The sequence below is a fragment of the Haliotis rubra genome, unplaced genomic scaffold (genome assembly GCF_003918875.1).
Source record: "Haliotis rubra isolate DU_JTF1 unplaced genomic scaffold, ASM391887v1 Scf160, whole genome shotgun sequence".
NCBI lineage: Eukaryota > Metazoa > Mollusca > Gastropoda > Lepetellida > Haliotidae > Haliotis > Haliotis rubra.
The window spans coordinates 1,442,906-1,514,994 of NW_025765559.1; the positions used below are offsets into that span (position 1 = coordinate 1,442,906).

At 39.1% G+C, this 72,089-nt stretch overlaps 2 protein-coding genes and 1 long non-coding RNA gene across 3 annotated transcripts; 1 reads left to right on the plus strand and 2 right to left on the minus strand.

Moving 5' to 3' along the window:
* Positions 1-8,840: 8,840 nt before the first annotated feature.
* Positions 8,841-11,853, plus strand: LOC124271464 (putative nuclease HARBI1). Its single transcript, XM_046706621.1, has 4 exons — positions 8,841-9,517; positions 10,300-10,422; positions 10,624-10,758; positions 11,040-11,853. The coding sequence occupies exons 1-4, from the start codon at positions 8,964-8,966 to the stop codon at positions 11,260-11,262; spliced, it is 1,035 nt and encodes a 344-aa protein (XP_046562577.1). The 5' UTR covers positions 8,841-8,963; the 3' UTR covers positions 11,263-11,853.
* LOC124271433 lies at positions 11,435-13,781 on the minus strand. Its single transcript, XM_046706586.1, has 6 exons — positions 13,455-13,781; positions 13,150-13,215; positions 12,737-12,833; positions 12,173-12,485; positions 11,860-11,910; positions 11,435-11,685 (listed from the first exon to the last, which is right to left on the minus strand). Exons 1-6 carry the CDS (start codon positions 13,688-13,690, stop codon positions 11,435-11,437), a joined length of 1,014 nt encoding a protein of 337 aa, XP_046562542.1. The 5' UTR covers positions 13,691-13,781.
* Positions 13,782-26,084: 12,303 nt separating this feature from the next.
* Positions 26,085-28,592, minus strand: LOC124271442. The gene is made up of 3 exons (XR_006897038.1): positions 28,338-28,592; positions 26,158-26,160; positions 26,085-26,097 (listed from the first exon to the last, which is right to left on the minus strand). It is a non-coding gene; the product is annotated as an uncharacterized LOC124271442 (long non-coding RNA).
* Positions 28,593-72,089: the final 43,497 nt, after the last annotated feature.

The window sequence follows — 72,089 nt, forward strand, 5'->3', positions numbered from 1 at the left end:
TCATACAATTTATTGATACCTACTTGGGTGTCCTACTTCCTCCGTATGTAACTTCTAAGACGATGTCGCATTGGCCAGTAGCAAGATCATTAAATGATTGAATTATTTCAATTAAGAGTGGATTTTGAGAAGACAATTGTTAATGGCCTGAAGGAAAAAAAGATAGATTATGAACTGTATATATTGACAGTGTTTATTTATACATTTAAGAGCTGTTAATATGGTATAAGGGTCTGCTGCGAAAATTGAGGTGTTGTCTAGAAAATATTGTTCTGGATCCAATGACAGTGGCACAAGCAACCGCGCCACCATCCTTTGACCCATCTGTAAATTAGGTTTGTGATTAGAATTATTTCTTTACTAAATTCTACACTGTAATTCCTTATGATGTCTTTCAGTGGCATTTAGAAGTTGTAGATTGATGTCCAAGATTATTTTATGGATTATTTCTTTACTAAATTCTCACGACTTCGAGACCATTCCAGGTCCCTGAAACCGTTAAAAAGAAGTTTAATCCATAAAAATATCTTAGTTTCTGACTTTTGAATTGAGGGCAATGTAAGGTCGACTTGGAGCCTTAAAAGAGGAGAAGAGAGAGTGAGTGAGTGAGTTAACATTTATCGTCACATCGGCAATATTTCAGCCATATCGTGACGGGAAGAATTTATTGTTATATTATAAATCAAAACAATTAGAAATTAAACGTCTGTTGTCGAAGAACAGTAAAACTACTAATATATCAGAGATATTAAAGTAAAAACTAGCTTGCTATCATAAAATGCTATTATTAAATAGAACACTACAATATAAAAATGGGCTATAGGTTGCCAACAACTGAGTGAGTGAGTGAGTTAATATTTCACGTCACATCGCAATATTTCAGCCATATCGTGACGAGAACATTTGGCATTGAAATGGAATATATATTTTATAAAAATCTGCCGACGAAGGACAGTAAAACATCTAGAATATCACAGATATACATGTAAAACTAGTAATTAAATCTAAAACGTTTTAACTATAGGGGACAACACAATATAAATATAGGCTATAGATCGCCAACAACTGAAGGTAGATCACCATACTAGGGACCATGGGGACTTACAGTACCTTTGCTACCTGCATGGACCCTAGCTGGATTTACACCATCCCTTCAGCCGCTGGCGATTGTAGGAAAGTTTAACGGAATTTTAAAGAAACAAATATACTGTGTTTAAAAATCGGGTAAGCAAAAATTTAACGTTGAAAGTTTTGGGACTTACGTACCCTCTCAGGAGGACAATAATTTTACGATACTTTATCCCCTTCGAGGATACAGCCACTAACAATCGCAGTTGCTAATTTATACTACCATGTTTAAAATACCATTTATCTATTTACAAATCATTTAACAAATCTAATTCTTTGAAAAATACAATAATTAAATGAGAACTGACATTATTAAAAAGATCCTTCATAGTTCGTGATTTGAAATAGATATCCCTTGTGATGGAATATTTAACACAGTCAAGCAGGACATGCTTGACCGTGATTCTTTCATCACAAGTGATGCAAAACGGAGGATCCTCACCCCTCAATAGGTACTCATGTGTATATCTTGTGTTGCCAATACGACATCGTCGTATGATGACCTCTTCAAATCTGGACTGACAACCCAAGTAGGTGTAACCAATATAGGGTTTTATTTCATGCAATTTATTGATACCTACTTGGGTGTCCCACTTCTTCTGCATCAGATCACGGATGTATGTTCTAATGCTAGATTTGTAATCAGAGTATAGGATAAGCAGTGGTGTCACAGATTTGTTGAGTGCTGCCTTAGCATTAAGATCAGCTATTGTGTTCCCAGAAATGCCAACATGGCTGGGTAACCAACAGAGGACGATGTCGCATTGGCCAGTAGCAAGATCATGATATAATTCAATAATTTCTATTTAAAGTGGATGTTTACAAGGGATATTTTTAATAGCCTGAAGGCAAGAAAGAGAATCGGAAAAGATTATGAATTGTTTATATTTACGATGTTTATTAATATATTTAAGAGCTGTTAATATGGTGTTAGCTTCTGCTGTGAAAATAGAGCTATTATCCGGTAGTCGAGAAGATATTGTTTTGGATCCAATGACCATGGCACAAGCCACCGCGCCACCATCCTTGGACCCATCTGTAAATAAGCATTTATATGTATTATATTTGCTTTTTAATTGATTATATTCTTGTTTATATTGTAAGTCATTAGTTTCTGATTTTTTAAATTTAGTGAGTGTTAGGTCGACTTGGGGCCAAACCAATTGCCAAGGAGGAGAAGAAAGAAGACGGGAAGGAGATATATTTTCGAGCTCAATGCCGGCAGCAGTAATGAATTGTTTAATCCTGAGGCGGAACAAGGGAGATTTCTTGTTGTACAAATCCTCATAAAGAGGATTAAAGATACAGTGATATGCAGGATTAGACTCGTTAGAATATAGTTTGGTAATATATTGTAAAGATAATTTTATACGGCGTTGGGTAAGAGAAGGGTCATCTGCCTCGACGTAGAGACTGTCAAAAGGAGAAGTTCTGAAGGATCCAAGACAAAGTCTCAGACCTTGGTGATGGACAGAATCTAAACGTTTTAGGTTGCTTTTGCAGGCTCCATCATATACGATGGAGCCATAATCAAGTTTGGAACGGACCAATGATCGATATAGGTGTAGAAGGGTAGCTTGATCCCCTCCCCACATAGAATTTGAAACCACTTTCAACAAGTGAAGTGCCTTCAGGCATTTAGCTTTTAGGGATTTGATATGCGGCAGAATGGTTAAATGGGAGTCAAAAATCGGACCCAAGAACTTGGCCTCCTTTACAACTTTGATGGGAGTGCCATTTAAAGATAGTTCTGGGTCCTTATGGGGCTTATATTTTCTACAGAAATGTATGCAATTTGATTTTTATTTAGAAAATTTAAAGCTGTTTTCAAGACACCATTTATTCATTTTGTTCAAACACAACTGTAGTTGTCGTTCAATAGTATGCATATTCTTACCGCGACAAGAAATATTAAAATCATCCATAAAAATGAATGCATGTTTGTCTTCGAAGATGGACGAGTGTAAATCATCTGTTGCACCATCAGTTATAAGGTTTGTCTTACCAAAACTTGAGTATCACAAGCAAGTGTTCAAAATCACATTCAAACAGTGAGTGAGTTAAGATTTACAGTCACGTCGTCAATATTTCAGCCATATCGTGACTAAAACAAGTTTTTAATTCACCATGAATATATATCAATTATAAGAAGCCTGTCAACGAAGGACAGTCAAAATACTGGTGTATCACAGATATGAATATAAAACTAGCATGTAAAGCTAAAACATTTTAATTAAAGAAGACAATACAATATAAACACGGGCTATAAATCGCCAACACAGACAACACAGTAATTGACATCGTGAGCATCAGCCTATGCATCAACATGCACACACTTCCCGATCCCGATAGCCGAATCTTACAACAAGCATGTGTTGCTGAAGATCAGTTATAACCGGAATCTTCATACGTATTTGAAGGAATAGAGTGGAAACTTATAAGTACACTTTTTTATGAAATGACACATGGAAAATGTTTCTAGCGTTAAATATGATTTGTTTTCTTTCTTTAATTACATAAAACGTATAATTGTCATTTCATATTATTTGTACTGATACATTCTGAAATGAAATGAACGCGTGACAGAGTGAGTGAGTGAGTGAGTGAGTTAAGCTGAACGAGCTGTGGTCGTCAGGCAGTACACTATCTGAAGACCCGTGTAGAACAGACGGGTACCGTTGCAGACAACCCAAGGACTGGGGTGTATCATGTGACGTCACACCAAGATAACGGTTCCATCATTATCGCCACAGATTTGTGACTGCAATCTCGACTAGGAGGCAGATGTTCAGTATAGAGTTTCAGCACAGAACATCAGGAATCGCCTGCACACTGGAAAAACGACAGAGAACTTACCGTGATCCAGTTTGATCGTGCTCAACGTTTTCAGACATGCAAGTCTCAACAGATGCTGTGATACAGGACTTTTTTGTCATGAGTCTTTAAATTAGTAACTCAGATTGTTAGTGGCTGTATCCTCAATGGGGGTTAAAGTACTGTAAACATTATTGTCCTCCTGAGAGGGTACGTATGTCCCAAAACATCCAAAGTCAATCTAAAAAACTACCACGGTCTTTAACTGTAGGATATATGTTATTTTAATTTATGGCTAGATTGTCTAAACTTGCTAACGGCTGAAGGGCTGATGATGTAAATACAGCTAGGGTCCATGCAGGAAGCAAATGTACTGTAAGTCCCCATAGTCCCTAGTAAATTTGGTCATTCATGAACACAGAACTGTGCATGAACACAAGCCCGTACTCTGCCATCGGCAAATGCAGTGTGAAGCGTGACTCATCACAGAAGAAATCCTCTTCCTGGTTGAACTTTGTATTAACTGAAAACGTTCAACTAGCTTAAACCTGCTGAGGACCACATACACTCTCTCAAAAAAGAAACGCAACCCCTGTTTTTTTTGGTAATGTTTATATCAATTTTAACTGGTTATTACATTTGTATTTTTAAAGATAATGCCATGAAATTTGACATGGTGAACCTTAGGTCAGCACGGTATAAGGTAACAGTTAATGCAGGTCAGTATCGAACTCTCAATTTACGCTAGGGGGGCGTTGTCTTCAGTATCTCGTTGTAGAGCCACGAGCTCTAATCACAGCAGTGCACCTCCTCGGAACAGAACGAATCAGACGGCGGATGTTTTCCTGGGGGATTGCTCTCCACTCTTCCTGGAGTGCTGCGGCCAGTTCAACCAACGTGTGCGGTTGTGGTGTACGTGCACGAACACGACGATCCAGCTGGTCCCACAGATGTTCGATAGGATTGATGTCTGGCGATCTGGAGGGCCACGGCATCACGTTGACGTTTGAATTCTGTAGGAATGCCACTGTTGCACGAGCTGTATGAGGGCGGGCATTGTCATGTTGAAACAACTCCCTCTGTTGGTCGATTATCGGCAGAAGATGTGGCTGTAAGACGTCATCAATGTACCGTTGTGCCGTCAAATTGCCACGAATGATGACCAAGTCTGACAGTTGGTTGTAAGACATGGCTCCCCATACCATGATGCTTCCTCCTCCAAATCTGTCGACCTGTCGAACGCAGTTCGGTGCAAAACGTTCATTTGCTCGTCTATAGACACGTTGTCTACCGTCACGTCGTTGAAGAAGAAAACGAGACTCGTCACTAAACCAGACTCTTCTCCAGTTTCTTAGGGTCCATCTCCTTACGTTAGTACACCACCTGAGACGTTGGCGTCGATGTTGGCGTTTCAAGACGGGCCCAACAACTGGTCTTCTTGCACGTAAATTTGCCTCATGTAAACGGTTCCTGATGGTTTGGGCCGATACTCTCCTCAAACCTGGCACCTGTGTTGCAGTGATGGTGGGTGTGGCATGCCGATTACGTAGGTGGCTGAGTCGAATAAAGCGATCCTGAGCCGGTGTGGGGATCCTAGGTCTACCGCTCCTGGGACGATCTTCAATTGCATGGAACTGTGTGTAACGATTCCAAAGTCGTGAGATTGTTGTTTTGTGTACGTTTAGATGACGGGCAACTGTTCCAAAGCTTTCCCCGGCCTCAATGCGACCAATGGCAATATTTCGATTTGCTGTACTCAAACGGGGCATTTTCGAACTTGATTTGCAGAGCAAATTATGAGAGAAAAATTACAAACTACGCGTGCTTTTAAAACCCTCTACATGAACTGTGTTTTCAACGATTTGCACGTGCAACAGGCTTTTAGCATTTTGTACATGACAATTTCGCACTTTCTCAAATAACACGGATACAAAGGTCATCATGTGTGACAATGGTTCCGTTTGGGAGCTTATACTGATCAGATGGGAACGTATTAACAGTATTTTGAAGAAAATTCTAATTTACATTCACCATCTTTATTCTAGAAATGATGTCAGATATTTAGATAGGGTTGCGTTTCTTTTGAGAGAGTGTAGATAACGATGAGTGAGTTTACTTTTTACGCCGCGCGCAGCAATATCCAGCTATATGGCAGCGACAACGACAAAATCAAGACTCCGGTAGTTATAAACATTTAATTAATATTTTAGATTTATGACCCAATATTTTAGATTTGTGACTCAATATTATCGTACTAGAAATCTCTATTGTCATTCATTGTTACCTTGTTTTTTTAAATGCCTACAAAGACCAAATGCCTGAAGGAACTTGACTTGTTGAAATTCGTTTCAAATTCAAAATGGGGAGGGGATCAAGCTACCCTCTTACACCTACATCGATCATTGATCCGCTCGAGACTTGATTGCTCCATCGTCTAACACTTTGTCTTGGATCCTTCAGAACGATATATACTTCGCGGCATTAAAAACGCAACACCGATTTTTTAATATAGAAGAGTGTCGTCGACAATAAATTGATACAACCACACAACTTTGTCACGTACCTTGGCAACGTGACGGTCAATGTTTTGGGTTCGAATCCAAACTCTTAAAGATACTGTCCTTGCATAAGCATAAAATCACCATATGAAACAAATCGCCCGAACGCAACAGATTCCTGAAATGCATGGAGTGCACGTGCAATCCCCATACCTGGGCCCTATAAAATCATCCACTCATTGCTCCCCATCACTTGGTCCAATCAGAGGAACCAGGCCTTTGGGATGCTGGGCGCAGGAAGTACAGGAGGAGCAGTTGACAGGCACTTTAATGTCCATCCATCGACCATATCCAGGCTTCGAAACCGATTCAATACAACAGGAAACGTTGCTGACCGTCCACGTCCAGGTGCGCCACGTGTAACGACGTTACGTCAGGATCGAAACATTCGCCTCCAGCACCTCCGGAAACGATTTCAGACGGCTGCACCAACAGCACAAACAGCCATAGGGACAAGACAGAGAAGGATCAGCGCACGTACCGTCCGTAGGCATTTTGCTGGTCACGGTCTACGCGCCCATACATCGGTCAGATCCTGACGCCACGTCACCGCCGCGACAGACTCAACTGGGCCCAGAACAGGGGTACTTGGGCAACACTCCATGGGGAAATGTCATTTTCTCAGACGAATCGAGATTCAACTTAAGCTTCAACGATGGAAGACGATTCAATGTTGGAATACGTGTGAAACAACATACCTTTTTGATAATCAAGGAAGGATACTAGCAAATGGTGTCCGCGTGCGATTAACAATGGCCGTGACCTTTTCATTAACTCAAGAGCAGATAATTTTAGTTTATGGGCAAGATGGGAGTGGTTTCCCCTGGCTTATGCCGTTGCCGTAGAGTCTGTCATGCCCAGTGGCAGAGCTCAAGATATTTTCTTTTCGGTGATGGAGTGATTTTGTCTTAGTTAATCATTAAAGTAATCAAGTTAACGTGCAAAATCAAGATTCAATTTTAATTTCACTTTTAGAAAAATATTTATCAACGCAATAGGGTCATATCATTAATATACTGTGAATGAGTATTTAACAACTGCTCTCTCGATATATTATTTGATATTCGTATTTCCCTGTCATGCATTCTTTACAACACTTCTGTAGCCATATTACATTTTCTGGTTATATTGTGAGAAAACCAATACTTCTAGGGTATATTTTTGATTTTACACACACAAAAAAAACAAAAAGGAAAAAAAACAGCTGTGCATTAAACAATGTCTCATTGACAACCAGTGGCAAATCATGCATTTAGGTGTTATATCATAAGTAAATATTGTCGATATTTGATATATTATTATAATTTTCATAATTATTAAGTCACTAAATCTAGACCCAAATTTATGAATGTATTTTTCGCAGTTCAATATTTTCATAAAACATGGGTAGGTATTTCCGTGGTTGAAATATCACATTCTCAATTCATAAATCAAGACAGTTAAAATGTAGAAAAATATATGCTATCGTCCACGTAATCGTTTCCTTCGAAGATGTCTTGGAATGTTTGTCATGAAAATTCTGCAAAGTGCGATTGAGGGAGGTATGTATTGTGTGCAGGGACCAGGGCCCCTATTCTCGAAAGTGTCCCAGCTAAGACAGATCCTAAGTAGTTAAGACAGAAGTTAGGACATCCTACCGTAAGGATAAGACCCATTCTCGAAATGATCCTATCCCTGTCCTAACTTGTGCTACCTATCCTAGCTAGGATAGCGAGCTCTTCAGTAGGTGAGATAGAAAAACCTTCATTTAGTTGGGGATTCCCCTAAATATTACCCATGATTCGTGGCATAAAAAAACACATAATATAAGGAAATTCAGCTTTTGATGGACTTAGTAGATCTAGAAGAAATTATTCGATATTTTCATCACATTATAGTAATTGGAAAATTCATTTTTTGACAAGGCGATAACAATTTTACTTCAGAATTTGAAAGTCTGCCAAAAAGAAATAAGGATATTAAAGATATGTGTAAAACATGTTTTCATTGTATTTGTTTTTTTTAATGAAAATCATGACTTGAACTCTCATTATGCGTCATCTCACAAACTGAAAAATTCACCGAGGAAATAAACAGGAGTTACTTCCCCTATCAAGTTGGCCTTGACATTGACATTTTACGTGAATGTGACTGAAAAGAGCAATGTTGTGATTAAAAAGGCCGAGAATAGGTAAGAATTGAACAAATCTCTTTTGTAGATCTAAAGAAAGCGTGCATTGCAACAAGTGTGTCTATTCATTACCGATTAATTGATAATATGAACTGAAGAAACTCTCCATGGCCCACTTGCACAGAGCGATCTTAGCGCTACAATTATTGTAAATCCTTAAGATCGCGATCTTAGGCTTCGGCTACAATCGCCATCCACTTGCACAAAGCAATTGTAGGCTAAGATCATTGTAAGTTACAATCGAAACCTACAATTGCCCCGGACCAATTGTAGAGGTCTTACAATCGACCAAGATGGCGAGTACAGTTCTATTTTGTAAAGAATACGACAGATTTTTAAGGAGAGAACGGGTTTTCAGAGACAGAACTAAGCAGCTCGACATTCTGAGTGACGAGGAACTGTATGCTCGATACAGAATGCCTCGTTTGTCGCTGTTCCAGTTACTACACAAAGTACGTCCATTAATCGAGCACCCCACAAAAAGATCACATGCCCTCACCCCAGAGACACAGTTTCTTTTAACAATGCGCTTTTTAAGTAAGGGTGGCTTTTTGCTCGAAATGGGCGATCTCCACGGAGTACACCAGTCCAGTGTATCGAGGTGTTTGCATAGAACAGTGTCTGCAATGAGCAGTATGCTCGACAACATAAACTTTCCTGATCCAGCGTCCTTTCGGCACATTATGTCCGATTTCCACAACATCGCTGAGATGCCCCGAGTGATTGGTGCCATTGATGGCACACTTATACCCATCAAAAGACCAAGCGGTGACGATGAATCTGCATACGTGTGCAGGAAGGGGTTCCACGCCATCAATGTACAAGCCGTTTGTGATTCAAACCTTAGGTAAGAACACATTATTATTGAAACAAAATGACGACAAATACGTCTTTTGCTTGCACTTGTTATCAAATGATACCACTAAAGCGTATGTGCATGAAAATGGGCCGTCATGCTTACTTTATTACGGTGAATTGCACAGCTGATCAGTGTTTACCTTGGGATTGACCAATCACAGGTCAGGGGCCTTCAATGGGTTACAACAAGAGGCACGATTGGGGATGAATAAGGTTTCAGCGTACCAAGATTTTGATGAATAAAGTTACTAAAGTCATTGCTTATGTCTATGACATGACCATAATGATTTCTCTGGAAAATAACAAAACGTCACAACTCGATTGCGCTCATGTATTTCTCAGTTTATGACTCTATTTCACTATATATTATGGGAGACCGAAATATTTTGAAGCGCCTGTAAAATGAACAGTATAATTTTTATGCTGCATTTTGGTAATTAAAAACATCACACCAGGAGCCTGTAATGAATTTCTTTTGTTTATTTTGAGATACAGTAATCTCATTACAATATATTTGAATTGAATATAACAAGATGAATAGGTAAACATATTTGCAATCAATTGTAAAATACTAGTACACACACACACACACACACACACATCCACATCAATGGAAAATAGAGTACAACAGGAGGATATTCTTCATTAAGAATTTGTTGCTGTAAAATCTTAGGATTTAGAGAGATATAATTATGTTAAGCAGTGTATACTTATAGTAATGTTATTAGTGATGTTCATAAAACTAAGTACATCCTCGATTATTTCCTTCAGGTTCAGCAATGTTGTTGCAAGGTGGCCTGGGGCGAGTCATGACTCAATGATCCTTAGCAACAGCCTGTTGGGACAGTCGTTCGAGTCCTCTCCTCCAGATGGATGGCTTTTGGGAGATTCAGGGTTTGTTTAATTTGTATTATTTAAAATTATAAATATGTACGAATGCCACAAACACCAAATACACATGTCACATCAGTGTCAAGCCTATAAGTCACAAGAAGGTTACTTATTTCACTAAGTAACTGCACATATGAAACAGATTTCAAACAGACATTAATACATAAATGAAAAAATTATTGACTGTATCTTATCTTTATGTAGATATGCATGCAGGCCCTGGCTCCTAACACCAATAGGTAATCCTCAGACAAGGCCAGAAGAAAGATATAATGGAGCCCACATGAAGACTAGAAACACCATTGAAAGGGCATTTGGTGTTCTGAAATCAAGGTTCAGGTGAGGAATTTTTGGAAACAAATATAAAAAATTCCTAAGCTTGTCTGAAAAGATCTAGTAAATCTAGATGTTTCGATGTCTTTCAAACAATGAGACTTTGAGACTCATTAAGCTAACTCATAAGAGACAATTAAAATTATATGTTATTACTAAGACAACATAAAAAATTAATGTATGGTTAATATAAATACTAAAAATCCCCTTCTTTGTAATGTCTTTTAATATCTGAATTCAATAGTTAGAAAATAATGCATTAATTACCATACATGAATTATTTTCAGATGCTTACACAAGTCATCAGGGTGCCTTCAATTTACCCCCACAAAATGTGCCCAGATTATTATGTTAGCATTTAAGCTGCATAATTTCTGCATAGATTCAAGGCTGGACAATCCCCCTGCTCTTGAAGAGGAAAGTGCCCCAGAAATTGACTATGTTTATCAGGGACCTCTGAATGATGGCCACAGGATGAGGAAGGAATTAATTCAGAATAAATTTTCCTAAATCCTACATTTAATAATTCATGTTTCTAAATTTTCATTGTATACATGACAGTGAATGTGACTGTGTCCAAATCATCTAAAACCACTTGATTATCATGTTATTTCTTAAAAGATACAGTTAACAATTCCCTATGAATGAAAATGTCATAAATTATATTTAATACAAGTGCAATCTATGCGAATTTTATCATGGGGGACAGGCTGAAAGGGGAACTGATAGATTTATTTCTTAGCAAACTCAAAATTTCCTCATCGAGAGCCAGTCTCTTTTCTTCGACAGCCTGTCTTCTCTCCTCAATGGCCAATCTTTTCCTCTCAATGTCTAGCCTATGACTTCCATCACGTTGGATTTGATGCAGCACCTCCAGCTTCTCCCTCTCCAGATCGACTACTGTTTGTAGCTTTGGAGATTTGGACTTGGTCACTATTAAGTACAGGAAAGTAACAGTCCAGTTAATTACATGTAAGCATAATACATCCAATGCAGCACATTATCCTTTAATATTGTTTACAATGAATACTACAATTAAATCATTCATAAAATAATTAATACAATATTATGAGAAATGTACCATTAACATATTTGACATATGCTTACGTGTAGTACTGGTAGGTTTTTTTATAGCAGACTTCTGCGTGTCTTCTACTTCTAGAAAATGAAGAGACAATCATTATATCATTAAGTATTCTGTAAGGTAGACTTTATATACAAATTGTTTTGAAATGTGTATGAACTGAATTTCTTTTCTTTGAAACTTTGCAAGTTTGTTTAGACAGACGTAACTTTGATCAGCAGTAATTGACTACTTTTTGTACATTAATATGAATGAATAACTGATATTTGATTAATTTAACTATCACTTACATGTTATTATTGAACAATGTCAATGTATACCACTGAACATATTCACCTGTGGGCAAAGCTGTAATTGATCTTGAACTTTCAAGCTCGCTTGCCATGCTTACATCAAGATCTTGCGTGTCGAAGCACATCTCATCTGAATAAAAGTTGAACATGTTCTTCACAAAGAGTACATGGTAAAACTTCACAACTTTCATTATATGTATCTTATTTGATTCTGATATTGCCAGTACCCATTTTATGTAAAGATCAATTTGTACTTTCCAATGAGAATAACATGTTTTGCACTTACTGGCACACAAACCACTTTCAACTCCCCCAGGAATGCCATCTATTTGGCAGGCAGGTATCAAGCAGATAACCTAAAATAAGATTTAAAGGTAATGTCACATACAAATGTATCTGAAAATATATCAGGATTCATGACCCAAGGTTATTTTTTTAATTTGTAATTGAGATATGAAGCTTAAAACACATGATATTATTATCACCAGCAGCAATTTTCTTGCTTTGAAATATTTGCACTGTTGTGATTATATTAATACTGGAAAATGCTTCAATTCTAAAACACTCTGCTTGTATCATACACATGTATACACAGTTGTGCATGTACCTTAGACTCCAAATCTGAGAGAGGAGTTGGAGCAGGGCCTCCTCCTGTTTTCATCATGTCCCTCTTTGTTGTTTGTGCCTTTTTTCTTATTTGGCATCTGCATATAAAATGAACTTGTCACTATCATGTAAAGTACAAATACACATGTATTTATATCAACATAAAACTCAAACCTATGTATTTTGAAGGAAGCATGGATTAAACAACATTTTATGACATCATGTTTCTCAGACAAAAAAATACAATATTAATGACTCGATCTTGGAGCACCCACTTAGTGGCTGGATTTAGTGCTCCATAAATTGTCAATTTTATTATTATTTATCCCACATACATGTATTATCTCATGCAGGGACCAACAAAAGTACGCTCCTGTATAAATCTTACATTATACAGATCTCATTCTAACTTACTTCAGTTCGTTCCACTTCTTCCTAACATCTGCGCCACTCCGCCTTGTCGAGCTGACAGCAGTGACCCTTTAAAAACGTAAACATAGCTGTGGAGACGCGGCAATGTGGTGAGAACGAATACTGTGTTAGGCTCTTCAATTAAAGATGAATGCCTGCTTTCAGGAAAAACATATCCTACTATACAAAAGAAATACGATCAATCTACTAAATGGTATACAGAAATGTTCTAGTTCCTATTTGTATATATAATCGATGCATTTAGTAGTTGATTTACAAATGTAGATTGTTCTTACTATTGGACTTACTTGTCGGCTATGTTTTCCCACATGTCCGCCTTTCGCTTACTCGTCACTATTGGGGAGAATGGGGCGAACAAAACATCATTACTGCGTGTAACTTCATCCGTCAACACGGATAGCTCTTGTTCAGTAAAATTACTGCGGCGCACCCTCTTCTCTGTTGACATTTCGACAAGTTGCAACAATGTGTCGTCTGCCGATACGACAAGGGAGGTAATTCTACATCGTAGCCAATGACGCATGACTCATGTGTTTTCTTACCTCCACCGCTGAAGAGTTCAGTCTTAGCTAAGATCGCGATCTTAAATCCATGCGGTCTTACAATCGCGCTAAGATCGGCTTTGTGCAATTGTATGGCGATTGTGGATTAGGGGCCTAAATTGTATGGCGATTGTAAAGTTGATTGTGGGTGCTGGGCCTAAGATTGATTGTAACTAAGATACCACTCTGTGCACTAAGATAGACTTAGCCCACGTCCACTTGCAGACAACTGTAGACAGGAGTCGAGTTTAAGAAATTCGCACCTCCACCGTTGATGAGTGCGATCTTAAATCCATGCGGTCTTACAATCGCGCTAAGATCGGCTTTGTGCAAGTGGATTAGGGCAATTGTATGGTGATTGTAAAGTTGATTGTAAGGACCTAAGATTGATTGTAACTAAGATTGCTCTGTGCAAGTGGGCCCTGGCCATCTCGATCTCCGAACATGAACCCCATCGAGCATTTGTGTAGTGAGCTCAGTCGCAGAGTTCGAGCCCTTCCAAACCCACCCATGATCATTGCAGAACTGACAGCAGAGGTTCCATGGTCGTCTGTGCACGGCTATGCGCATCAGAGTGCGGGCTCTCATCAGGGACCAATTGCACAAAAGTGAAATTAAAATTGAATCTTGATTTTGCACGTTAACTTGATTACTTTAATGATTAACTAAGACAAAATCACTCCATCACCGAAAAGAAAATATCTTGAGCTCTGCCATTTTAACCCCTGGATGCCACAGGGACATATATGTCCTTCCCCTTCAACCCTCAATTTCAAGTCCAATAAAAATCAAAATATCCCACGCACACAAATACACTTCACAGTTTCGAATTCTTCGGGAAATTTCCTGTTTCTTGATACCATCCACTATTATTTTAGACAAAGTTCAAGTGCTGAAAATGACCTTTCAAAATAGGCTTCATCGAAAATGTCGCCATTTTGACACAGTACGAAATCGCGATTCACAGCGTTATTTGCTGTATGTTTTGAAATGTGAAAACCGGATAATTACTGGGAGTATTGAATTTCAAAAATAACATATTCATGATCACTCATATCAGTTTTACATGAAATCGCTAAGTAAAATTCTGAAACGTTGCCGATGAATCTAGAATCGGTTGGGATGTTTTCGAAAATGCACTTACACGAACGCCGTAGAGCGCTTTCCGCCATATTGATAGTGTTTACAAAATCACGTTTCGCGAAGGCCGGTATTGAGACGCATATTACATCACGTATATTTCATATTCAGCTTCGAAAAATGCATCAATAAACTCCCCATACATTTTAGACTCAAACTGCAAGTGGTCTTTGTCACCAATGCCAACTGTCTAGATAAAATGAGACGAAACATATTTGGTGTGAAAACGAACGCTGTGCTCGAAAGACTGCGCTGGTTCGAAATGTAAACAAAGACAAAAACCTATTTTACACTGTGTAGCATTTTCTGAAATTTTCCAACATTCATCCGTCTATTCATTGCTTGCAATGGCTCAATACCTTTGGAATATGCATGGAAAGAGTATCGTAGCAAGAAATAGGAAATTATAAATAGATACAATGCAATGATTTGATAATTCATAAGAAATTGTCAAAGTTTCCGTGCAGCGTGACGCCATGACTGACGGAAAATCACGCAGAACGACAACGGTAATTATCTGGATTTCTGTCTTTTCTCTTACTTTTAGTGAAAACGATAAAACATATAACAATACACAGATAGTCAGAATCATTCTGATTACTTACATCTCATATTTATGGACAAACGATCCCTGAATCAATGGAAGGGTCCTCGCAAAATCCTGTGTACCCTTGTCAGCAAAGCCGCCATTTTGTAAGAAATCGGTCAGCGGTAGTGATGTCATACGTCAACATTGTTGTACATATTAGGCAATTTCTTTGAGGTGAAGGTCGGTTGAACAAGAGTAAACACAATCGCCCAATCCTTCCGATTACACTGTCAGTATTATGGTGTATATTTTGCGTATAGTTCAGATACTTTTTCATGAAACTGACTTCAGTATCCACATTTAGCCTTGTTCAATATCATATCATACGTGCGTATAGGGTTTACGGTGTTTTATTCTTTGAAAGTTTTTGATTGTTTGAATCATATTTACATAGGAAATTGACATATTTAGTGCAATACACCATATTCTAAACCTTTACACAAGTGTTAGAAGATCAAACGTAGCCATAACTGCAATTGCGTTAGTTCCGATGATGTACAATATTCAATGCATTTGGACTAATATTGCAGTTTCACATGAACAGGTTAATGAACGTCGATTTAATTCAACCTTATAAGTAAAACTGATAATATTAATGAAAATGATTTATATATGGTATGAAATGTATATGCACACATATTTAAAGGAATTGTCTTGTTTTTTTGCACATTTGTGTGTCGGTTTATAGAGAAAACAATGATGTAAATTGATTGGCCAGGTGCGCGTTTGTCGGAAACGTTTTATGATTCACTATCATTGTTTTCGATAATATAATCAATTCATATTCGATTTAAAAAATATTGTGATGACAGGATATCAAACTCTAACTATATTTATACGAAAATTGTTTAAAAATATATAAACCATGTCATGTCTTAATTTGGACAAATCTTACATCCATATTCTAATATATAGTACGTACTAGTCCCATATATAAAAAGCTATCTTTTTGCATCTTCCAATGCATACTTATGAAGAGAAATAGCTACATAATCAGAAAATTCTTATCCTAAACAAAATATTCGGGTGTTGTGAAATGTTATTTTCATTTACGTTAAATTGATGCCAAACAGGTGCGCGTGTTTCTCACAAAAGATACACAGTCAAACTGTCTAATTGTTGATATATTCAGGACACTATTTAAATGGAAAAATCAGTCATTTTATGTTTTGTCTAAAGAGTCTTAAATTCTGACATAGAAGCCGAGACCTTTCACACAATTAAAGGAAATTAGGTGAGATATGTACTAAACAGCATACCAGTGTCGTCTTTTTTCCGACGTCGCAAAATGCATAAAACAAGCAATGACGTCAACTAAAATGGTGTATTATTTTCAGCAATTTCATTACATTTGAAGATATGGCTAGTACTCTGGTAATAACGATGCAAAATTAGTCAAAATACATCTACACAAACAGGACAATATGGGAATCTAAGAACTAACTTATATATCGGATAGGGCCATCCAAATCGCTATTACGTGCTTTCACATGTAATACGTTGTCATTTTTCTTGTAAATTGTGAAACTACCAAACTGCATCCGCTCACATTGGGGAACTTTGAATTGGGATAGTTTGGTTCACCATGAACATAAAATAACGAAAATATAGCGTCCGTATCCACAACAAATTCCCTCCAAGTGATCTGAGTTACATGGACCTAGTGTTACGCATAACGGAGTTATGCCCCCCTTATCATTATATGTGTATGACCTCTCTGTCGTCGTTTGACGTCATAGAAGAAAATCCATTTTTGACATTTATTGCGAGTCATTTTTAATGTTGAGCGTATAACGTTATGCACAAGCACATAAACCCAATTCATATAAACTTATGTCGTTCAGATATCAAGCTGTATTTTCTTCGCTAACACTTTCCGTAAAGATGCGACATAAAAAAAATTCGTAGCACAGTGCTTTTAGTGACATGCTGTAAACATAATTTCAACGCCGTGTGAAATTATGTTTACAGCATGTCACTAAAGTAGAATCATTCCAACCCGGCATATAACTGTGAGGGGTGGTGGGGTAGCATCCGTCACACCAAAGACTCTTGTTCGATTCCCCACATGGGTGCAATGTGTAAAGCCCATTTCTGGTGTCCCCCGCCGTCATATTGCAGGAATAATGCTAATATATGGCGGCGTAAAACCATACTCACTCGCATATAACTGTGTTTTGATCCCCTCTATGAGGATCTGTACAAGAAGTCTTCTCTTATTCAACCTTTAGGAATAAGAATCAAACCTTTCCTTTCTGCTGGTGGCATTGAGCTACAAATATATCTTCTTCACGCCTGCTTTCTTCTCCTCCTTGGCAGTTAGTGAGGCCATAAGCTGACCTTACATCGACCACATTAGAGAAATCCGAGGCTTATGAATTATTCTTGCTTGACTGTATTGATTTTCTAACACGAGGGATAAATATTTCAGTGTAAAAGCAGTGAAGGATGCTTTTAGTAATGTTAATTATCGTTTAATAATTGATTTTTAAAAACATTAGAATCATTTCAAATTGTTTGATTGATATGTTTTGTAAATAGATCAGTGTTTGTTTTCAAACTGGCAGATTAAAGTCAGTAACTGAGGTTGTTAGTGACTCTATCCTCAAAGAGGGTTAAAATACTGTAAAATCATTGTCTTCATAGTATACGTGAGTCCCAAAACATTCAAAGTAAATTTAATCTTACCAATTTTTTCATAGATTATGTGTCCTTTAATCCAGCTAGGGTCCATGCAATAAGCGTCCGAATAGAGTTCTTGAGGATGGCATTCCACTTCTGCAGTAGTTCAGCCTCAAGTTCCCGGATGTTTCGCATCTGTTGTCGCCGCGAAAGACTTTGACCAATTTCGTCCCACAAGTGCTCCATGGGGGATAAATCTGGCGACTGTGCTGGCCAATGAATAACCTGGATGTGTTGCTGGGCCAGATACTGCATGGAAAGTCTTGTTTTGTGTGTGCCCGTGCGGTGTCTTGTTGAAAAGTATGGACATCTTGGTGGTGATTGAAGACAGATACGATGTGATTCTGAAGAATCTGCTCACGGTAATAAAGGGCATTAACTCTCCCTTGACAGACATGAAGGCAGTCCTGTGATTGTAATTTATTCCACCCCAGACCATGACACTCCCACCACCCAAAGGTCTGTCTGAACCACACACTCATCAGCATAACGTTCACCACGTCTACGCCAAACACGTAATCGGCCGGTCCAACGTAAGAACGTCGAGCATGGAGCCCTGTAGCGTGTAGACGGCGTCGCATGGAGTCAGCGCTGATGACCCCCACGTCAACCTTGAACTAGTGCAGCAGTCCTGTCAGTCCGCCTCCGTGGTGTAGTGGTTAGAGCGTCCGCCCGGAGAGCGGACGGTCGCGGGTTCCATCCCCGAACGCGTCATACCAAAAGACGTTAAAATATGGTACTTGTTGGTCCCTGCCTGGCGCTCGGCATTAATGTGTACAACAAGGACTGGTCGGCTCAGAGTCAGTATAATGTGTCTGAGTGGGGTATTCACGCTTCACTGCGGCATGGTATCTCAGTGGGCTAGCACTATAAAACCAGCTTCAGTCTGGGTTAGTACAAGCAGCCGCACATACACATACACACGCATGCATGTCGTCATATGAGCGAAATATTCTCAAGCACGACGTTAAACCCAATTTCACCTCACCTCACCTCAGACTGAAACTCTCAGATACGTCGACTGGTTACAGAGTGGCAGTAACCAAGCTGACGCCCAATGACCTTGAATGACATGCCAACTGCATGCATACCAACTATCTATCAACTACCCTTTCAAACTGAAAACTCTCATTACCTGAAATGTGCTAAAAGACATAACTTATATATCACCATCATCGTTTGCTGTTTCACTATGATGAAACATATTCGGGGATCCTTAATTAAGTTCCATGTGTATAGTTTAATGGAGTGTATAAAAATGTAATGAAGTGTCATAAACTATTATAGAATATTTGTATTTAAAGTATTATAGACACAATCAAAAGACCTCTGCATGAAAAACACACAGCCGGCACGCATACACAGTCCACAAATGCTGTAGTAACACTGTAGTACGATGTAACAATGCTGTAGTAGCACTGTAATGCTGCATCGATACGTCTGAAGTTAATCACATAATGCTATACGGGAGAAGCATACAAACGACAATATAAATGACGATTTTCAAAACGAAGTAGTTCATTAATACTAATAAACATTAAAGTCAACCATTCTTAACAAGACAAGTCAATGTCTCCAGTGTTTTGTGATTATTTTCCACTCTCATTAGCATCCTGCTTAAGTATGTGAAAGATGAATGTGTCCTTGAAAGATGAAATTCTCTGTAATAAATAGATAGCTCACCAATGCCGCTTATTAAGAATTGACAGTGCAATCAGTTCATCAACACTTAAAATCATTAAACGACTTTACAATGACAGCCAGTCTATATAATTTGTGAACGCAATCACCTTTACCAGTTTCCTTGCCCCATTAACAACAGCAACTGAAGTGAGACCGTAACGCTAGAATCTCGTAAATTACAAATCCCGCTGTAGTACCCACCCACGGCACTAGAGAGTATATACTCCAACTTGGCCTGTCGTGATTGAACTTGTGTGAGGGTCTCATTGTAAATTTGTATAATGGACATTATCACCGCAGTATTTTTGGCATCAGTGTTTGTTCCTGCAGGTAAGTGGTATCTGCAGTCAACATGTGTATGTAACAAACATATGTTTCGGTGCTGCAACCCACGTTTGATCATCTGTTTTGTTAGATGGATGGTAGAAGTGTTATAAACATGTTTTCATAATAATGCACACACTGCTTCCATTATGGTATTTGATTTAACAAGTGTCAAGTTCTTAATTTGGTTGAGTTTTAACGCGCTTTTCTCACAACCTTGATGAGGCGGCAATGCGACATATTTTGAGCTTGAAGAAATGTAGCGGTTGTCGCGCGTCGGTTAATTTGACACTTCTTGCCTGTAAGTGCAACAACGCGACAATGCGACAAGTCTACGATGTCGTTACGAATATCTCATACATTTGTGTACAGTGACAGTCACAGTATCTTAACATAGTTTTTAAGTGAGTCAGTTCTGAGCGACCCGATCATTTCTTTATTGCATGACAAGTCCGATTTAAAGTATGCGCAGCCAGCTGACCTCAGTCCTAATGACCTATAGCTCCAACGTGACACAATCCAGCAGTGTTGATATTCCGATGAGATATTATACCATTATACTCAAGTCTAGTATGGATGAACAAGTCTAGATTGCCCGAGACTCAGCAAATAAATAATAGTCCTTGGTCCATTTCCATTTCAAAGACTCACTCACTCACTCAAAAACTTTATTTCTGGGACAAAATGTCAGCCCAGATGACAGGACGCATTTGGGTCTGACCAGAGCACACTGTCCGAAACCTATATTTGTAATTACACGTTTAATGTATTTATACTTACACTACCGTTTAATGAAATATTTTATCCACACGTCTCTCGATTTCGCCACCATAGCTTAAGACCTAGGGAAAAAGGTCGTGTGTTGTATCTCGGACCAAAGTTCGAGAGATCTGTACGTACTTCTCATTCTTATAGTGATTGTGTATTTGTTTTGCAGTCACATCACATATACAAACTCATCTCAGACCTTGCCCTATTGTTATGATTGGAAGTATAAATTAATAACACAGATTGTTTTGGCTGTATCCTCAAGGGGGGTTAAAGTACTGTAAAACGATTGTCCTCCTGAGAGGGTACGTAAGTCCCAAGACAATGTAAATTTAAACTCTCCACTTTCTAATCGTAGAATATGTGTATTTTTAACGTATGTCTATATGTGTGTAAATTGCTAACAGCTGAAGGGATGATGTAAATCCAGCTAGGGCCCATGCAGGAAGCAAATGTACTGTCAGTCCCCATGGTCCCTAGTAGTGTGATCTACCTTCAGTCGTTGGCAATATACAGCCTGTTTTTATATTGTATTGTCATTTATAGTTGAAATATTTTAGATTTAGTTACTAGTTTTAAATGGATATCTGTGATACACTAGTAGTTTTACTGTTCTTCGTCAACAGGTTTTTAAGTTCTAACTTTATTGATCTTTACTATAATTATAAATTGTTCTCGTCACGATATGGCTGAAATATTGCCAATGTGACGATACATATTAACTCACTCACTTACTATTGTTATGACAAATATTATTCTGTGAGGTCATCTTTACCTTCTATTTCGTACAGTCGAAAATATACAAAATCACCTCCACCAGTCGCGGTTATTTGACAGAACTGCAAACCTTGAGTCACAATCATATTGCTATCGAAATGCTATCAAATAATCCCATATTGTATGTATTATTTGTCTTTGATTATGTATACAATGTTCCTGTACCCTATATTCGTCGTACGAGACAACTAAACTTGACAGTGTGTATTGGTATGAATTTCAAAGTATAATTCATGGGCCCCGCTTGTTTTGGCATTGTCCTTGTTATACTCCGTGGTTGGTGGCGAGCTCGGATGATGATGAATTCTAAGATGCCTAGCGGTTAGAACAATCGAAAAAAACAAACATTATCAGACAATAAAGGTATACAAGATATTTTTATGGATTAACCCCCTGGATGCCACAGGGACATATATGTCCTTCCCCCTTCAACCCTCAATTTCAAGTCGAATAAAAATTAAAATATCCCACGCACACAAATACACTTCACAGTTTCGAATTCTGCGGGAAATTTCCTGTTTCTTGATACCATCCACTATTATTTTAGACAAAGCTCAAGTGCTGAAAATGACCTTTCAAAATAGGCTTCATCGAAAATGGCAACATTTTTGACACAGTATGAAATCGCGATTCACAGCGTTATTTGCTGTATGTTTTGAAATGTGAAAATCGGATAATTCCTGGGAGTACTGAATTTCAAAACTAACCTATTCATGATCACTGATATCAGTTTTACATGAAATCGCTAATTATAATTCTGAAACGTTGCCGATGAATCTAGAATCGGTTGGGATGTTTTCGAAAATGCACTTACACGAACGCCGTAGAGCGCTTTCCGCCATATTGGATAGTGTTTACAAAATCACGTTTCGCGAAGGCCGGTATTGAGACGCCTATTATATCACGTATATTTCATATTCAGCTTCGAAAAATGCATCACTGAATTCCCCATACATTTTAGAATCAAATTGCAACTGGCCTGTGTCACCAATACCAACTGTCTAGATAAAATGAGACGAAACATATTGGGTGTGAAAACGAACGCTGTGCTCGAAAGACTGCGCTGGTTCGAAATGTAAACAAAGACAAATTCCGATTTTACACTGCGTAGCATTTTCTGAAATTTTCCAGTATTCATCCGTCTATTTATTGCTTGCAATGGCTCAATACCTTTGGAATATGCATGCAAAGAGTATCGTAGTAAGAAATAGGAAATTATAAATTGATACAATGCAATGATTTGATAATTCATAAGAAATTGTCAAAGTTTCCGTGCAGCGTGACGCCATGACTGACGCAAAATCACGCAGAACGACAACTGTAATTATCAGCATTTCTGGCTTCTTCTCTTACTTACAGTGAAAACGATAGAAACATATAACAATACACAGTTAGTCAGAATCATTCTGATTACTTACATGTCATATTTATGTACAAACGATCCCTGAATCAATGGAAGGGTCCTCGCAAAATCCTGTGTATCCTTGTCAGCAAAGCCGCCATTTTGTAAGAAATAGGTCAGCGGTAGTGATGTCATACGTCAACATTGTTGTACATATTAGGCAATTTCTTTGAGGTGAAGGTCGGTTGAACAAGAGTAAACACAATCGCCCAATCCTTCCGATTACACTGTCAGTATTATGATGTATATTTTGCGGATAGTTCAGATACTTTTCATGAAACTGACCTCAGAGGTCCCTTTTGATGAACTTTAGATACAAGAAAAAACGAGTCTACTATTCTTTTTGGAAAGCCTGCTATCAAGGAACCTTTGTGTTATTAGCAGTTGTTGTGTATTAGCATGAATTTCATCATTATGTAATTAACTCTTCAAACTCACTTGTACAGTACTCTCCCTAGTGTACTGTGATGTCACTTGCATTGTGACGTCATTACTCAGTTATGACGTCATAGTGACGACGTCATAGTCCTAACTGCCAGTACTGCCAGTTCACCTGATGAAGGGACCTGGAATGGTCTCGAAACGTTGTGAGAGAAATTAAAAAAGAAGTTTAATCCATAAAAATATCTTGGACATCAATGTACAACTTCTAAATGCCACTGAAAGACAATAAAGGTATAGTTTTTTGATGACGTAACAATTGAATGACGTTATCCCGGCACTGCGCCATTCTAGTGTGCCCCCCTCGTAATCGAACCATTTTACATTACGTCACAATGTCAGCGACGTCACGATGCATGTCAGTTGTCATCGCCTCGTACAGCCTCCTACAGTAAACTACTGCGTTGCATCCCGTTTCTTGGTTTGCAGTTGCTTCACTCACCTAACATCACTGGTGGAAACATTACGTTTATGTTTTCTGACGTTTTAAATGTCTCAATTCGACTCGCAAGTTTTCAGCGACACGGTAACGTTCGCAATGTTTACATTCCCACAATGCAATCGTGGAATGTCGCTTGACTACTCAGTTTCGTCTGGAAATGTAATATGGCATGTTTCCTTGTCATTGAGGATCAAGATATGACACCGTTAGAGTTGGAACTCTTCTGCAGTATCTAAGGGTATCCAAGGCATCGCCGGCGGTGCGAAGAACATTAAACGCTTACGGGCAATTTGAAGTCCGCGTGCGTTCTTGATAGGTCATTATTTGTGGATGATTTTAATATTTTAATACAAATCGTTACAAAAACATGTATACTATTGATAGGCAACTGCAAGTGTGCTTGAATAAAATTACTAAATGATGTTTAGAAAACAGATTCAAATGTTTAAAATCAAAAACAAATTGTATCCACTTTTGCCGAAAATATAAACCACACAAGGACCCGGAATTAATTTTACACCTATTGAAATTGCAAAGAGCCAAAGTTCATAGGTCTAATTTCCCATCAACATTTGACCTTTCGACCTCACATAAAATACTTGAAAAATAAATGCCTGAAGGCACGATATATATTTGAAAGTTGTTTCCAACTGGAAGTGGGGAGGGGATCTCCGATCCGTTCAAAACTCGATTATGTCTCCATCATATATGGTGGACTCGGTAAGAGCACCTTAAATTTCTTGATTCTATAAACCATCAAGGTCTAAGACTTTCCCTATAGATAGTCTTTACGTTGAAGCAGATGAACCTTCTCTTAAATACCGCCGCATTTAACTCCCTTTGCAATATATTACTGCACTATATTGCAATAAATAAAAATCGGCATACAACTGTGTGTTTTAATCTACGGAAGCGTAGTAGGGCCACGGTGAATTTCTTTTTTTTGTGTTACTATCTCCTATCTAGTACTTAATATCTCCTACGTAGATAGAGAATACTACACGAGGTCTCAATACATACGAAATATACGAAACGAGTGTCCTTCCTATGGTATCTGACCGAGCGAAAGCGAGGTCAGAAACCATAGGAAGGTCACGAGTTTCTTATAATTCGTATGTAATGAGACCGAGTGTGGTATTTTATTTATTACCCACGTCTTACATGCATTAAATTGACAAAATAGCGTAGTTTTGGTATTGTTGTGGTTTCAAATCGAAACCGGTTTCATAAAGAGGTTGCGGAAGAATTTTGTTCTGACGTACACTTTTGCATGACGTCACACTGTATTGACGTCACTACGCCATTCTCGTCTGTCCCCTTGGTAACCGACGTCACGATGCATGTCAGTTGTCATCGCCTCTCGTACAGCCTCCTTCAGTAAACTACTCCCGCAACACTCCGTTTCTTGGTTTGCAACTGCTTCACTCGGCTAACATCACTGGTGGAAACATTGCGTTTATGTTTTTCGACGGATATAATGTCTCAGTTCGACTCACAATTAAACTCACAAGTTTAAACAGCGACACGGCAACGTTCGCAATGTTTACATTCCCACAATGCATCTAAGTTGTAGAATGAATGAATTCACGTGTTTGTTATGAATGAACAAGTAGTTCCGTCACAACGTGACCTAACTGAGAGGTCATCGGTTATCCAATCAAACCGTTAGAATCTCAGGTCAAGTCGTTACGACATAGGTCAACGCGATACGACACTCGTGTGACGTACGAGATTAGTATCGTGCAACTACCCATACGTTGACCACGTGGGTAATAATACTTTATATCTCCTACGTAGTACTTAATATCTCCTACGTAAGACATACTATCTCCTACGTAGGACTTAGTATCTCCTACGTAGGACTTAATATATCCTTTCTAAGGTTCGGATTATGAAGTATGGTTATTAAGTTGAGAAAAGTTTGGCTATGCAGGACGTTAGATAGTAGAAATGTGAGTCAGTGAATATTCATGACACTAACGCAGTGTTACTATACAGTGTTATTGTGTGTATATTACGTTAGGGTGACGTGGACCCTGTTCTAATTGCGGTTATGGAGGTTTGGGTATGGTTATGTTTAATTGCCACCGATAGTCTAAGACACGGCTGTACACGCAGTTTATGATTCATGTGCAACGACCTCTGAAATATCCAGCGCATAATAGTAAAGTGTAACAAAGTGCAACATATAACAGTGAACTAACTCCAACGCGTAATAGTAGAGCAAACTGAACGCAAGGCAGTAAAGTATAACAGTCAGTCCAACACAGTAATGTGCAACAATTAGTTGAACACATGACTCTAATAGTGAAGGAAACATTAGACTCTAATAGTAAATGAAACACATAACTGTAGACTCTAATAGTGAATGAAACGAATGACTGTAGACTCTAACAGTGACTGAAACAGTGAAACAGGAGATTGTGTGCGTGTCTGGGGATTTAAGTCGACCATTTCAGATTAATGTATATAAACGTATATCGATCATCTCCTACAGGAGATAGTAAGTCCTACGTAGGAGATGCTAAGTCCTGCGTAGGACATACTAAGTCCTACGTAGGAGATGCTAAGTCCTACGTAGGAGATACTAAGTCCTACGTAGGAGATACTAAGTCCTGCGTAGGAGATATTAAGTACTACGTAGGATATACTATGTCCTACGTAGGAGATATTAAATCCTACGTAGGAGATATTAAGTCCTACGTAGGAGATGCTAAGTCCTACGTAGGAGATAGTAAGACAAAAATGTTTTTCACCGTGGCCCTACTACGTTTCCGTATTAATCTCCTTTAAGGGGATCTATATAACAAAATTTCTTCTCTCACTCTACGAGGCGGTGGGGTCGCCTAGTAGTTTAAGGCGTTCGCTCGTCACGCCAAAGACCCGGGTTGGATGGGCACAATGTGTGAAGCCCATTTCTGGTGTTCCCCGCCGTGATATTGCTGGGATATTGCTAAAAACGGCGTAAAACTAAACTCACTCACACACTCTCTTACTCTACCTCTTGGAATACGAATTACACCTTTCATTTTTGCCGCTAATATCGAACTTGAAAACATATCTCCTTCCCGCCTGATTTCTTCTCCTCCTTGGCAGTTGGTGAGACCCCAGGTGGATCTGACATTAACAAAACTTAAGAAATCTGAAACTACAAATCCTTTAGCGTTTTGCCTGAATCATGTCTGGAAACACTTCTAGATATATATGATCAATATAAACTAAGGGGAACTTTCCACCTCCCTGGCATAATGCCATTGCAGTCTCTTTACCAAAGCCTGCCCGGAATCCTTGTAGCTTCAGACCAATATCGTTAACTACATGTGTGTGTAAAACCGTGAAACGAATGGTAAATAATAGAATGATATGGTATCTTGAAACCAATAGGCTTATTACAAATGTTCAATGTGGTGTCCGTACAAATCGAAGTACTATTAATCATTTAGTACGTCTGGGATCCTTTGTTACAATGCTATAGTAAGTAATCAACATATATACTGAAAGCCATTAAAAACGCAATTGGTATTTGTTGTCCTGGAACTAATTACAAAAGTTCTATTGAAGATTTATTTCCTGCGATACAGAGGATTTAGGGATAAAAGAATGTTATTCTGACCCATTTCGAGTTCGAGTCCCCGAACATTCCTCTCGAATGATCTCTCTGTAATTATTGTTAATCTATAACTTGTTTTAGTCAATTCAATTTTCAATTTTCTTTATTCGCAGAGTGCATGTAGGCCATCGGCCCATAATGCAAATATTAAATGTTTGCAGCCATATATGATTGGCGGTGCTTTACAGCATAATAAACAAACATTGCTAAATTTCTGATGACAAAGGTATTGTTGGAGGTCATTAATATATTGTAATTTGACAAAGAAGGGTATGTGTAAAACTTGACAGGAATATATATAGTGCGCAAAGAACTGTATGCAGTACACACTAAAAGGAAATGATACTCGTTTTCTATATATTATCCATTGTCGCACATGTTACATAACCTGTGATGTCTGGGCTTATTTGTTTATCTACCTGTCTCAATATTTAATTGATGGGAACCACAGCGAAACTGTGCGAGTGCAATGCGAAATTTACAAACGTTAATGACACTTAGATATGGTTCCATAGATAGATTACACTTGAAAAGAGAATATGAATAAGTTTTAGAACTTGATGATAACGAGTTATGCCATTCTTGATGGGATATATGCTGAGCCCTGATCATAAATTCAGACAGGAAGGAATTTAAGCTACTAATATACTGTCTTTCCCATATATATCCAAATGCCATATTGTAAAGTAATAACTTAAGCTTTGATACCCAATTTGTTTTACCATGGCTAGCATCTAACAATAATAAGTTATAGCACTTTCTGGGTAGACGAGATACTGGCATATTCAACATTTTATACCAATATTTAATACAACGTTTGTAAGCATAAACATAGACAGGGTATCTGCCACACTCACCCCGAACGATGTGATTAGGGGTTGATATTTTGACACAAAGCAGATATTTACAAGCCAGAGTTTGAACTTTCTCGATTGGTGAACTAATATCACAATCCAACCCCCAGACTTCAGCCCCATAGAGTAGGATTTGTAACACTTTTGAATCAAAAATCCTGAAGAAAATGTCATAGAAAACTATAGAGGGCCTTTTTAGATTGTAGAATGGAGTTATCAAAATGTTTATGCCACGACGAGCTTTGAGAAAGAAGAACACCCAAATACTTATACCCTGGGACACAATCTATTCTCATGCCACTCAAATACCACTTTTCATATTTAGAGAGCTTACCTCCATTTCTAAAGACAACAATTTTGGATTTATCTAGATTAACGGAAAGGTCATACTCGATACAATACTTTTCCAAAACATTGATACGCTTTTGTAGGCCACAGATAGTATCGGAGAGGAGTACTACATCGTCAGCGAACAACAAGAGAAATACTTGTGTTAGTTCTGGATGCATCTGTATACCAGGATAACAAGATGACTCAATTTCACTAGCCAATTCATCTATAAAAATAGAAAATAAAAATAGAAAGGGGCTTAAGACACACCCTTGAAGCACTCCAATATTACACTGGAACATTTCGGAAAACATATTATTTGATTTAACGCAAGATTTGACACAATCATAGATGGATCGGACACAATTCAACATTTTGGTAGACACGCCCTTCTCATTTAATACAGACCATAATTTTGCCCTATTCACCAAATCAAACGCTTTTGAAAAATCTACAAAAAAAGCATATTATTTCGCTTTCTTAGATAGAATTCTGTTAATAATAGTTTGTAAAATGAAAATGTTGTCTATAGTCGAGTAACCAGCTCTGAACCCTGCCTGCGACTCGGAGATCTTGCAATAAGCATCAGTCCAAAACCTGAGCCTATTATTAATAACTGACACATATAGTTTACTAAAGACACTGAGAACTGTAATCCCTCTGTAATTGGACACCTTATTGACATCACCCTTTTTATGAACAGGAACTATTATACCCATTGACCACTGAGCTAGGAATATACCTTTATCAAAAAGCATATTGAATAAACTAGTAAGATATGGAATAATAACATCCCAATAACGTCACGATATGGCTGAAACATGGCCAAAGTGACTTTAAACTTTAAGTCACTCACTCCTCTCGAATGAACTTCGATGCTTAAAACTGAACCTTTGACATTTCTCGTAAACACAACCACATTCATGAACACGTTGTGCACGTGCATTACCTGTACCAAGGCCCTTTAAGAGCACAAGGAATTGTGAAACTCAATCCCTTTGAGAAAATGCCACGCTTGACACAAGACGAAAGGAATCAGGCTATCGTTATGGTCAGTTAAGGTGTTTCAGATGTGATGATTGCAAGGCACTTTGATGTGCGTCCATCCACTGTTGGTCGACTCAGACAACAACGTTTTCGGGCCACCGGAAGTGTTGCTCCTCGTCCGCGATCTGGTGCACTACCTGTGACGACAGCTCGACAGGACCGCAATATCCGAGTTTCACACTTGAAAAAAATCGGTTAAAAAAGCTGCTATTACGGCAAGGAGGACAATTGGGACAAGGCAACGTCATGTCAACGCCCAAACGGTGCGAAGATGCCTTGCTGCCTTCAACATCCGGTGTCGTCGTCCGTACCCTGGTCCAACCTTATTGCATCGCCACAGACTTGTCAGAGAGCGAGGGGAACCTAATGGGGCCAATCTTGGCAACAGGCCATGGCGAGATGTCATTTTTTATGAATTCAGGTTTAACTGCAGATGGACGTCAACGGATTTATCGACGTCGAGGAGAAAGACTTGCGCCAAACTTTGTCATTGAACATGATCGTTTTGGAGGGGTGGTTTTATGATCTGGTGTGCTATCAGTGCCTACTTCCGATCCCAGATGGTAGTGGTTAACGGCAATCTGAATGCTCAACATTATGTGGACAATATCCTTCTTCCGGCTGTACTCACAATGATGGATCAACATGGCGGTCGTATTAATTTTGTGTTTCAACATGATACTGCACGTCCCCATGCAGCCAGGGTAACAAGGGTCTTATTGAATAATGAGAATGTTCGTGTGATGGACTGGCCTTCATTGTCCCCAGACATGAACCCAATCGAGCATCTGTGGGATGAACTTGGAAGGCGAGTTCGAAATCAACTTGTGCCAGAACAGTTGCTGATCTGACACAGGCCCTTCAACATCACTGGCAGACCATCCCACAGCTGTTCCTGAGACATTTGTGTCTTTTAATGCCCCGGAGACTGCGAGCATGTCTTGGAGCGCACGGTGGACACACACTATATTGACTGCCAGTGACCCTTCCTTTGTTTGATGTCGTTGGTGCATCACTGATGTTGTTGATTGGACATTTTCAGATGAAATTATCCACATATGTTCACTTAAAACATATCTGCTAGTTACATTTATATATTCTGACATTTGTGTGAATAAAGAAAGTATGAACGTCAAATTGCGTTTTTAATGGCTTTCAGTATAGTATCAGTTTTCTTTCACTTTGACCAAGCATACGATACTACTTGGAAGCATGGTATTTTAAAGGAATTACGTTTGGTTTGAGAGGCCGTTTACCCCTATTTATACCACAATTTTTTAATAGACATGCAATTTACAATCTGAGTGTCAACCCAGTCTGACCATTATTATCAGGGTAAGGCTGTTCCACAAGGCAGTGTTTTGTCTGCCACATTATTTAGGATTAAAATAGATAGTCTTTTAAAGGTTTTAAGTATTTCCGTAGGGTTTAAATTGTGCTAAATAAAGAAAATTTAAAGTGTAATTTCTGCAGAAAATATACGCCGCAAAAGGAACCAGAACTATATCTAAGTGACACACCTTAAAGTTGTAAAGGAGGCCATGTTCTTGGGACTTATTTTTTTTCTCGCATTTGACTTTCCTTCCGCACATGAAGTACCTGAAAGCTAAATGCCTAAACTTGTTGAAGGTCAATTCAAAGTGAGAGTTGGTGAAAATATATTCCAATAAACCTAACCCAGCATGTAACTGTGTATTAGGATCTTATGATAAAATAAATATTCTTTTATGCAAAATACCCGTGTAGGTATGATAAAATAAATATTCTTTTATGGAATACGAATTAAACCTTTCATTTCTGCCACTAACATCGAACTTGAAAACATATCTCCTTCCCGACTGCTTTCTTGTCCTTCTTGGCAATTGGTGAGACCACAGGTGGATCTCACAATCACAAAAGTTGGCTAGTTTCAGATTTCCTAAGTTTTCTACCAACAAAAATACAATCAATTAAGACACGCTTAACTATCTCCACGGATGGATCTAAGGATGGTGGTGCAATTGGTAATGTCACTGTCATTTGATCCAGAACAATTTCTTCAATATTACCACACAATAGTTTCATTTTTACAGCTGAAGCAAACGCCATTTTATCTATCAATAAACAGTATAAATATGAACAATACATAATATTTTGCATGCAGGCCATTAATAACATGTCAACTAAACATCCACCTTTAATCGAAATTCTTGAATTACACAGCGAGCTTTCTGTTGGCCAATACAACATCGTCCCTCTGTTGGTTACCGAGCCATGTTGAAATTTCGGGCAACACAATGGCCGATTCTCCTGCAAAAGCAGCACTCAACAAATCTATGACACCGCTTCTGATCCCATACTCCGATTACAAAGCTGCCATTAAATCTTAAATCCGTGCTATAATGCAAAATACCCGTGTAGGTATAAATTAGTTACATCACATAAAACTAACACTTGGTTACACCTATTTGGGTTGTCAGTCCAGATTTGAAGAGGTCATTATGCGACGATGTCGCATTGGCCATACGCGATACACTCACGAATTCATACTTCGTAAAAGGTGAGGATTCTCCGTTGTGTATCCCTTGTGATGTGACACCACTTCTGATAAATTACAGTGACTATAAACCTGTAATTAAAAGTTACATCCGAGATCTAATGCAAACGAAGTGCGACACCCAAGTAGGCATAAATAAAACCAACTATCGGTTAAGCACACTTGGGTTGTCAAGACGATGTCGTATTGGCCATACGCGATATACATATGAATATCTAGTATTAAAAGGTGAGGATCCTACATTTTGTATCCCTTGTGAAACACGGCCAAGCATGTCTTGCATGACTGTATTGATTTTTCAATCAACTGTGAAGGATCTATTTAATGATTTGAGTTGTCATTTAATTATCATTTTTTAAACGAAATTGCACTCATTCATAAATTTTGATATTTGCTAGTGCTTTATAAATAATTTAGATTGCTAGTGGACATGTCCTCGACCAGGGCTGAAGTAACATAAAATAATTGTTCCCCTAAAAGGGTATATAAGTTCAACATCTTTATTATGGACACCATACTTTTAAACGTAGTATATTTGTCAGTTTAATTTTTGGCTAAACTCACCCGCCAGTGACTGAGGGGATGACATAAATTCAGCTAGGGTCAATGCAGGTAACAAAAGCACTGTAAATCCCTATGGTCCCTAGAAAGGTGATCTACCTTAGTTGCTGGTGATCTATGGCCCGGTTATGATATTGTCTTGTCCTGTATTGTAGTATAATGTTCAACTTACATGCTAGATTTACTGGCCTATGTCAACAGGTTTTAAGGAATAATTTTATTGATTATCAATGTATATCTTGTTTTAGTCACGATATGGCTGAAATATTGCCGATTTGACTCTAAGTCTTAACTCACTCACTCACTCACCAGATCCCCGGTCTCCGTGGTACATCTGGCACATTGCTGATTACGGTTTTCAGCAGCATGTCTTGCTTCCTCGTGTTTGTTTCCTAGTTCTTGGTCCTTCACCATGCGTTGTTGACGGTACTCAATCTGTTCGTTACCTTTTCAGCGTCGCAGTGTCTTTCAGTGCATCCTGACAAGCAATCCTTTTCTGGTTCGGAAGTCGTGGCCTGCCGTATGACTAACATGGTGTGTTGCGCTGACTACTGTCTCGCGAACCCATCTTGTTACAGTGTGGAGTGGAACGTTCAAGACGGAAAATGTTGGGCTCACTATGAAGCCAAGGCAATGTACAAGGCTAACTGTAAATGTACAAGGTTCGTGAAGGACAGGGACTGTAAACCTCCATGTGAGTAGAACCCAATCATCTGAATGCATATCTGGATAAACAGATTCTTATGCTGAGTCTTTCTTTAAGGCACTGTTTAACTTCGACACAGTTACTAGTCACAAGAAGGTATGCCAATGCAACAATGTCTGTGACGGAACACATGTATTGCTCAGTACTCTAATACGGAACACATATGAAGTGATGAAATTACCTTTCTGGGATATTCCATGTAGATGCAGGTCTTCCGTATAGATCTACATGTGAAAAAACAATGCTTTTAAAAAATCTGTTTATGCAGAAATAGGTCGCAATGTGATGTTTTTTCACAATAAGTATAAACTAACTATTATATAAAGCTTGTTAGAATCTCTCTACAAGTACGCCATTGTCCAGTCGATGACTTCTGAAACGGTATTATGAACCATCGAGGAGACCTAAGAGCAGCAGTAACAACAAACACATAAGCTTCTCTACATGATGGGCACCCGCGAAGAGCCACCTCCTCGTGGTGGGTGCTGGGTACGCTAAGCGCTCTTCAACCCCCAGTGTGGACCCGGGGGCATATTTGGTCCACCAACCCGTTTGCCGTGAGTTGCGCCCCTGTGTCGGTGGAGGACGGGATTCTGGTAGTTGAGGGCACTGGTTCCAGGAATAGCGTTCCTTTGCCCAACACACCACTTCGGCCCTTACTTCACCCAGACGGGTGGTAGAACTGGCCCGGTTCTATCAATCGGCTGGTCACGCCATGCCCTGTGCATGGACAATATTCCTCAGCAATTATTGTACATTTTTGGCAATGAATGTTATTCTTTGAAATTATTATACTATGTATGTTTGCCTAGAGTCCTATGCCAGAAGGCGGTGGCTCATGGGCCAATCTAGTGATGTTGACCTCCGAATGATGTATGTCTCACATTCCTTGTCATGGCATTGAATTAGTAGACAAATACAGCTATTCGTGTCATATTCTCTGGAGTATACCATCCCTGTATCCCTGGTGTCAGCATCTTGGATATCCGGTGCTATTGAACACCGTCCTTGTTGACAATCCATGGTGGGTGGGGAGCAGGGATGGCGAATAATTTTCCTTTCATCATGACTCTCCAACAAGCTGGTTCAACTCGACATGAAACAATGCGACGTCTGGACGAACTTGATCGTCCATCTGACACTCACTCAAACGGTGATTCCTGGGCTAGATTTTGGCCTATCAAACTGAACCCATTTGCCGTGTCAAAAGCTATCTATGGGATTTGTGGGGAGATGAAAAATGTCACCCGTCTCCGTAGTGGTTCACTTCTGGTGGAGTGCGCACGGAGACAGCAATCTCTAAATCTTATGTCTGTCAAAACATTTGCCAACATAGAGGTTGCTGTGTCCGTGCACAAAACTCTCAATTCTTACCGTGGTATTATACGTGACAGGGCTCGCTGTCTGTATGGTATGACTGAAGAGGACATTGCTACCGAGCTTGAAGATCAGGCGGTTACAGCGGTGAAACGTTTCACTATTAAAAAGGATGACATCGTAACTAAAACAAACACCTATCTCCTAACATTTGCCAGATCATCTCAACCACAGTCAATAAAGGCAGGCTATCTTAACATCGGGGTGGATGTGTATGTCCCCTATCCACTCCGGTGTTATAAATGTCAACAGTTTGGTCATGGGACTTACTCATGCCGTAATCCTGCAGTATGTTATCGCTGTGGAGATCACCATGACGGCACAGGCTGTGAGAATGATCCCAAGTGTGTCAACTGTAAGGAGACGCATCCTGCTTCTTCTAGGTCATGCCCTATATATCAAAGGGAATCGAAGATAATGAAAATAAAATGTGAAAAAAACCTTTCCTGTTTTGAAGCCAAAAAACTTTTCATTAATCAATCTTCAACTCCATCAAACATGACATATTCCGCTGCAGTCACCCGCTCTGTAGCAATGTCCTCAGCTGCATGTCAGACTGATCTGACCTGGGTCAAGTGCTTATCATTCTTTTTCTCCTCCGGGGGATCGAGCAACTGGAGGCGCTTCTATATTTGTACATCACCGCGTCATTCATAGCCCTGTCAATCTAGATACGGATCTTCAAACTGTTGCTGTTTGCCTGACTCTGCACGTTTCCCTGATATTGTGCAGCTTGTATATGCCTCCCTCCTCTTCTAATATCCGTCAGACAGATCTTCAAAATCTGTACGATAAACTTCCTAAGCCATGTGTATCTTAACAGACACAACCCGCTTTGGGGAGGTGTCCATACCAACACTACAGGTAAAATCCTTGAGAATTCATTTCCGATAATAATTTATGTATTTTTAATGATGAATCAGCCACTTATTTACATCCAGCTACGGGAACATATTCTTCCCTGGATCTATCACCTGCTGACTCCATCTTGTATAATGAATTCGAATGGATGGTACATGATGATCTATGTGGGAGTGATCACTACTTCCCTGCCATTCTCAAGATAATCAACCCTGGTGATGATCCACCTTTATCGAGAAGGAACTTTGCCAGGGCTGATTGGTCATTATATGAGACATTATGTGCTGATCACTTAAAATATGATGTATTTGCGAACAGTTGAGATCCGATGCAGTTGTTTTCTGATTTACTCAATGACATTGCTGACCAAACTATAACCAAGTCCTCTGCAGTTCCACATATTCGTAAGCCATGGTTTGATAATGAATGTAAACAGGCCAGAAAGAGCAGGAAGAAACCTGAAAAATATTTTCGGCGACATCCTACTGTCCATAATTTAAATAAAGTTAAAATTTTAAATGCCAAGGCTCGACGTACATTTAAACAGAATAAGCGTCACTCTTGGAGGAAATATGTTTCTGAAATAAATTCACGGACACCGATTTCATAGGTGTGGAACATGATCCAAAGAATTAAGGGCAAAGGTTCCAAATCGACTGTTCACCATCTGAAGGATGGTGGCAATATAATAACTAATAAAACCGACATTGCCAACTAACTTGGCGAAACTCTCCCCAAACATTCATCTTCATCCAATTATCCTCCTGAATTTCAGAAACACCAGAAACAACAGGAGAAGAAAAGAATAAACTTTTAATCAGACAATGGTGAAGACTGTAACGAATTGTTTTCATTGCATGAGCTATATACCGCCCTTGAGCAAACTCATGATACAGCAACAGGAGCTGATAATATACACTATCAGCTCTTGAAGCATTTACCGGAATCATGTTTGGAAACACTTCTAAATATTTTTGACACAATATGGACTTCAGGGAATTCCCCACCTTCGTGGCGTAATGCCATTGTTGTCCTTATTCCAAAGCCTAGCCGGACTCATATTTATCCATCAAATTATAGACCAATCTCTTTAACGAGTTGTGTCTGTAAAACCATGGAACGAATGGTAAATAATATATTAACCTGGTATCTTGAAACCAACTACCTTATAACCAATATTCAATGTGGTTTCAGGAAAAATCGTAGTACCATTGATCATTTGGTACGTTTAGAATCCTTTGTTAAAACTCCTATGGTAAATAAACAACATGATGTATCGATATTTTTTTATCTCGAGAAAGCGAACGATACCACCTGGAAGCATGGCATTTTAAAGGATTTACATGATTTTGGTTTAAGGGGTCGTTTACCTCTTTTTATATCACAGTTTTTAAGAGACAGGCAAGTCCGAGTGGGTTCAACCCTGTCTGACCATTATATTCAGGATCAGGGTGTCCAACAAGGCAGTATTTTGTCTGTAACATTGTTTAGTATTAAGATCAAAGGTTTTAAATCATTCAATTGATGGATCACTCTTGTGGATGATTTTAACATTTCTTGTCGTGGTAAGAATATGCATACTATTGAACGACAACTACAGTTGTGTTTAAACAAAATAATTAAATGGTGTCTGAAAAACGTCTTTAAAGTTTCTAAATCAAAAACTAATTGCATACATTTCTGCCGTAAATATAAACCACATAAAGACCCAGAACTGTTTTTAAATGGCGCTCCCATCAAAGTTGTAAAAGAGGCCATGTTCCTAAGTCTGATTTTAGACTCCCATCTAACCTTTCTTCCGCATATCAAATCCCTAAAAATTAAATGCCTGAAGGCACTCGATTTATTGAAAGTAGTTTCTAATTCAAAGTGGGGAGGGGACCAAACTACCCTACTACTCCTATATAGATCACTTGTCCGCTCGAAGCTTGATTATGGCTCCATCGTATATGGTGGAGTCTGCAAAAGCAACCTAAAACTATTAGATTTTGTCCACCACCAAGGTCTGAGACTTTGTCTTAGGTCATTCAGAACATTTCCTGTTGACAGTCTCTAGGTCGAGGCAGATGAACCATCTCTTACCCAACGACGTATATAATTATCATTACAGTACATTACCAAACTATATTCTAACGAGTCTAATCCTGCATTTCACTGTATCTGTAATCCTCTTTATGAGGATTTGTACAACAAGAAATCTTCTCTTGTTCCGCCCCTTGTACTCAGGATTAAGCCATTCATTTCTGCTGCCAGCATTGAGCTGGAAAATATATCTCCTTCCCGTCTTCTTTCTTCTCCTCCTTGGCAATTGGTTAGGCCCCAGCACTCACTAAATTTTAAAAATCAGAAACTAATGACTTACTATATAAACAAGAATATAATCAATTAAAAAGTAAATATAATACATATAAATGCTTATTTACAGATGGGTCCAAGGATGATGGCCCCATGATGATGCTTGTGCCATGGTCATTGGGTCCAAAACAATATATTCCAAATTACCCAATGACAGTTCAATTTTCACAGCAGAAGCAAACCCAATACGAACAGCTCTTAAATGTATTAATAGACACCTTATATAAACAATATATAATATTTTCTGACTCTCTTTCTTGCCTTCAGGCGATTTAAAAATAGTTCATGTAAACATCCACTTTTAATAGAATTATTGAATTATATAATGATCTTGCAACTGGCCAATACGACATCGTCCTCTGTTGGTTACCCAGCCTAGTTGGCGTTTCAGGGAATACAATGGCCGATCTTGCTGCCAGGGCAGCACTCAACAAATCTGTGACACCACTTCTTATTCCATACTCTGATTATAAGGCTGTCATCGGATCTTATGTCCGTGATCTGATGCAGAAGACCCATGTTGGTATCAATAAATTACATGCTATAAAACCTTATATTGGTTACACTCACTTGGGTTGTCAGTCCAGATTTGAAGAGGTTATCAAGCGACGATGTCGTATTGGCCACACAAGATATACTCATGAATACCTATTGAAAGGTGAGGATCCTCCGTTTTGCATCCCTTGTGATGCAAGAATTACGGCCAAGCATGTCTTGCTTGACTGTGTTGAATATTCCATCACAAGGGATAACTATTTTAAATCACAAACTATGAAGGATCTTTTTAATAGTATCAGTTCTCATTTAATTATTGCATTTTTCAAAGAATTAGATTTGTTAAATAATGTGTAAATACATAAAAAATTATGATTGGAAGTTTGAATTAGTAACTGCGATTGTTAGTGGCTGTATCCTCGAGGGGGGTAAAGTATCGTAAAATTATTGTCCTCCTGAGAGGGTACGTAAGTCCCAAAACATTCAAGGTAAATTTAAACTTTCTCTTTTTTAATCGTAGAATATGTGTAATTTTTATGTATGGCTAGATGTATCCAAATTGCTGACAGCTGAAGAGATGATGTAATTCCAGCTAGGGTCCATGCAGGAAGCAAATGTACTATAAGTCCCCATGGTCCCTAGTATGGTGATCTACCTTCAGTTGTTGGCAATCTATAGCCGGATTTTATATTGTATTGTCATTTATAGATTTAATTACTAGTCTTAAATTTATTCCTGTGATAATCTAGTTCAAGGGCGGATCCAGGAATTTTGAAGTGTGTGTGTGTGTGTGTGTGTGTGTGTGTGTGTGTGTGTGTGTGTGTGTGTGTGTGTGTGTGTGTGTGTGTGTGTGGAGTTCGTGTGTGTTCAGGGAGTTCGACCCCCCCCCTGGCTCCGCCAACGCAAAAAAAAAATCTTCAGTGTGGTCTTAAGTCATTTTCAAAAGGGGGGATCCGCCCATGTTGTTGTTTTACTGTCCTTTGTCGACAGGTGTTTTATAATGTAACTGTGTTTATTGTTAATTTATAACTTATTAAGTCATAATATGGCTGAAATATTGCCGATGTGACTATAAATTTTAACTCACTCACTCACTCTCTACATGATGACCTTGAACTTCTTGCAAACATACAGACAACCCCCAGAATGCCCATAAAAACGTACAGTCTCACCCAATGATTGTAGTACAAAAAGTTCAAAACTCATTTATGCTTCCCTCTCTTGCTAAGTTCAAGGAACAACGCCGAGCAGTGTTCCGGGTCTCCCTTTCATCGTTGTGACGAATTCTCCACCACATTTTATTAATTTAGGGTTGAACAAAATAAACACCTCCGTGGTAAAGTTTAAGACTCATATACCAAAATTGTATTGTGACAGACAATTGTGGACAAATTCCTATACATATGCGCATAAACCCCAATATGTTCACATACTTTATACAGAGTGAGTTAATAGTTAACGTCACTTCGGCAATGTCTCAGCCATATCGTTACGAATACAATTTATACAATAAAGATGAAAACATTTTAAAGAGTAAAACCTGTCATCGATGGACAATAAAAATACTAGAATATCACAGATAGGAATATAAAACTAGCATGTAAAGCTAAAACATTTTAATTAAAGAAGACAATACAATATAAACACGGGCTATAGATTGCCAACAACTGAAGGTAGATCACCATACTAGGCACCATGGGGACTTACAGTGCCTTTGCTACCTGCATGAACCCTAGCTGGATTTACACCATTCCTTCAGCCACTGGCGATTGTGGGAAAAGATAGTCATACATTAAAAGCAGACATATTCTACGACTAATAAGTGGAACGGTTAAATTTACTTGGAATGTTTTGGGACTTACGTATCCTGTCAGGAGGACAATAATTTTACAGTACTTTAACCCCTTTTGAGGACACAGCCACTAACGATCTAAGTTACTGATTTGAACCACCAATAATAAAATATATATTTATATACAAAACATATCATTCAAAATTTATCAATTAATTCTATTTCTTTTAAAACTTCGATAATAAAAATGAGGATTAACAGTATTAAAAAAGATCCTTAACAGTTTTATTTATCCCTTGTGATGGAAAACACGTCATACAGAAATATCCATGATGAACCATAGTTAGTATGGAATTATCGCCCGATGACATATCGCATAGGGCTTACGCAAACAGGAAAATAGTGATCAAAGTTTATATGAAGAGATCAATTGAAAGGCCGGGTGTTTGCGAACAAAAGGGTAAACATTGCCTGCTCTGCCATGACCTTAAAGGGGGTGAATATATGTGGAAAGCTTGAAGTCACAGCTCGTCAGGTCTTCCTTCAGTATGTATGAAAAGAAACTTATGACCAGGAAATACAGGGAACTCGTTATGCAGTTACCATGAATATACGCTAAGGATGAAAAATTAAAAATTAAAAAAGAAGAATTCGCGAAACTCAAAATCTAAACTAACTCACCCATGGGATATTGACACAAAATTTAACTCATTTTGACTTAATTTGGCTAATTTAAAGCGTTATTAAAAATATTTAGCCCATGGGCGAGAATGTTAACGTTTGATCGAAATTCATGTTTTGGGGTTTGTGAATAAATGAGAGCATGTTTATAAGTAAACTGGAACAAAAATTAACGCATTTTTGCTTAATTCGGCTAATTTAGAGCTTTGATGAAATAACAGTCGTGACAGGCGACCTTGAAAAGCTCATGCCAATGTCAACCAGGGACATCATGACAATTTTGGGGGTAGATCGCTTATAGTGCAGGTGGTAAATCCCTCATAACATTGTCCAAGAAAGACACACTGGACGGGGATAGATAATAGGTCATTTGTTGTGCCGTTTAGAAGGTGCGTCGCTCGACGTTTTGTCTTTCCTATTCACCATGCACGAATAGTAAGTGCTTCTCAAACGAATGCCTTGACCAGCAATGAACCCAGGCTTCATCCATGTGACATTTGCAACATAGTGGGACGTGTGTTTCATAGGCCACCGTCCACGATGTTTGGACTTGGTCAGACGTTGCAAGAGCAGTTGATTACACGCCTTCAAATCACCATTGATAAATGTCTCTGAATTTCTACCATACAGTTTCTGGAATGACTTGATCAGATTTGATAGTGTAACGATGATTGGTCGTTTCTTTGTCAGTGTCTTACAGGTTGCATGACATGAATGTTAAGATCATTCCAACATACCATAGGCTCTTAACTACCGTTAGATGAAGCTGACGGAAGGTAAACATCTGATGTGGACTAAGTTTGTAACACACAAATTATGTTGCTACTGATGCAAATAAATGATATAAAGACCACCACGATTTAAATCATGACGAACGAACCCATGGTCCTGGGATTAGTTATGTTGTGTAATTAGAATGCGGTAAGAGATCCATACCCTTCTAGTCAACCATAGGTGGTGGAGCTCATTAATACCCGATGTTTACTTGGTTCAAAGCTGGCTACACCATACCGATATAGCATAATTATCGTTTATGTGTGAGGAAAGGTTCTGAAAGTCAATGTTGTTTTAACGATCAAATAACCTGTAAGATGCATAAGGTCTATATTAAAGTAGAATACTAGGGACGTTTATCATATGTAAAACACGTATCTTTGTGATAAAGACAAACTTTGTAAACTTTGTAGTTTGTTCACATGAACTTATGAGTGAGTGAGTGAGTTTAGTTTTACGCCGCACTCAGCAATATTCCACTTACATGTATATGGCGGCGGTCTGTAAATAATCGAGTCTGGACCAGACAATCCAGTGATCAACAGCATGAGCATCGATCTGCGCAATGCGGAACCAAGTCCGCGAGCCTGACCACCCGATCCCGTTAGTCGCCCCTTACGGACAAGCATAGGTTTCTGAAGGCCAATATTCTAACCCCGGACCTTCACGGGTCATGAACTTATGATTCAAAAATGCGGCGTTAGTGCAAAGTGAACAGCTCAAAACCACGAGGATGATACACATCATAGAGTATGCAAATGCAAAAGGAAGGTATGTTTACATTGAATGTACTGTTACAGGGTTCAGCAGTTAATAGAGCAAGAGGTAGCTCTATTAAGGACAATAACAATTTAAAACGGGCTATGGATTGCAATCAATTAGCACTATTTAGGACAATACAATTTAAAAACAGACTATAGATCACCATCAAAGTAGCACTGCTTAGCGCAATACAATTTAAAAACGGGCTGTAGATAGCAATCAAGTAGCACTCTTTACGACAATACAATTTAAAAACGAGCTCTAGATCACCATCAAAGTAGCACTATTTAGAACAATGCAATTTAAAAACGGGCAACTGATTTAATATTCGTTGAGTGTGAGTGAAATGAAACATTGTCAAAAACAGCGAAAAACAAGCAAACGCCCAAACACAACAGCCTAGTGCGTGTGGAAGACAGACTTTTCATGTCGCTTGTGGCAACGTTTGAATCAAGCATGGTGCTGGTGTGTTTCAGCACCCTTGTTTTTCGCTGTTTTTGACAATGTTTCATTTCACTCAAATTCAACGAATATTGAATCAATTGCTTCACTGCATGTTCCAACATGTCGTTTAAAGTGCCCCATTAAGCACACTAAAAATTGCATTTACCTCCGAGTATAAATGACTGCACCACGTTTGAGTCTATATGTGACTATCAAATTTTAGGTTGTTCCAACACCTTTTGTTGGTAGTATGATTGGGACAAGTAACATATACCGAGTAGATACAGAGTAGATACTGAAATACCTCCTGCAGTCTCGGAAAATAACCGATTCAGTCATGTCTAAATCGAAACATTTGGTTTTCCAACTTTGTACGACCCAGTCACACGGAAACATTTGTCACAATTTAGAATAATTTGCTAAAAGTGACAACAAATGTTATCTTAAGGTTTTTGAAAAAAACCCAATATGTGCTCCTCTCTTACATGGACCACGTCTTTGTGAAATCGTTGGTTATAACATTTAGGAAATACGCAGGGTAATCTAACTAAAATCAGATCTTCCTTCAGATAACATATGTCTATATGCATGAAGATTCAAAGTAACTAAAACTTCCCCAACACCCATCACCTCCACCCACCACCCCGACACACATACACGTTCTACCCCAACACCCATCACCTCCACCCACCACCCCGATACACATACGTATACACGTACTACCCCAACACCCACCACCCCGACACACATACACGTACTACCCCAACACCCATCACCTCCACCCACCACCCCGACACACATACACGTACTACCCCAACACCCATCACCTCCACCCACCACCCCGACACACATATACGTTCTACCCCCAACACCCATCACCTCCACCCACCACCCCGATACACATACACGTACTACCCCAACACCCATCACCTCAACCCACCACCCCGACACACACATACACGTACTACCCCAACACCCATCACCTCCACCCACCACCCGACACACATACACGTACTACCCCAACACCCATCACCTCCACCCACCACCCCGACACACATACACGTACTACCCCAACACCCATAACCTCCACCCACCACCCCGACACACATACACGTTCTACCCCAACACCCATCACCTCAACCCACCACCCCGACACACATACACGTACTACCCCAACACCAATCACCCCGACACACATACACGTTCTACCCCAACACCCATCACCTCAACCCACCACCCCGACACACATACACGTACTACCCCAACACCCATCACCTCCACCCACCACCCCGACACACATACACGTACTACCCCAACACCCATCACCTCCACCCACCACCCCGACACACATACACGTACTACCCCAACACCCATCACCTCCACCCACCACCCCGACACACATACACGTACTAAAAAATCTATAAATCTTTAAAGTAAACCCATCCCTACCCACAACCGCCAAATCAAACAAACTATCCACTAGACACATGACAAGGTGGATGACATCAACTCTCCCTCCTGGTCGAGCCTTCTCTGTCTACGAAGATTTCAAAGCGTTTCTATCAGCTCTTACTCAATTTTGTTTAATCAGGGTAACTTAATAGAGAGCCGAACATTGATTCCTCTAGTACAGTTTACCTTACATATCGTCTTATAGTTGTACGTCTTTGTGATGGCCAATGGTACTGGGACAAATTGAATAATGATTTATTGATTGCATCGGAATGGCAACCAGGACTTCCAATGACATATAGTATGTGAATTATTCGAAACGACAATGATTTGATTCCAGGAAACCGAAACAATCTTTGTCTTCAGTTACAATTGATAACAAGGAAGTTGAAAATGTTGATTAGTAGAAGTATCTTGTTACATTTATTAACTCAAAACTCTGTAACACTGATTTTATGTGTTAGAAAGGGCAACATCGGATGTATTACCTACATCGTCTGGCGCATTTTGACGTTCACAAGACCATCACGTGTCTGTTTTACAATAATTTCTCCAAAGTATTATAATATTTCATTTTTACATGTACCCTGTACGAACTTTCCAAAATTGTAAACACAGCACGTAAAATCATTGCCATCCCATTACCAAGTACTGACAGCTTATTCGAGCAACACATTTGTAAAAGGCCCATGAAATAATATATCACAATTCTTTCCTCTGCATATATGCTTTTACGCCCCTGGTCATTGTCTGCCAATATTAAGAACAAACAGGACCCGCCAGTCTCTTATACCAGTCAGCATCCATGCTCTTAATATAATCAATGTCGTACTTTAATTTACGCTGTAGACGTTCTCAATCTTCACCAGTCTAAGTAAACTTAGGCACAGTATTATTCGTTACAATGCTATACTGAGTTTAACAAAACCTAGTAGAAGGTAACCTAGTCAGCTAACCTTTTGCACTGACCAATCAGAACACAGCTTACCAAATCGCGAAAGTTAACATTCGCACACACTGTTTGAACTTTTACCTAAAAGACTCGAACGATTCCGAATGCTATTTTGCGCACGATCGCTTCCGAGTGATACACGCAATGAGTAAACAGTCGCTGAAAATAGCGTTTTTGTCAATATTCAAGGATTTTATCTTGCGAAAATATAAGCAAATAGCCACCATGTCATCAGAGACCCATAAGCGTATATACTGCAGGTCAAATATCTGTGTTTTATGCGGATTTTCGTTTGTTGATAGATCAGTGTCAGCGACCAGTGATCAGTGTCATGTGATGTCTGTATCCCACGTTACCTGTATTGTATGACCATCTTATGATGTAAGATAACTTTCCTTTGGGACAATAAAGTATCTTTCATCTTATCTTGGATAAACGTCATTAGTGTTGAGATACATAATACAATTATACAAGGGTAATTTTATTCGACTTAAAACATATTTATCATAAGTTTATTTCTGTATGTTTGAATGGATTTACTGAATGTGTTTTAATTATGATCAACAGCCAAGAGGTGCATGATTAAGTCCGCAGACAGCCTATTAAACTCCACCCGGCTGCAGGTAGGCCTCGCAAACGCCAATGAATGTTTGGAGCTGTGCCGCCGGTCAAGCACTTGCTACGGGGTCAGCTACAACGGCTCCAGCTGCCTGTGGGCGGACACAGCGGCCGGGTTGACAGATGCTATAGGGACACCTACCTACATACAAAACAAGGCCTGTGCTGGTACGTTAGGTTCACGTTATTTCATAAAATGATGCTGATGATCTCAGTGACAGGAGCAACAGAAGTCACATGACCATTTAGGCTGTTGTTGTTGTCAACATAACGACCTATAAGTTGTATTCAGGTAGTAGGGTGTTACAGGATTCAAAGCAGTACGATGCTCACACATTATTCATATTTCACAACATATTGTTCGCAAATATGTATTCATAATATGGTATTTCAGCATCTTCTAATTGGTGACTACCAGGAATGTTTCGTTTTAGTGGTCCAAAACGTGTACGCATCTATACTGATAATTTGGAAAAAACACACCTTTAACAGTACTACATTTGAACGAAATACACAACCAATCAGCATATTTCTGCAGGCATCAAAATAACTTCAAATTCTCTGTTAATGGAAATGGACGAAGGTGGCTAACCTGCTGTCATTAACCATATCGACCCGAACCGTATCACCCTACAAACATTTCCCTAACACACAAACCTGTCATCAACATACAACTATGTCATCATCATGCAGACATGTCATCACCAAACAAACATCGCCACCTTACAAACATGTCATCACTATACAAACATGTCATCACCTTACAAACATGTCATCACCATACAAACATGTCATCACCTTACAAACATGTCATCACCATACAAACATGTCATCACCTTACAAACATGTCATCACCCTACAAACATGTCATCACCTTACAAACATGTCATCACCCTACAAACATGTCATCACCTTACAAACATGTCATCACCCTACAAACATGTCATCACCTACAAACATGTCATCACCCTACAAACATGTCATCACCTTACAAGCATGTCATCACCCTACAAACATGTCATCACCCTACAAACATGTCATCACCCTACAAACATGTCATCACCCTACAATCATGTCATCACCATACAAACATGTCAGGAAACAGAATATCTCTACTTGGTATCCCAGAGTAAGACAATTTGTGTGTTAATGAATATAGTGAAGGTAGTGAAGTACTTCTGGCTTTAAACATATATAACTGACTGACTGACTGAGTTTGGTTTTACGCCGCTTTTAGCAATATTCCAGCAACATCACGGCGGGGGACACCAGAAATGGGCTTCACACATTGTACCTATGTGGGGATTCGAACCCGGGTCTTCGGCGTGATGAGCCAACGCTTTAACCACTAGACTACCCCACCGCCCCAAACATATATAAAAAAAGAACTGGTTTAGACTTGATACCAAATGAATACATGATCGTTTTCCTATCACAAGATGAAGTATCGTTGGTGCTTTGATCTTTCAGCGAATCCTCTTTAAGTCAATTCTATTAAGTGTTTCAATGTGAATGTTATTGGTTTTATAACAATGGCATTGTTTCAGATGACTACTACGTCAAGTCGACCAGCTATCCCGGAAGTCCAGCTGGGGACTTGCCCGTACAGAACGTGCCTTCCAGCACCTACTGCGCAAATCTGTGTACTGGAACAATTGGCTGCACCGGATTTACATTTGATAAAGACACATATATGTGTTATCTTGGGCAGACTATTCCGTCTGTAGATGACTACATTCCTATGTAGAAGGCCACTGATGTGCAGAGCTGTGTCCCTTTGATTCTCCGTGATGTTTCTAGGTCTTTCTGCACCATACCCACAATGGACTTCACCATACCGATCTTAGTGGGCTTCACCGAAGTCCTAAAATCTGCTACCAACATGGCGACCTTCCTGTAGCATGCCATAATATAACTGGAATACTGTTCAAAGGGTTTTTAGATCCAACTCTCCCACTATAAATGTTTGTGTGCTTGTAGTAAACTATTACATTAGGTTAAGCATTACAGCTTTGCTTCGGCATTCGGGGATATAATCAGGCATTATTGAGGAGAGAGGTTCGCGTGACTCGGGGATGTATTCACAGGTTCATGAGTAAAGTGGTTCGCGTGACTCGGGGATGTATTCAGAGGTTCATGAGTAAAGTGGTTCGCGTGACTCGGGGATGTATTCAGAGGTTCATGAGTAGAGTGGTTCGCGTGACTCGGGGATGTATTCAGAGGTTCATGTGTAGAGTGGTTCGCGTGACTCCGGGATGTATTCACAGGTTCATGAGTAGAGTGGTTCGCGTGACTCGGGGATGTATTCAGAGGTTCATGAGTAGAGTGGTTCGCGTGACTCCGGGATGTATTCAGAGGTTCATGTGTAGAGTGGTTCGCGTGACTCTGGGATGTATTCAGAAGTTCATGAGTAGAGTGGTTCGCGTGACTCGGGGATGTATTCAGAGGTTCATGAGTAGAGAGGTTCGCGTGACTCGGGGATGTATTCAGAGGTTCATGAGTGGAGTGGTTCGCGTGACTCGGGGATGTATTCAAAGGTTCATGAGTAAAGTGGTTCGCGTGACTCTGGGATGTATTCAGAGGTTCATGAGTAGAGTGGTTCGCGTGACTCGGGAATGTATTCAAAGGTTCATGAGTAAAGTGGTTCGCGTGACTCGGGGATGTATTCACAGGTTCATGAGTAGAGTGGTTCGCGTGACTCGGGGATGTATTCAGAGGTTCATGTGTAGAGTGGTTCGCGTGACTCGAGGATGTATTCACAGGTTCATGAGTAGAGTGGTACGCGGGATTCGGGGACGCATTCAGAGGTTACTGGGGGATATCGTACGCGCGATTCGGGGACGTATTCAAAGGTTACTGGGTAGCGCAGTTGGCGATATTCTGGAATGCTTGGGTGTGCAGCACGCTTGACGTACCTCAGTAAAGCAATGTTTGGTACACAGATTTAAAAATAAGAAAAATCAAATTAAAGAATCCATGAATGCTTCTTGGGTATTATTTTTTCGATATCTTTCTAGTTATTGAACATCAAGTCGCCACCTTTTCCTCAATAATTTTGTCGATTTGTTTTGAAAAGTATTCGGGATTCAGATTTTAAACCGTAAGAAAGATTTGGTTAAACATTTTTCTTTTCCAATACACTTTCCGAGAAACTTAAAGGTCACATGCAACCAAAAAATCAAACATAATTAAAACACAATTATCACTTATTCATGACATATAATATACATTGTAAGTTATGAAAAAACATATAATCAAAATTATAAGCGTACAATCGCAAATCAAAAGTGCAATATTGTGTACTTCGGTTTACTTCCCAAGAAACGAAGCAGCCGGGATACCGAACCCAGTCAGAGCGGTTGGGTGTGCACTCAAGTGTAACGGCTGGTTCATTTGCAGATGCCCTCACGGCTATTGTGTGTGTATATATAGAGATGTTGGGTTTTGTAAATACATGCTCAATTTTTGTGTATAACATTTTGCAATCAACAGACATCATAACATGTCATGTGTTCAAGTATCACACCTACCTGTCTGTGTAATTACATAATGTGACAGAGACCGAACTCGGGCGATCAATCAATGCATTTTGTTTTGGTGTATAGCCTGATTGGTGTTAAGTTCAAATTGCATGTGGTCAGTGATAGCAGCTGTGTATTGAATATTGTCATTAGCAGACAGGCAGGCAGACACACAGGTGTCAATAAAACAAGACATTGAGTTTTGTCTGTGACAACGACATATCTATATCACAGTTAGAAATTCTGTCAACGCTAAATAATGACATTGCTTTTAAGTATCGAACTGAGAAAGTGACTCGGTAAGAAGAACGTGTGGTGAAATAGACAAATGAAATTATATAAACAGTTAATTTACTGTCATAACATATAAAAAGCTCGCGCCTGTGAGATATCAACAAAACATTAGAAAAATAGCTCACACCAAAGCCTTCACCGAGTATTCACCGGACAACCCGCTTCCAAGCTGCGCGAACCTATTTCACTGCGTACGTGCTATGTGCGCAGCCCAGCTGTTGAAACCCGTTTATCCCCAGAAAAAGTCGGGGGGAAATTAGTGAAACGTTTGAACTCCGATTTCGCGCGTTTTTTTTTCATCGCGTTATTTTTCAACTTTATAAGTTGAATTTGCATTTTTTGACGCTTTGTTTCGGTAAGTCCATACCGAAAGGTATCAGAATCTGCAAAGTTGTCTTTTACGTTGCATGTGACCTTTAAGAAGCGGACGTACAATATACTGATGCTGGCACATGGGAACTCAACGTGGTGACGGTTATAGGCTATTGGAATTACCAGCCTCTCTGCAGCCAGGTGGTTCACTTACAGGACTAGAATCAGTCAGGGTGCAAACACTTGTTTGTACTACTACTACTACCGCTACTACTTTGCCAATGACAAATCAGGAATAAACCTTACCTTCCGCCTTATGTGTTTTCAAGTATCTCATGGATCATGTCTATTCTATTTATTATTTAAAAAACCCAATATAATTACCTTTTATTGACCTGTTTAAGGCTCAGTGGAGCCTAGCTCAATAACAAGTTGTACAATTCTCCACAAATTGAAAGATAACAGACATATTTGGGAATGTATAAGGGTGAAGGGGGTGATACATATTCCATGAACTTTCCCTACATATATAACACAACATAGAATCCCGTGCTGAGGAGGTACATCTCTTTTGACTAACGATCCAGACAGTAAAGTGAACCCAACAAAAATACTAGAATCTTTACTGGGAAAACGTAAACAACACGTCACAATGTAATTCATGAAATTCATTTTTACATAACCTAAGATAATGCACATAAGACAATCTTATCTTATCTTATCTCACAAAAGATCAAAATTCAAGATTATCCATGTACATATCTGAGTAGCTAAGGTTTAAAATGGCTTGTCTAGATAAACAACAATATTTTTACAGACTAATTCAACATGACAAAGAAAGTTTATGCTCATAGTATATCTCGCAAAAGATTAAAAAGTCAAGATTATTCATGTGCATATCCTAATACACTCTTCCAAAAAAAAGAGACACAAAGGTGATTTTGAGAATATTGGACTCACGTAGCTACGGCATAAACAATACAAATATTTCTTCCCAAAACGTCATTTTGTGTGATCGTAAACAGTTTCAGCGCCAAAACGCCGCAATTTTACTTTTTTCCCTTGTTTTAGAAACAAGAAAACAAAAAAACCTGCAAAGTAAAATGCACGTACAAGTAAGCGGAAAAGTATGCGGTATCGATCACTATAAAAAGGCAATCGTTGTGTTTAATTTTGTCATTCGTTTTTGCCTGGAAAAGAGGAAATCATCATGCCACGACTGAGTGCCGCCAATCAAAACATCGCCATTGGCCGCCTTGAAGCAGGGGAGTCGCAGTCTGCAGTTGCCCGACATTTCAACGTTCATCAGGGCACCATATCTCGCCTTTGGTATCGTTTCCTGCAGACCAATTCCGCCCAAGATCGCCCGAGAAGCGGCCGTACAAGTTATCACCCAAGCCCAGGACCACTACATCCGGGTTGCTCACTTGCGTCATCATCTTACCACAGCCGTGGAGACTGCACAATGAATCCATGGTTTGAAGGAATCGATTGCGTGAAGTGGGAATTCGGCCAAGGAGACCAGTTGTCGCCCCTGTTTTGAGGACTTCCATCTGTGCAATCGCTTGCGATCGAGTCTGGAACTGGAAGCTTAGAAACTGGAAGCGAGACTGGTTCACTGACAAATTACGAGTTCTTATTCACCGGCGAGATGGAAGACAGCGTGTATACCGTCGGAGAAATGAACGTTTTGCCCCTCATTGCGGGTGTGCCCTAACTGAGGATGATTTGTTGAAGATACCCCCGGACAGGATTATATTATATGACGATATTTCTTCAGTCAACATAACTCGGAATTACTGTCACAAGTCATTAAACTCTGCAATACAATTGTGTTTGTATTGGAACAATTCACACACAGTAACAGTAAATTTGTATGTAGAACAATCTTACAAATGACAACCCAAACCAATACGCTTCAGACTAAGTGCTTCAGTAATAGAGGCCATTGATCCACAATACAATATTAACATACTTGAAGTATTGTCGTGCTTACATGGGTATCAGTGTTTACTCATTTGTCATTGCAGACACACTAGGTGAATGTAGCCCAGTATTATCTATAGAAAGTCTGTCAGTTGAGTTTTGAGGCAATACTTCAGGCTGTTTTTATGACATGTATTTTCTGTTGTAGGTGTAGTGCAGGGCCGGTGATATGCGGAATCCTGGACGGGAAATGCTCGCCTTATCATATTCTCGCGTGGTCGCGGTAACAAAAAGTAGCAACAAGTCTCAAAATTAACCAAAGTACAACAATACAACAACGCAACATATTTTGGCCATTTGTCGCATTGTCGCTATGTCGCATTGCCGTGCTTTGAATAATATTCTTTATACATCAAAAGGGAGACATAGCGCCAATTTACAAAGTCGAAATATGTTGCGTTGTCGCATTGTCGCCCCATCTCAGACGTACCGTGTAGCGTTCAAGGGCGTGACAATGTGACAATGTCCCTTCTGGGATTCCATAGTCATGGGAGCTTTCATCTGCTGTATCTGACGCTGCTGAACACTTGGATGTTAGCCATCAGGGAATTGGGTATGCTGTTAACTACACAGGAAACACGATGAAACCACAAGTACCTCCACAAGTACCACTTTATGCATAAAACCTCCAGTGTCGTTTTGGCACTCCATAGACGCCGACAGCACTAGTGGATGCGCTAATATTTGACATTTTGTGAGTGTTTCAAACAATCTGTACATTAAGAGTTGAGGGATTAGAGAATTGTACATCTTGCGTTTCATGAAGATGATGGTGTGTGTACAGAACCGTCCAACTGAAAAAATAATCGTTTGTTTTTTTGTTGTTTAACTCGGCCATTTTCCACCTTTGTGACGGCGGTCTGTAAAACACCAAGCCAGAACCAAACTATGCAGTGATTGACATCATGAGCATCGGTCTACACTAATGGGACAAACATGTGTTGAGGAAGATCAATTGGATCAACCCGAATGTTCACTGGTGATTGAGAGTCAATATCCACAAGGACACTCTTTATTCATTGAAACCTTTTTTGAAATGACTGGTATTTTTAACAGGATCCAATATATATTATCATAATTATCATTACAAATTTGTACTGAGATATACTAAAGGAAAAGAATAACTGTGCTTGGTATAGAGTTAAAAATAAGTTTATTCTGAAAGTTCATAGCAACGAATACATCGATTTTACAGTCACAAAACGCACGTGCATGTTATTGCACGAGATCCAGTTTGCATGATACTCACACACATGTTTTGTTACTGTAAACGGCACACAATGGTTGTTTACCTATCAGGTGCTTTTCTTTAACCGTAGATATCGGTTTTACGCAATGCCAGTGCTACGTACGTTTACGAAACGTAAGAACACAACGACGAGTACCCAAAACGAACATGTTAATAAGTAAGTGTTAAAAAAAAGTCAGTATTCACAACCAGTTTTAGCAAATATACTGTAAACATCTCATTCACAATATGTTATTACAATAACCAATCATGTTGCACTAAAAATCACAGGTCTTGACCTCAAAGGGGGCCATTTTGGGTGAAATTAAATTCTTGGCACAGCTTGATTTTAACATCATGTAAGCGTTAAAAGTTACTATTCACAACCATTCTTGCAAATATTCAGTAAATATCTCATTCACAACATGATGTTACAATAACCAATCATGTTGCACTAAACATCAAAGGTCTTGACCTCAAAGGGGCCCATTTCGGATGACATTAGATTCTTGGCACAGCTTGAATTTAACACCATGTAAGTGTTAAAAGTCAGTATTAAAAAATCTTCAAAAAGTAATTATTCACAACTCATTCACTGCAAAGATATAAAACATCCACTTTCATTCTTCATCCACATGGTCTTCAATCTCAGTTTCTGAATCACTGTCAAGAACTGCAGCATTCAACAGTGAGGTGAGGTTAAATTAGGTGTTACGTCGTGCTTGAGAATATTTCGCTCATATGACGACGTGCATGCGTGTGTATGTGTATGTGCTGCTGCTTGTACTAGCCCAGACTTAAGCTGGTTTTATAGTGCTAGCACACTGAGATACCATGCCGCAGTGAAGCATGAATACCCCACTCAGACACATTATACTGACTCCGAGCCGACCAGTCCTTGGTGTACCCATTAATGCCGAGCGCCAGGCAGGGACCAAGACGTACCATATTTTAACGTCTTTTGGTATGACGCGGCCGGGGATCGAACCCGCGACCTTCCGCTCTCCGGGCGGACGCTCTAACCACCACACCACGGAGGCGGTCCCATTCAACAGTATATCGCTGGAAACAGGCATCTTGTGTTGGTGTCTGCCATTCCCAGATCTTCTCAACTGAAAAACAGATGACTTTATATCAATAGAAAATTCTGTTTTAAAAACTTTGATAATCTATACAAGGTAACATTACTTATTTTCACACCACAAATTAACAGCTCTGGGCAATTTGTAAATATTTACCCAAAGAAATTACCATACTAACATTTTGAAACAATGCTTACCTTCTCCATGTTCTTTATTGTGTGGCAACAAAGGGATATGAGACAGAGTGGAACAGTCAGTGTCTTCAGGCTTAAAAAAGATTTACATGATATTAATTCAAGTTTGTTTGAACAGTGTAACAAAGATTACCAAACTTAAGAATTTGTTTTTATAAAATTTGGATTTCATGTGTACAAGTTTAGTTAAACATTGTAAATTGGCTGACCAAACTTTTGAAAAAAAAAGAAACAGAAAAAAGAAATTACCAGGATTTGAACATGCATGTCTGATAATAGATACATTTGACAGGCCATCACTGTAGCCACTAGGCTACATATCCCACTATTACCATTTGTCACGTTAAGCTTATATATTACACCTTGCAACAAAGTGTCAATGCGTCTGCTTGCGTTCATCATCTGCTAGACCTTGATTATATGTTCTTATTCTAACCATAAACTTTTCATACAGTTAAGTATATTCATTTTGGTTAAACGTAATCTAATATATCCTAGAAAACATCAAGATACATTATTTTTGTTAAAATGTGTATGTTTATACACAGTTACATCCTGTTGAATGACAGTGTTATTTGACAGTGACAGGTGACTCAGAGGTGTTTGATAAACAGATGATAGAACAAATATGATAAAGTTCTAGAATAATTACCAAGATTCTCACCTTTAGAATGCTGCCTGATCATATTTCGAAAAATCTTCTGATGTCTTCTTACTTTTCCAGCAGAGATCAACAGGGTCTCCAAACAACTACCCTTGTTTACCTCAAAGTAATCAGCCTTGAGCATCCCTTATGATATTGAAAATGTTTAATAAACATGTTTGATAAGTTCAGTTTAGTGCTCTAAAACATTCAAAATAAATTATGAATCATGGTATAGTTGTGTAAATGTGACGGATAGTTTTCAAAGATATTACTTTAGTCCAATGTTTATTTTTTGAGATGTTGTATGGGGCAATTTCATATAAGAGAAAAAGTTACTTTTTGAAACATTTTGATATGAGCAAAAGCGTGACCCACCACAATCTGTTAGGTGTGCATTCTAATGTACTCTCTTCATGTGTGGTGAAAAAAATTAGGATGGGTAATGCTTTTGCTCACACTTTTGTTTCACTCTGAAAATGAGAAATGTAGGTTTTTCGAAGATATTGTAAAATAGGTGAACTTTGAGGTCTTCAAAGAGGGTAAAAACAGCACAAAAACATAAAAAAAAGCAATTGGAGGTAATTTCAACAATTTATTTAGCCTTCTTTATGCTAAAATTATCATGTTGTAGAACTTTGAATATCATGAAATTTTGTGGGCCAATAAGGGCCTTTATCATACCTTGTCCTTTCTATAATTAGGTATTAGTCTTTAAATTGATCAGTGATGTAGACAGTGTCACTTTGTTTCGGAAAACAAGTCTTAGATATGTATAGGTGAATATATTATAAACGCTTTTTATAAACGTGCAAGGGTATTGAATTTGTTTTATAATATCAGGGCATTAATTTCCACAGCAAAACAATGAGATGAGAAAGCATTTTATACTTCCTGAATCATCTAATACAAACTTCAACAAATCGTACACAGGACAATAGTTTAGGATTGATGATTCATTTATATGAGATCTTAGAAGGGCGGATCCAGAATTTTATAAAGGGGTAATCTGAATGTAAAACGTACCCCCACCCACTACCCGTCCCTACCACTGGTGGAATACGTTGATTCGAATCCCGGTTGGTCCTGTTTTATTTTTTTCAGCATTATCCGTGTCGTTGGTTTCGGCTGAGTGGTAAACGTCTCAGTACTGCTTTACATGAGCTTTCCCTCTACACAACCTAAGAGCAATGTGGAATTCTCTTGAAATAGTCGATAAACTCGCTCACTATTACGTGTCTTTTTGTGTGTGAATAAGGCTGCAGCATACACCAGACTTTATGTCTACTCCATCAGTTTGTGTTAATATGTCAACGAACGACAGTCCTTTGAAAGGTCCACACCATGTTCGACTTCCCCAGTCCAGTCTATTGTACCAGTGTTTACTTCTTTGTATACAAATCTATACAACAATACAGGTAATAGGATTGTGTTTTGTGTGGACGGCGTCTACACATGCCCAGCGATGTCAACAATCGCGACGTATCTCCATCACATGTCAATAAACTTTCCTGCTCCGAAATGAAATATTCAAGTGGCATAGCGACACACGGTTCAATCCGCAACCATGGAACATGTCCAAACCTTCAATCTCAGAGACTGAACGTCATCACTATTCCTTGTGTATACACAAAGAATCCAATATCAAAACAATAAAGGACCTTTTTAATAATGTTTATTATCATTTAATCATTGATTTTTTAAAAGATATTGTTAGTGTTTCAGGATAGGATAAGTCTGCTGATGACAGAGTGGCAGTAATCAATGTGCCAGCTACATGCATACACACTATCTGCCATCTCAGTCCCAGTGAAAGTCTTCCCCTCGCCATGTTAACATGTATGCATAAAACGAATGGCATATTCACAAGTTCTGTACACTTGAACAGCCAGGCAGAGATACTGCTTTCCATGACATGAGTAGGTAGCATGCTTCATACATGTTGGCTGAGTTCTGGCACACTCTTTCAAACTGAAACCTTGTTTCTCATTACCTGAAATGTGATACTAAACAATGGCATCATTTGACGTATAATCATCATCGACAGCTACACCACTGTCATGGAATATATTATGGGGTTCTTAATTATGTTCAATGTTTATAGTTCAATGAAGTATATTAAAGTTTAATTAAGTGTATTAAAGTATTAAAGAATATTTGTATTTACAGTATTATAGAAACGAACAAAAGACCACTGCATAAGAGAACACAACACACACAGCCGCACATGCTGTAGTTACACTGTAGTACGATGTAACAATGCTAAAGTAATGTTGCAGTCATACAGTAGTAAAGCTACTAATAATAACTACTAATGCTAGTAATATTAATACAGTTGATCACATAATCCTATTCCGGAGAAACATTCAAACGATTAACCAGAAGTCAAGGACTGACACTATTAACGAAGAACATATAGAATTGACAGTGCAGTCAGTTCAACATGATATATAATCAGTAAACGATTTCTATAAAGTCAGCTAGTCTCAACAAAATGAATCAGTTTGTGAACCTTTACCACGTTCCTCTCCTCACCCCAATCAATAACAGCAACTAGAGTCAAACCGTAACGCTAGCATATGTCAATAGAACCGCGGGCACGTTCTCGGGAATCATCAATCTCGCTGTAGTACCCTGAAATAAGTTCAAAGATTCCCATGTATATCAGTGACATTGTCCCGTTAATCTCTTTATTCTTACCAAATATTTTAAAATGTAGAATTTGAGTAATTTTAAATTATGTCTAAATTTTGCTACAATTACCAACAGCTGTAGGGATGATATTAAGCCGGCTATAGTCCATGCAGGTAGCAGAAGTACTGTAAGTCACCAGGGTCTGTAGGATGTCATCTAACCTCTGGAGATTTCAACTTACCTCATTTTAACTCAAAAATAGGACTAAACAGGAAGTAATTTGACTTTTCAGGCCTTTTACTAGTAGTACCTTGTGTTCTTTGTTAAAATATGCATAAAAAGTACATTTGTGTCTAAATATAAGATTGTAAATAGTATTCTCTGAAAATTTCAACTTTTCAATTTCTTTCCCCACAATAGCACTTCGCTTAACATTATTTGACTTTTCTTACCCATTTATTAGTAGTACCCTGTGTTCTTTTTGAAAATATATATAAAAAGGTAAATTTGTGTCTCAATATGAGATGTTTTTCAACTTTTTACCGGACTTAGAACCACAAGTCAAGGGAGGACTTTTTAGTACTCATTAGTTATAACTAACTTAAACATTTTGAAAACACTAAAATCATTTCTGTACCAATATTTTTAGATTTTGTCGCATTTTAACAGCACTATACTAGGATGGGGGGTAAGCATGACGCAAGCAAGTAAAGCAATATTTGGTACACACAATCAACATTTAGATAAAACAAAAGAATGTTTACAATGTATTATTTTTGTCGATATCTTTCTATTCAACATAAAGACGCTACCTTTTCGTTTTGTTTTGTCGATTTTTTTTCAAAGTATTCGGGATTCACGATTTTAAACCAAAAGATAGATCTGAAACGATTCAAACAGTTTTGCGTTTCCATCACACTTTCCGCGAACCTTAAGAAACGGACGTACAATACACCGATGCTGGCACACGGGAACTACAAATAGTGAAGCTTAAAGGCATTTGGAATTATCAGTCTCTCTGCAGCCAGGTGGTTCAATTACAGGACTAGAAGCAGCAGAGAGCAAATTTCATCCAACATAAATATTTCTTTGAATTCATGTCATCCGGCACATGTCCTTATGTTTGAGTTATAATGTGTGATATTGAGATTGTGTACAGTTATTTGCAAGATGTCTTTAACTGTGATATTCTAAATACACCAAACCAACATCTTAAGTTAGCCTGGAATACCTTGGGAAGGTCTATTGAATATCCCCTGAGACAGAGGGTTAGTATGTACAGAGTCACTACACAGGAGGCTCTCCAGGTCAACAAAGCCCCGTTAAACAATACGCTGACATAAAGAGATGTTTATAAAGTTACTCTTGCCCTCTCTGGCCTGAGGTTGTAAGGGTTTGGTAAAGCAGATACGTGTGTGTGGTGTTTGAGAATCAGCTACGCCTCCCTGGAGTGACTGCCCAGACCTAACGTCATTACAATGATACGTCTTGATGTCATCACTACAATTACATTATTAGAAATAATTCCAAGAATTACACTTCCAAAAAATTGTGTATGTATCCCCTTATGACAGATACTCATCGCATTGCACTTAGTCAACTCGTTGATCTGGTAACGTGTAATAGTAATGCTGTATATTTATCCATTCTTCATATTTGAAAATAACCTCGGGATAAAAGTCACACATATTCTCATTTGCACATGAAATTTTATGAAGTCGTTGTACTAAACTGTCATTGTGCCATTCTACTCAACTGCCGGGCATAAGAAGGTATAAGCCTTTGTTTGTTAGTGGGTAAAATAAAACAAACAAGAAGTGTTCATCCAATGGTGATGTGTTTGATACAGGTGTCATTTGTGATATTACTTAGACGCAGTGCACAGTAATCAGCACTACTTAGGAAGTGTCATTCTCATGTGTGTACTAAAAAGTGGGGCTGTTTGAGAACATCGAGAGGACTATTATCGCAATTAGTAACTGTCCTAGTCTACCGCATTATATGTTCCCTTCTGTATAGCCTTTTCTGCAATGTTAAAGGCCAACATGAAGCAAGTCTAGATTCCATCAGGTTCTGCATCTTCTCTTCTCAATGGAGTTCATTTTGAGTTTAAAAGGGATTGTTGTTTTTTTCTATAGCAATTATATACTACAAACAAAAAATAAAGGGAACACCCTAAAATTTGATAGTCGTATATTAACTGAAACGTGGTGAGGTCATTTATACACTAAGGTAAATGCAACTTTTTGTGCGCTTAATAGGCAATTTAAACGACATGTTAGAACATGCAGTGAAGGAACTGATTCAATATAAGTCTGTCTTCCACATGCACTAGGCTGTTGTGTTTGGGCTTTTAAATCAAACATGGTTCAGGTGTGTTTCAGCACCCTTGTCGTTCGCTGTTTTTAACAATGTTTCATTTCACTCAAACTCAACGAATATTGAATCAGTTGCTTCACTGCATGTTCCAACATGTCGTTTAAAGTGCCCACTAAGCACACAAAAAGTTGCATTTACCTTAGTGTATAAATGACCTCCCCACGTTTCAGTTTATATACGACTATCTAATTTTAGGGTGTTCCCTTATTTTTTGTTTGTTGTATATATATATCAGAGACTAAGCGTTTGTCTATAACTATCCAAGAAATGGTACCATATGTTTACAAGTTCGTGAAAGAACGGTTTACCAGAAATGTGAACGATGTTTACCTATTTCTTGAGACACTTTTGCTATGAAATCGAAAACCTCTCCATTGAAACATTTTATAAAATTCTTTAAAACCTGAAGGGGGTTCTACGTTGAGGTGGCCACCAGGCATGAGACCCGTGTACTCTTGTCTCGATCAATGAAACCATGGCATTTGCAGAAATCTTGCTGTTCTCAGATATTGATAAGATCCTACCTTAGATGTTATGCACACTCCATTGTTGGGGGATATTAACTATCTATAACTTGAGTTAGTCACGATATGGCTGTAATATTGCCGATGTGACTTAAAATCTTAACTCACTCACTCACTCACCATTGTTGGGTTGCCTGACTGGGTTAGATCGCTGACTTTGTGTGCTGGCGATTAGGTGCCTGACACTGAGAATGTGGGTTCGAATCCAACCTAATTATAGCACTAGAATCTGTCTTTACTGGGACTATGTAATCCTAAATGCATCATGTATTGCATTTGACCCCTTCCTAAACGGCACTGTGTATCCATAGTGTTATGCGTTGTGCAACAATTTGTCACCTGTTACACATTGTACCTAGAGTGAGTGAGGGGATGTGGTTTGCTATATGTAGACTTGTACTATATTTAGACAGAGTGCCGGGATGTGGTAGAAACTCCTGTGATGCAGAGAACAATATAGAAGTTTCTAGACTTTTTCTTGGATATATATTGGCAGCAAATGGTTGCCTCTCATCTCACACAGTATTTACATCTCAAGCCATAAGAAGGCCAACATTGTATGTGATGGTCAAACACTGTCTATAATCTATGCCTGTTCCTGTCTTGGATTACTGTTGCTGAGAAGTGAATGTTAGCATTATTGTCTTTGTTGTTACAATCACTGAACTTGCATTATGTTACCTCTGAACTGTACTATCACACACTGTTGCACAGCCATCCACAGGTCGGACTTACGGGACCTAACCCATAGTGATACCCTGGTATTGATGGTTCCAGCCTGGATGGTAGACAAATAGTATTAGGAACCCCATAATGACTGTCAATATTGTGCAACAACAGACAGAAAGTCACGCATGGTTGATATCACGCTCCACTGATCTTGTGTTGTGATACGAATAAAGTGAAATAACAAGACTTGGTTTGAATATATCTTTTTAATAAACTTCAACATTGTATATTAGGGTCGGTTCCTCGTTTACGCATCATTACATAGAGTAAAACTAATTGAACATAGATCCATGCTATTCATAATGTTTTAGCATTCTGATACATTCTGACTGCAGTTCATTTCACCAAAAAACTACCCAAGGTGTAATCACCATTTCTCAGAAAGATTACCCAATTTGAAACACGCAAATTGTTCAAAAACATAGACAATATTTCTATTTTAGCTGAATACATATTCAAGGCCTCAGCTTTGAGACAGAAGTTCCTCAATACCTGATGCAAGCGAGACAATTCAATCATATTCCGCATAACATCTTGTCTACCTTCAACTATGGTTTAATTGTTTGACGTGTAACCATTACAAATTATTGTGCTCATTCATCACTATATACATATATAATTTGCTATGAGTTAACCCTATCAACTTTTGCATTATCATATTGTCAACCTATAATTATTATTGTTCAATTGTACAATGTATCTGCTTGTATAATTATGCCATTCACGCTCTTCTGTAAGAGCCACCAAAACAAAATGCTATGTATTGTTTGTACTCTGGACCTATGGCCCCTATTACCGAAATAAATGGAACTTGAACTTGAACAATTGTTCATTATATCACATAGCTTTCTTGTTTGTTGGTTTCGTGCCTAGTTTTTTGACGGTTTTCTGTTTACTGTTTAATTTCAACTCTGCAATGAACCCGTAACGCCCACGTTTGAACCCACTGAACTCAAGTCCGCTTGGATAGCTTCACAACGCTTATCTACTGATTGCCTTTGTAGCAACACATACCGTGTCATGAATAGACACGGATAATGGCAGATATCCAGTAGACAAACATTAACTATTCAGATGTTCTTAAAACATAATTATATGTTATTGACCCGTTTAGCCTCACGGGGCCGAACTCTATAACAGTATTTATGGCAATGAACATGTGTAGCGGTGCGTGAAGGTAATAAAGATGAAGATTAGTATCTTCTGTTGAGGACGAGTGTGACAGATATGCAATGGTCATTTCTAAGATATTAAATACCACTGATATTTAAATTGGAGGTACATCTCTTTTGACAAACAGCCCCGTCTTAAAAGTGAATGGTCACAGCAAAGGAGACTGACATGCTGGCAGGTATACGTAGAGTGATATAGCCAACAACCTGACAGGTAGCGTGGATGTTTGACGTGGCGAGACTGACTATCTCTCTCGTAGAGTCGATGATTGGTGTGGCAAGACTGACTATCTTTCTGATAGAGTCGATGATTTGTGTGGCAAGGCTGACTATCTGTCTCGTAGAGTCGATGATTGGTGTGGCAAGACTGACTATCTGTCTCGTAGAGTCGATGACTGGTGTGGCAAGACTGACTATCTGTCTGATAGAGTCGATGATTGGTGTGGCAAGGCTGACTATCTGTCTGATAGAGTCGATGATTGGTGTGGCAAGGCTGACTATCTGTCTGATAGAGTCGATGATTGGTGTGGCAAGACTGACTATCTGTCTGATAGAGTCGATGATTGGTGTGGCAAGACTGACTATCTGTCTCGTAGAGTCGATGATTGGTGTCCCAAGGCTGACTATCTGTCTGATAGAGTCGATGACTGGTGTGGCAAGGCTGATTATCTGTCTCGTAGAGTCGATGATTGGTGTGGCAAGACTGACTATCTGTCTCGTAGAGTCGATGACTGGTGTCTCAAGATTGACTATCTGTCTGATAGAGTCGATGATTGGTGTGGCAAGACTGACCATCTGTGAGGAAGAGCGGACGATTGGTATGGCAAGACTGACTAGCTGTCTGATAGAGTCGATGATTGGTGTAGCAAGACTGACTATCTGTCAAGTAGAGTGAATGATTGAGGTGATAAACTGACTACCTTACAGGTAGAGTGAATGATTGATATGGTGAGAGTGACTACCTGTCATATAGAGTGAATATTTAATGTCATAAAGCTGACTACCTGGTAGGTAGAGCAGATGATTTTTGTGGTAAGGCTGATTACCTGACAGGTAGAGAGGGTGATTACCTGACAGGTAGACAGGATGATTATTGTGGTAAGGCTGACTACCTGACAGGTACAGATGATGATTATTGTGGTAAGGTTGACTACCTGACAGGTACAGTGGATGATTATTGTGGTACGCCGACTACCTGACAGGTAAAATGGATGATTATTGTGGTAAGGCTTACTACCTGACAGGTAGAGTGGATGATTATTGTGGTAAGGATGACTACCTGACAGGTAGAGTGGATGATTATTGTGGTAAGGCTTACTACCTGACAGGTAGAGTGGATGATTATTATGGTATGGCTGACTACCTGAGAGGTAGAATGGATGATTATTGTGGTAAGGCTGACTACCTGGCAGGTAGAGTGGGTGATTATTGTGATAAGGCTGACTACCTCACAGGTAGAGTAGATGATTATTGTGGTAAGGCTGACTACCTGACAGGTAGAGTGGGTGATTATTGTGGTAAGAATGACGACCTCACAGGTAGAGTAGATGATTATTGTGGTAAGGCTGACTACCTGACAGGTAGAGTGGATGATTATTGTGATAAGGCTGACTACCTCACAGGTAGAGTGGATGATTATTGTGGTAAGGCTGACTACCTGACAGGTAGAGTGGATGATTATTTCGATAAGGCTGACTACCTGACAGGTAGAGTGGATGATTATTGTGGTAAGGCTGACTACCTGACAGGTAGAGTAGATGATTATTGTGGTAAGGCTGACTGCCTGACAGGTAGAGTGGATGATTATTGTGATATGGCTGACTACCTGACAGGTAGAGTGGATGATTATTGGGTAAGGCTGACTACCTGACAGGTAGAGTAGATGATTATTGTGGTAAGGCTGACTGCCTGACAGGTAGAGCGGATGATTATTGTGATAAGGCTGACTACCTGACAGGTAGAGTAGATGATTATTGTGGTAAGGCTGACTACCTGACAGGTAGAGTGGATGATTATTGTGATAAGGCTGACTACCTGACAGGTAGAGTGGATGATTATTGCGGTAAGGCTGACTACCTGACAGGTAGAGTGGATGATTATTTCGATAAGGCTGACTACCTGTCAGGTAGAGTAGATGATTATTGTGGTAAGGCTGACTACCTGACAGGTAGAGTAGATGATTATTGTGGTAAGGCTGACTACCTGACAGGTAGAGCGGATGATTATTGTGGTAAGGCTGTCTACCTGACAGGTAGAGTGGATGATTATTGTGATATAGCTGACTACCTGACAGGTAGAGTGGATGATTATTGTGGTAAGGCTGACTACCTGACAGGTAGAGTGGATGATTATTCTGATATGGCTGACTACCTGACAGGTAGAGTGGATGATTATTGTGGTAAGGATGACTACCTGACAGGTAGAGCGGATGATTATTGTGATAAGGCTGACTACCTCACAGGTACAGTGAATGATTGATGTACAGACATTCACATGACCTAATAGGTGGAGGGAATGATTGTTGTGGCGAGACTGACAACCTTACAGGTAGTGTGGATGACTGATGTCATAAAGCTGACTACCCAACCCGTAGATGTAATGACTTGTGGCAAGACTGACTACTTTACAGGTAGAATGGATGACTGATGTGGTCAGCCTGACTACGTGACAGGTGTTCAAAGATAACATTTTGATAAAGAAGCAATGAGATCAATCAGGAAGTGTAGCGTTGAAGAACTGGCTATTGTCACATGCATTAAGGTCATTCATATTCTGTTCACCTGAAACCTTTTGAAAGTCTATCACTTTCTGCTGTGTCTTCTGTTCTTTTCTATTTTTTTTTATTTTCCTTCTAATTCATCTTTCTCTTTCAATATTTACTAATTGAAGACGTAGCACAAAATCTATCATACTTAGCTAAACGTAAGCAGAGATTATTTCACCTTCGTTGAAGTATACCTGGAACTCATCAGTAAACTGTTTGGACACATGTGTCCACTGTACTTTTTTATATTTAAAATAATCACATCTGTAACTGCATTATGTCCTTTCAGGCTTACTGGGAATAGTGCTTAAAGTGTTTTCAGAACATTTTTAATGACATAAAATCTCACTGTTGCTGGCAACGCATTCTCTGTTTCCCATTTTTAAATTTCATCGAAGTTGGCTGGGTGGTTGGGACTGAACTTATATGGTTGTATATATCTTGAACTTTGGGAAAGTGCGAACGTTACACAAATACCTTTGGGAAATTAAGGCTCTGTTTACCTAAAGTTCTAATTGCAAGTCATGCATCCTGTTCAAGTACTGTTCAATGTAGACACACTGTTGGTTGTGAAGAAAGACACGCAAAATACATTTTTCTATGGAGGTCCGTGGTGGCGGTGCAGGAACATCGCTTTCTCGTTTTCATTTACTGTCGAGTGAATGCGAGAAGAAAAGAGAAGAAGTGGGAGCACGAGACGAGAACGTATGGTGGCCGAAAAGGTGACATCGGTTTCTCATCCTCGCTTGCGGCCGCGAGACGTGTTGTGTTATCGCTTTATCACCCAAAGGGTGCGTTCTCGCGGTGAAACTTGTATTAACAACTTGTAGCATGCAACACAGTTGCAGCGTGAGAACACCCAAGTCGTAACGATTTGAAATCGCATACAACTAGTCGCAGCCGACGTGTCCTAATTCCTACTACAAGTCGCAAGCTCTCGACCAATCAGATCGCTTACATCTGTGTCCTCCCTTTTGTTTATGTTGACATCATGTGAGAGACATGACTGAAAAACATCGACTTTACCAGAGAAGAAACCGAGCGGTTTGTAGGATTTTATAGTTGTCACAGGAATGTTTATGGGGTGTTCCTCCTAAAATCCAGTTACGGATCCATACCGATTTAGGCTTTCTCTTCTTTTTCGTTGACTGCGATATTTTGACTGACATTAAGGATAGCGTTTCTTCTATACTCGACTAATCCATGTTGCAGAGTCATACGTGAGAATCTCGCGAGATAATGTTGTATGCGACTTAAAAGGTACACAAATAACAAAGTCGTTACGATCTTTCTTCTTACTACAAGTCGAGTGCCACAAATTGATACTGCAAGTCGCACCGTGAGAACGCACCTTTCATCGCTCTACCGATGTATCTGTCTCTCTGATCATCTACAGATTGGATGGGGATATCCGATGCGGCTGGGGAACAGGGACGTGTTGCTGTTTTCTCCATAACAGAGAGCTGAGATTTGTTCCTTTTCAAATTTTACCTGAGAGTGGATTTTGAATGATTTTTTCTCGCTTTTAACTTAAGCATAGTACTGTTTAGATGCGGGTGATTTCTAAAGCCCAGGCATTTCAGTGAAAAATCATCGATTGGGAGAAAGTGCCTCAGGCGATCGCATTGTCGTCTCGTGTTATCGCTTTCTCGCTCTCTCGCGGTCGTTATAGATCAGCAACATTTTCCGTTAGGATTACATCCTCTTGAGTGGGGGTACGTTCCTCTCGACTTAATCCCTGTAAACGATTCCTGAAGCAGACCGAGCAAGTATAAAGATATTGCCATCTCATTAAATATCTATTTACAAGCATCAGTAGAACTTGGACCTCCTCTATATCTACGTAGTCAAGTGTATTAATTCTCATGTAATTGCCCATGTTCATTGCAGCTATTCTTCGTGTTCATTGGTCAGTTACAAACTCGTTACATAATTACACTTAGGAAACAGTCATGTACCGTGCAAGAAAGATAGGTACATGAATGTTCAAACTACCGTCCTGTCGCACTCACATCTTTTTTATCGAAAATCTTTGAGAAAAGTGTATTTAAATATGTATTCAACTTCTTAAGACAAAACGACTTACCGTCAGAGACAAATTTACAATCAGGATTCATGCCAGGAGATTCCACATCAAATCAATTAACCTATTTGTATAATTTCATAGTTTAAGTGGTGTCCCACAAGGCAGTATTTTGTCTGTTACGCTATTTAGTATTAATATAAATAGTCTTTCAAAGGTTTTAAGTGATTCAATTGACGGATCCCTTTTCGTGGATGATTTTAATATTTCTTGCCGTGGTAAAAATATGCGAACTATTGAGAGACAGTTACAAATTTGTCTCAACAAAATTCATAGATGGTGTCTGGAAAACGGGTTTAAATTTTCTAAATCTAAAACCAATTGTATACATTTCTGCAGAAAATACACACCTCATAAAGACCCTGAATTATCTTTAAATGGCACACCCATCAAAGTTGTGAAGAAGCTAAGTTCCTTGGTTTCATCTTTGACTCCCATTTAACTTTTCTGCCGCATATTAAATATCTAAAAGCCAAATGCCTGAAGGCACTCGACTTGCTGAAAGTCGTTTCCAATTCTAAGTGGGGAGGGGACCAAACTACCCTCCTTCACTTATATAGATCACTGGTCCGATCGAAACTTGATTATGGCTCCATCGTCCATGGTGGAGCCTGTAAAAGTAATTTCAAACTACTTGATTCTGTCCATCACCAAGGTCTAAGACTTTGTCTTGGATCTTTCCGAACTTCTCCTATTGGCAGTCTTTACGTCGAGGCTGATGAGCCATCCTTAAAACATCGACGTATCAAATTATCGTTACAATATATCACAAAGCTATATTCCAATGAGTCCAATCCCGCACTAATGTGTGTTTTTAATCCTCTGTATGAGGATCTGTATAACAAAAAGTCTTCTCTTGTTCCGCCTCTGGGACTAAGAGTAAAACCTTTCCTTTCTGGTGCTGGCATTAAGCTAGAGAATATAACTCCTTCCCGTCTTCCTCCTTCTCCGCCTTGGCAATTGGTAAGGCCAGAAGTTGACCTTACACTGGCAACTTTTAAAAAATCAGGAACTAATGAATTACAATATAAACAAGAATTTAATCAATTAAAAAGTAAATATAATACATACAAATCCTTATTTACAGATGGATCCAAGGATGGTGGCGCTGTTGCTTGTGCCACTGTCATTGGATCCAGAACAATATCTACAAGATTACCGGATCACAGCTCAATGTTCACAGCCGAAGCAAATGCCATATTAACAGCGATTAAATATATTAAAAAACACCCTTATTGTTAACAATATATCATTTTTTCGGACTCTCTTTCGTGCCTTCAGGCTATTAAAAATCTTTCTTACAAACATCCGCTCTTAATTGAAATCGTTGAACTATACAATGATCTTGCTACTGGCCAATACGACATCGTCTTTTGTTGGTTACCCAGCCACGTTGGCATTTCTGGGAACACAATGGCTGATCTTGCTGCTAAGGCAGCACTCAACAAATCTGTGACACCACTTCTTATTCCATACTCTGATCGCAAAGCTCTGATTAGATCTTATATCCGTGATCTGATGCAGAAGAAGTGGGACACCCAAGTAGGTATTAATAAATTACATGAAATAAAACCCTATATTGGTTATACCTACTTTGGTTGACAGTCCAGATTTGAAGAGGTCATCATGCGGCGATGTCTCATTGGCCACACACGATATACTCATGTCTATCTGAAGGGAAGGTGTAAATCCAGCTAGGGTCCATGCAGGTAGCAAAGGTACTGTAAGTCCCCATGGTCCCTAGTATGGTGATCTACCTTCAGTTGTTGGCGATCTATAACCTATTTTTATATTGTGCTGTCCCCTATAGTTGAAATGTTTTAGATTTAATTACTAGTTTTAAATTCGAATCTGTGATAATCTAGTTATTTTACTGTCCTTCGTTGACAGGCTTTTACAGTTTACCATTACTTACTATGTATAAAATTAATTGTTCTCGTCACGATATGGCTGAAATATTGCCGATGTGACGTTAAATTTTAACTCACTCACTCATAGTTTAAGTTGTTGATGAAGGAAAAGAGGTTAGAGCAGTCTTCTGCGACATAAGTAAATCCTTTGATAAGTCTGGTATAGAGGAATTATTCATAAACTGAAAACGTATGGCATCCAAGGTGAACTATTAAAATGGTGCCGTTCGTGGTACAAGTCATAACAAACTTTATCATGAAACCAAATTTCTGCCCTTTCAAGAGAGCAGGGACTGCTCTGAAATACAAGGAATTTACAGTCGAACTGCCTCAATCCTTTTCGCCAGATACAATAAAATACAATGGAATACTCTACCAAGAGTCATGTAGTCTCTCAGAATTTATAAAGCTAATTACAAAAAACGAAAATAAGAATTCTTTTGACCTTAATTATGGCACTCGATTTTGTCAAATCTTTCATTGCTGCCTCAGGCTCAGTTGCAGCGACCTAAACGCCGATAAGTATAACAGACATTTAACAGACAGTACGTGTTGTTCTTGTGGATATCAGAGTGAAAATTCCCTCCATTATTTGTTTACTTCATATGTATGTTCATACTACCGGCTATAACCTGGATACTATTATGAACGGAAACAAAGAACTTACTCACTGTGAAAACAAGAAAATAGTGACGGTATGGCTATGTAACAAAGCTTCCGATGGAGAATGTGGCTATGTAACGAAGCTTCAGATGTACAGTACGGCTATGTAACGAAGCTTCAGATGTACAATATGGCTATGTAACGAAGCTTCAGATGTACAGTACGGCTATGTAACAAAGCTTCCGATGGAGAATATGGCTATGTAACGAAGCTTCAGATGTACAGTACGGCTATGTAACGAAGCTTCAGATGTACAATATGGCTATGTAACGAAGCTTCAGATGTACAATATGGCTATGTAACGAAGCTTCAGATGTACAGTACGGCTATGTAACAAAGCTTCAGATGTACAATATGGCTATGTAACGAAGCTTCAGATGTACAATATGGCTATGTAACGAAGCTTCAGATGTACAGTACGGCTATGTAACGAAGCTTCCGATGGAGAATATGGCTCTGTAACGGAGTTTCAGATGTATGTGTGTGTGTGTGTGCCTGTGAGTTTAGTTTTACACCGCACTCAGCAATATTCGGCTATATGGCGGCGGTCTGTAAATAATCGAGTCTGGACAAGACAATCCAAAGATCAACAGCAGGAACATCGCTCTACGCAATTGGGATACGATAACATGTGCCCACCAAGAGCTTCAGATGTACAATATGGCTAGATAACGTATCTTCAGATGTACAATATGGCTGTGTATCAAAGCTTCAGATGTACAATATTGTTACGTAACAAGACTCCAGGCATCCAGTATTGTCCTGTTATACGACTACAACGATTACAAAATAATCGAACTCCAGACAAACAGTTTTTAAAGATATCAACTTGTGACATGAATGATGCAAGATGAAGAAATTAGATAGAAATATACGTTGTTAAGAAACGGACTCACTGATCATGCATGCCGTGCTGTTTGTCATGCTGTAGCGGCTTTATCGCGATCTCATTGTTACAGACAGTCCCCAGTCGAATGACTCCGCACATCTTCACATGTCGACCATGTAAACCCTCGAGGGTTTACCCTGTGTGGAGCCCTTGACAGATAGATCGGCGTTCTGTCTGTACAACACTCCAGCATGGACAGCAGGGTGTTGCTGGTTCTGGCGCTGTCTGCCGGACATGCAGGTAAGATGGGCTCTAGTGTTATTGTTAAGAGTAGTTTCTTTTTTTGATTCGCTTGGCAATATGCATGACAACAGATCATATTAATGATAAGAAAAGCAAGATTTAGGGATGTCAGCTTCTTTATTGTGAATAACGCGCGCGACGTTTCGGAGTGAATGATTGCTCCTTCATCAACTGATGAAGCATACACCCCGAAACGTCGTGTTATTCACAATAAAGAAGTTGACATCTATAAATCTTGATTTTCTTACGCGATCCACTTCTAAATGCCCTTCAAAGATCATATTAATGAAAATTGGGGGATAATATATTGTCAGTAACCGCCAAATTCAATCATTGACTTCTTGAGAACGGGTAGACAAAGCTGAAAATATGCAACTTTGGAATAAAACCCGACCTTCATTTATGTAACCCTGACTCCGGCTATCGAAGGTGGTTTAAGCGATGCTGAATATGTTCAAACTGAAATGTCCTGTGCACGAATGATACGGGTAACAGGAAAGGACTGTAATGGGGATTTTCCGATAAAACGTATCAGATTTAGAGCGTCCGCCCGGAGAGCGGAAGGTCGCGGGTTCGATCCCCGACCGCGTCATACCAAAAGACGTTAAAATATGGTACCTTTTGGTCTCTGCCTGGCGCTCGGCATTAATGGATACAACAAGGACTGGTCGGCTC

Excerpts from the sequence above, each read along its gene's own strand:
- LOC124271464 (XM_046706621.1), top strand. The coding sequence starts at position 8,964 with ATGGCGAGTACAGTTCTATTTTGTAAAGAATACGACAGATTTTTAAGG. Across the intron at positions 9,518-10,299 it reads GTTTGTGATTCAAACCTTAG|GTTCAGCAATGTTGTTGCAA; the intron begins GTAAGAACACAT and ends TATTTCCTTCAG. Across the intron at positions 10,759-11,039 it reads GTTCTGAAATCAAGGTTCAG|ATGCTTACACAAGTCATCAG; the intron begins GTGAGGAATTTT and ends AATTATTTTCAG.
- LOC124271433 (XM_046706586.1), bottom strand. The coding sequence starts at position 13,690 with ATGCGTCATTGGCTACGATGTAGAATTACCTCCCTTGTCGTATCGGCA. Across the intron at positions 13,216-13,454 it reads TGGGAAAACATAGCCGACAA|GGTCACTGCTGTCAGCTCGA; the intron begins GTAAGTCCAATA and ends ACGTTTTTAAAG. Across the intron at positions 11,686-11,859 it reads AAAACCTACCAGTACTACAC|TGACCAAGTCCAAATCTCCA; the intron begins GTAAGCATATGT and ends TGTACTTAATAG.